Here is a 60948-nt window from a genome sequence, read left to right as displayed (position 1 = left end):
GGGAGTTAAGGGTTATGAGGGAAAGGCAGGTAGGTGGAGATGAGTCCATGTCCAGATCAGCCATGATCTTATTGAATGGCAAAGCAGGATCGACCGGCTGGATGGCCGACTCCTGCTCTTATCTCTTATGTTCATACTAAAGGAATTCACAGTCATGCACACGTCACTACCTATGGAGTATTTTCTATTTTCATTTCAGATCAGAATCAGCTTCAATATCACTGGCATATGTCATGAAATCTGTTGTTTTGCGGCAGCAGCACAATGTATAACGTAGTAATTTTAAAAACATTAAAATAAGAAACATTTTAAAAATAGTGCAAGAGAAACTAATAAAATATTGTGGTAGTGTACATGATGGCATAAAGGAAGAAACTGTTCCTAAAACATTAAGTATGTGTCTTCAGGTCCCTGTATCTCCTCCTTGATGGTAGCAATGACAAGAGGGCAGGTACTGGGTGATGGGGGTCCTTACTGATGGATGCTGCCTCTTTGAGGCATTGCCTTTTTAAGATGTCCTGGATGCCGGGGAGGCTAGTGCTCACGCTGGAGCTGAGTGTTTGCAACTTTCTGCAGGTTTTTTCCAATCCTGTGTAGTTGCTCTTCCACATTACAGTGATGCAACCAGTTAAAATGCTCTGCACAATACATCTGTAGAAATTTGAGACACTAACTCTCCTCAAACTCCTGATGAAATATAGCCACTGTCGTGCCTTCTGCGTAATTGCATCAATATGTTGGGCCCAGGATAGATCTTAAGAGATGTTGATACCCAGGAACTTGAAATTGCTCACCCTTTCCACTACCGATCCCTCAATGAGGGGACTAATGTGTGTTCCCTCAAATTCCCCTTTCTGAAAGCCACAATTAATTCCTTGGTCTTACTGGCATTGAATGAAGGTTGTTGCTATAACACCACCACTCAACCAGCTATTACACTCCTATATGCCTCTGTGTCACCATCTGAAATTCTGCCGACAAGAGTTGTGTTGTTGGTAAATTTATAGATTGTGTTTGATCTGTCCCTAGCCACACCATCATGGGTGTAGAGAGAATACAGCAGTGGGCTGAGCACACATCTTTGGGGTGTGCCAGCGTTGACTGTCAACAAGGAGATGTTATTTCTGATCCGCACTGACTACGGTCTCCTGTTGAGGAAGTCAAGGATCCAGTTGCAGAGTGAGGTACAGAGACCCAGATTTTGGAGCTTGTTGATTAGCATTGAGGATATGATGGTGTTGAATGCTGAGCTGTAACCAACAAACAGCATGCTGATGGAGGTATTCCTTCTGGCCAGGTGATCCAAGGCCAAGTGGAGAACCAGTGAGGTGGCATCTGCTGTGGACCTATTTGGAGATAAGCAAGGACTGTGACCTGCTGGAATTTGCCTAGGTAGGGCTTGACTGTGGTCATGACAACTTCTGAAAGCATTTAATCACAGTAGATGTGAGCCAGCTGGGCAATAGTCATTGAGGCAGCTCACCCTGCTCTTCGGCACTGGTATGACTGTTGCCCTTCTGAAGCAGGTGGAAAACTTTGCCTGCAGCAGTAAAAGATTGAGGATGTCCTTGAACACTTCCGCCAGTTGGTTGGCACAGGTTTTCGAGTACACCATCAGGGCCTGACACCTTGCTAGGTCACCCCCTCGAAAGATGTTCTGTTATCGGCAGAGATCACAGGGTCAACAGATACTGCAGGGATTCAAATGTGTAGTTTTGTTCTCCCTTTCAAAACTCATGTACAGAAGGTATTGAACTCACCTGGGAGTGAAGCATCACAGCCATTCAGTGTGTTAAATTTTGTCTTGCAAGTAGTAATAGCCTGCAAACCCTGCCAGAACTGGCATGCATCCAATTACATTTCTATCTTCAATTGAAATTGCCTTTTCACTCTTAAAATAGCCTTCCGTAGGTTGTACCTGGACTTCTTATATAGTTCTGGATCACTAGTCTTGAATGCCACATAACTAGTCCTCAGCAGACTATCAATCTCATAGTTCATCCACAGCTTTTTGGGCATGTCTGGTATCAAGTCAAGTCACTTTTTATTGTCATTTCGACCATAACTGCTGGTACAGTACACTGTAAAAATGAGACGTTTTTCAGGTGCTACATGCACAATACAAAAACTACACTGAACTGCATAAAACAACATGAAACTACACTAGACTACAGACCTACCCAGGACTGCATAAAGTGCACAAAACAGTGCAGGCATTACAATAAATAATAAACAACACAATATGCACAGTAGAGGGCAGTAGGTTGGTGTCTGCCCAGGCTCTGGGTATTGAGGTGTCTGATGACTTGCGGGAAGAAACTGTTACATAGTCTGGGGTGCCTTTTGCCAGATAGCAGGAGGGAGGAGAGTTTGTATGAGGGGTGCGAGGGGTCCTTCATAATGCTGTTTGCTTTACGGATGCAGCGTGTGGTGTAAATGTCTCTAATGGCGGGAAGAGAGACCCCAATGATCTTCTCAGCTGACCTCACTATCCACTGCAGGGTCTTACGATCCGAGATGGTGCAATTTCCCAACCAGGCAGTGATGCAGCTGCTCAGGATGCTCTCAATACAGCTTCTGTAGAATGTGGTGAGGATGGAGATAGACTTTTCTCAGCCTTCGCAGAAAGTAGAGATGCTGCTGGCTTTCTTTGCTATGGAGCTAGTGTTGATGGACCAGGTGAGATTCTCTGCCCGGTGAACACCAAGAAATCTGGTGCTCTTAATGATCTCTACGGAGGAGTCGTCAATGTTCAGCAGAGAGTGGTCGTTCTGTGTCCTCCTGAAGTCAACAACCATCTCTTTTGTTTTTGTTCACATTCAGAGACAGGTTGTTGGCTCTGCACCAGTCCATTAGCCGCTGCACCTCCTCTCTGTATGCTGACCCATCGTTCTTGCTGATGAGACCCACCACAGTCGTGTCATCGGTGAACTTGATGATGTGGTTCGAGCTGTGCGTTGTAGCACAGTCGTGGGTCAGCAGTGAACAGAGAGGTATGTACTTAAAGGCACACATTCATCCACACAGGTCCTGATAGACTCAGAGACAACTGTGAAGTATTTATTTGAAGGTTTCTGTGAAGTATTTGAAGGTTTCAAAGGTACATTTAATGTCACAGAAGTGTATACAATATGCATCATGAAATGCTTTTTCTTCGCAACCATCCAAGAAAACAGAGGAGTGCCCCAAAGAATGAATGACAGTTAAATGTTAGAACTCATAAGTCCCCCCACAGCTCCCCTCCCTTCCGTACGTAAGCGGCAGCAAACAACAATTCCCCCCTGCCCCACCAGCAAAAAAAAAAGCATCGGCACCCACCACTGAGCACTCAAGCATGAGCAAAGCAACAGCAAAGACACAGACTTGTAGTTACCCCAAAGACTTCGCATTTCACCTGGCATTCGACATCCCATAGGCTCTCTTTCTCTCCCCCCCCCCAATAAGGGAGAAAGAGGTGGCTCCGTTTTCACAGCGAGCAGAGAGACATAACAAACAACTCACTAGTTTACAATGTTAAACATCTGTTACGTTACTTTTTTTTCTAATTCTGTGCCCAAAGATCTGGTCACACAGCCATTGATATTCTGACTCCCCCAATGACACACGGGTCTCCTGCAGAGAAACCGACCTTCGATCCGCCCGTCTCCAGAGCCGAGCCGGGCTCTTTAGGCCAAGTCCTTGGCGCGCCAAACAACGGCCAGTTATGAAACCCTGAGAGCGCGTCCCATTCCTGCAAAGAACCGAAGTCAGCGTGCAACTCCAGTTCAGGGTTTTCAGAACCCCCCTGAAAGGGAAAAATAGAGATATTATAGATGGAAATAGAGCTGGTCCCGAAAATGAAAGCAAAGGAGTCGCCATTTAGTACGATCATCTCTCCGCTCCACCTCCAATTATCCCTGAATAAATCCCTGACTAATGTCCAGTCCACCGACTCAAAGCAGTCCTGTAAGTGCTCCTCCACCTCTCTGGTCATCAGCACTGGTGCTGAGGTCTTTAATTACTGCCTGTACACCATGAGTAGGTGTACGGCCAGGTGATCAGGCTCTCCAGTGTGGTTTGGTATGGCTCGGTAAGCATTCTTGATGGTGGTATAACAATGGTCAGTTGTGTTGGCTTCTCTGGTTCCACAGGTGATGTATTGGTGGTAGTTGTTCTGAGACTTCTTCAAGCTGGCCTGGTTAAAATCCCATTCAAGGATAGGGTGTGTTGATTCATGCCTGCTGATCACGGTGCTCAGCTCCTCCAGTGGTGCCTGACATTGGCCAGAGGTGGAATGTACACCGCTACCATGATTAACAATGGAAAATCCCCTCGGCAGATAAAATAGATGACACTTGACTGCTAGATGTTTCAAGGCAGGTGAGCAGGACTGAGACAGAACTGCCACATCTGTGTACCACAATGAGTTAGCCGTAAACTATACTCCTCAGATGTCCCACCTTTTCAGTGGATCGTGAAGTCCTCGGGCTGCAGTGCTGTGTCTGAAATGGTGTAGGGGTGAGCCATGTTTCTGTGAAGCAAAGATTTCTAGCAGCTGAAGATTTTTGCTTTTAGTAACTATTACCATTGAGATCACAATAAATTTTGTAACCGTGTTTGTTAAAATTATTAAATTGTATTATTACTCTTGAGATTTTGTAATGTCAACACATATTAAGTTACCTACATCTGCAATTATACAACTAATTATTTACAAAGCCAAATGCAATTATAAAGTTAACCAAGAATAAATGCACCTTTTTCTCCATCATATAAACTAAAATCTTCTAGTATCTTTACAGCTGTTGCATTTCTATCGATACCTTGAAAGCTTCATGCATAGAGAAGACATATTACTTCTTACCTCACTTCAACCAGTTCCTTCACCAATGCCACTTAATGACACAGCAACCTGGGTTCCATTCCCGCCACTGCCTGGGAGGAGTTTGGACATTCTCCCCCTGACTGCATGGGTTTCCTCCGGGTGCTCCAGTTTCCTCCCACTTTCCAAAGACATACCAGTTGGTAGGTCATTGTAAACTGCCCCATGTTAAGGCTAGGGTTAAGTCGGGAGTTGTTGGATGGTGCGGCTCAAACGGCTGGAAGGGCCTGTTCCATGCTGTATCTCAATAAATAATAATCACCTGTAAGGATTGTAATCTACATTACAAAAATGAAATTGGGGCAAGTTCGAAACTTATGTTTATATGTCACTAACTTTGAATGTACTGTCCCAAAGATGGGTTAACTATGAACTAAACCTGCACTTCCACACCTTGGCTCCATTTTTGTAATGAATGTTGCAAGCAACCCTTTCTCATTTTCTTTCGTAAATGCTATATGCTAAGATTACCCAGGACAAGTTAACAGTCAGCACTGAATTCCATATCCTACTACATCTTGTTGAAAAAATAATGCTCATCTTCCTCTCCCCCTTTTTGCTTTAGCTATCTCCTGGTTTCTCACCATTTCTAAGAGAAATGGCTCCTTCCCATTTACCCAGGCCCTTCAAAAATGTACATACTTTAATTAAGTACTCCCTCAACACTCCAAAAATCAAGAAAACCACCTTGGCCTCATAGATACAATCTTTTAGCTGTGACATCCTAAATCTATTGCAAAAATCTTAAGGCAATGTCCTGTAGTTCTAGTTTCACCTACCAGTGGGGAAATAACTTTTCTGCCTCAATCTTATCTATCCCTTTCATAATTTTACATATTTTTTTACAAGATCCTCGCTCAGTCTTCAGAATTACAGTGAGTATAGTCCCAGACAATGTAGTCTCTCCTCACAGGTTAACTTTCTCTTCTCCAAAGTTAACGTCATGAACCTCCTCTGCACTGCCTCCAAAGCCAGTATAACTTTCCTCAAGGAAGGAAAGCAGAATTGCATGCAGTACTCCAGGTGCAGTCAACCCTATACAGTTGCAGCATAGCCGCCCCTGCTCTTATTCAATCCTCTAGCAACAAAACCCAATTTTCATTTGCCTTTTTGATAATGTATTGCACCTTTATATATTCTGGCATAACCTCCCTATGCTTATATTTTGTGCCAATGATAATAAAGGGAAACATGCTACAATGTCCCTTTTACCTTAATTGAAATTTAATTAAGCATTAAGCTTTGATAAGATAATTAAGACACATGAAGATGTTAACTGACAGTTTTGGTTCACTGTTTCAAGCACTGGGATGTACTTCATTCCGCATTTAGCTTTGCTTCATACTGAAGAATAGTCACCAAAGAAAAAATATTGTCAAATCTTTGAGCATCTTTTAGCAATAGGATGGTAAAGAGAATATGAAAATATTAACAATCAACTTATGATTGATCATTCCAAGGATTTCCAAATTTACAATTTCTTAATAATAGAACAATTTTGCCTTAACATTTAAAATTTTTATCCAGAGTTAAATCTCAATGCAAATCAGAACAGTCATTGTACAGTATGCCTCAAATTGGTAAGAAACTTGTATTACTTTTAAGACTAAGCTCCTTGTTATAGAAAAAAGACAATGACCTGTAATCTAGCCTCTTAAAGAAATCCAAAAATAATTCTAGTGTTACAAGAAACTAGGTTAAGTAATGAAACATAACATTGGATTCATACTGGAATTTGCCTTACCAAGTAGAGGTAACAAACCAAAAGGTTATTTCACAAAAGACTGATTCATTCTACAATAGCATTGTATCATAATACAACTGGAACAAGTGAATAAAGTAGCAGAACTGTATACGTACTTTACAAAATAAACAAATGTGAATTTGATACCTGCAGTAACACCAATTTCTTAAACCTTTTAGATACAGGAATACTGACAACAATTTGCTCAAATAAAAGGAAAATGAAAAATCAACATAATCCAGATTCAGTACTCAGAAATGATTTTGGTAAGCGTGGAAATGGTTCTCACGTTAAAAGTAATTTACATACAGAAAATGAGAACAAATATAAAATAATTTAGAAATAAACCGATGGCAAGGAGTGACCCAAGGCTTCTGCTGCTCATGGTTTGAACAGTTCTTCACTGGTGTTTTAATCTAAACAGGAAAAGCCATATTACCATATTCTAAGTGTTGCACTGGCATAACAAAACTGAATTGGTTTAACATTATTGAACGCATCTCTCAGCCCATCCAAACTGATGACCTGCAAGCAACCTCAAACTGAAGTCTGTAGATCACTTTGAGCACCTGACAGTCTTAGAATATTTGCTTTACTTTGAAAGTAACTTTGCAAGGTTGGTTATATCCATTCTTTAGGAAGCATCGTAGTCATCGTCATCTTCGTGTTTCCGTTTCAATGGGTTTAACTCAGTGGTGCTACTTGAGTTTGAGACCATGTTCGTTGTGATAAGAATATTTTTTGAGCCAATCAGAGATGGATTTATCAGCACATTTTGGACTGAAGTTGTTGAGATTCCTGTGGCTGCAAGATAAAGTGTACAACATTTAGAGAATCAATCTTCAAAAAAAACCACGAAAAATCACATTTACAAAAAAGCAAAAGTAATTCAAATAAAACAAAAGCATCAATGTAATTATATATTTATTAGTAGATTTAAATTTATTTTTTGACCTAAACAGAAATCTTACTGCAAAAGAACAAGACATCTCCATTTTATTTCTCATATCAGTTGATACAGCTGCCTTGAAAGATATACTTGAGAAAGTACATGCAGATCACATTCATGACATAAATTCTCTGCTGGCCTTATCCAGCGGTCCCCAACCACCGGGCCGCAAAGCATGCGCTACCAGGCCGCGAGGAAGCGATATGATTTGGCGATATGAATCAGCTGCACCTTTCCTCATTCCCTGTCACGGCCACTGTTGAGCCATTACGCATGCGAGGTCATTACCCGCGTGTCATCCATTTCAGCGCGGGAAGGAGATCAACTCCTCGAGCTTGCAAATAACGACAGGCTGGAAAGTATGTTTGACATAACATCTCTGCCGGCATTCTGGATCAAAGTCAAGGCTAAGTATCCTGAGATAGCCACGAAAGCACTAAAAACGTTGCTTCCATTTCCAACGTATCTCTGCAATGAATACAACGAGAACTCAATTGCGGAATAGAGTTGACATAAGGAACCCCGTTCGAGTATCGCTGTCTCCCATCACCCCTCGATAGGACCGTCTTGTTGCAGGAAAACAAGCCCAGGGCTCCCACTGACTCAGTGATATTGGTGTGTTGCAATGATTTGATATGTTCATACGGGGAAAATATGCGCTGCGTGTTTAATATCCAAACGTTACTTAAAATGTTATGATACTATTGACTTATATAACCATATAATAATTACAGCACGGAAACAGGCCATCTCGCCCTTCTAGTCCGTGCCGAACGCTACTCTCACCTAGTCCCACCGACCTGCACTCAGTCCATAACCCTCCATTCCTTTCCTGTCCATATACCTATCCAATTTTTCTTTAAATGATAATACCGAACCTGCTTCTACCACTTCTACTGGAAGTTCGTTCAACACTTACTTCAAGCTCCCCTGTCCTCCCCTGATAATTGACTTATCACTATATTCATGCGAGGAAAATATGCGCTGTGTTTAATATTAAATTCGTTAGATAAACCCTTTCAGAAAGGAAATTGAGTATATTAGCCACTTATCACCGATATTCCGGTCGTGATTAACACCCCCCTCCCCCCGCCCCAGAACAGAATCGCCAAAAACGATTTGTAGAAAAAAATGGTACACGCATGCGCACTGGTGCCCGCGCAAGGCTTCATGGTCATTGTAGTCTTTCTTGGGGTAAACCCAGCGTATTTGACTGCTACTCTTTTCCGCTGGCAACCCTACCACCACCACCAACACCACCAGCACCCCCCCCCCACCCCGGTCAGCCGGTCCGCAAGAATATTGTCAATATGTAACTGGTCCACAGTTTGAAAAAGGTTGGGGACCCCCGGCCTAATCAACTAATAGTCTAAACTGGTTGCTAACAAAGAATAGATAATTGCTCAAAAAAAACTAAATCCAGTTAGACTTGAAGAACAAGATTGCCTATCAACTCCATCCTGACCCTCCTCTGACCTACCTTCACTAGAGATAATCTACAGTAACCAATTACTCTAGCAGAAACCAAAGTAGGCGGGGGAAGACGAAATGGTCACAAGGAGAATGTAGAATCTCTGTATAAGGATCATCTAATGCCGAGATCAAACACAGATCACTGGAGCTATCTGGCAGTAATTTCTGCATCAGGAAAGGCACAGAAAGTCTCCCAGAATTGGAGGAAGAATATGGATCTGGAGTGAACAAGAATTCAAAGATATTAACATGAGTTTTTTTTTGTTGTAAAAATGACCTCAGTAAGTATATTTTAGACAAGGTTGGATACGTTTTTGCATAGTAGGGGAATTAAGGGTTATGGGGAAAAGGCAGGTGGGTGGAGATGAGTCCATGGCCAGATCAGCCATGATCTTATTGAATAGTGGAGCAGGGTCGACGGGCCAGATGGCCGACTCCTGCTCCTATTTCTTATGTTCTTATGATCCAAGCTTTCAAAAGTTTTCAATTGATATCGTGGATGGACTGACTACCGATTTTCAAAATTCCATAGATTCTATAATGGTTCCGATGTATTCAAAAGTAGCAAATGTAACCATACTATTTTTGAAAGAAGAGAGTAAACAAGGAACAAAAGCCTAGTTGCCTGACACGAGTAGGAGTGAAATACAAGTATATAATAGTGATGCATTTATAAAACAATAGGATTAGAAATTCAACATAGATTTATAAAAGGGAAATCCCATTCAACATATTGGTTACAGTTTCTCTAAGGTGGAGTAGATGAATAGGTTCATATGAATGGTTTTGGGGACAGTAACAGGAGTTAGGAGTCAGATTAGGGTTTTGGGAGAGGGATGTGAGTGAATTAAGTCAGGTTGGAATCTAGTCCTCTGTTCCATACTCAAAGACCAGTAATGATGAGGGTCGGTACATCCCTCATCCTCCAGGTTGATGAGTTATCTTTTAGGTAAATTCTCCAAGCTTTCAAGTTTGACCTTCCCCCTGAATACCAGGAAAATAGCCTTATCAACCACATTATCTGCCTATATTTGCAATCTGGATGCCACAACAATTAACTATATTGTTCAAAGCAAACTGAAATGTTAACAGAATATATGTACAATGGAGAAATACAAATTCTTTTAATGATATGGTGGGCAGAAGTAGGAAAATGTCAGTTATGTTTGGACCAGCCTCTAAATAAGGATTGCCTAAAGGTTAACTTGCATCTGAGTCATGATAAGGAAGGGAAATTCAATGTTAGCGTACACTGAGAAAACTCGTATATAAAATCAAGGATGTAACATGGAGCCACTATAAGACATAGGTCAGACCACACGGAGTGTTGTGAACAGTTTTTGGACCACCATCTAAGAAAAGATGTATGGGCATTGGAAAAGGTCCAGAGGAGGTTCACAAGAATGATCCTGAGAATGATAGGGTTAATGTATGAGGAGCGTTTGATGCCTCTGGGCCTATAACTCATTGGAGTTTATTAGAATGGTGGGGGGGAATCTCATTGAAACCTATTGAATACTGAAGGGTCTGGAAGATAACATGGATGTGGAGAGGATATTTCCTATAGTGGAATGAGTTTGGGGCCAAAAGGCACAGCCTCCGAATACAAGGACATCTCTTTAGAAGAGGGATGAGGTGGAATTTCTTTGGCCGTAGGGTGGTGGATCTGTGATATTCGCTATGGAGGACTAAGTCATTGGGTATATTTAAAGTAGATGTTGATAGATTGCTTGATTAGTAAAGACAGAAAGGTTATGGGGAGAAGACAGGAGAATGGGTTTGTGAGAGATAATAAATCAGCTTTGATGGAATGGCACAGCAGACTTGATGGGACAATTCTGCTTAAGACCATAAGACATAGGTGCAGAATTAGGCCATTTGACCCATCTAGTTTGCTCCACCATTCAAACATGGCTGATCTTTTATTCCCCTCCTCAGCCCCACTCCCCAGCCTTCTCCTTGTAACCTTTGATGCCATGTCCAATCAAGAACCTATCAAGCTCTGCCTTAAATACACCCAACTGGGCCTCTGCAGCTGCCTGTGGTAAGAAATTCCACCAATTCCCCATCCTCTGGCTAAAGAAATTTCTCCACATCTCTGTTGTAAAAGGATGCAACTCTATCCTGAGGCTGTACCCTCTTGACATAGACTTCCCCCACCATGGGAAACATCCTTTCCACATCTACCCTGTCTAGGTCATTCAACATTTGAAAGGTTTCAATAAGATTCCCCCTCATCCTTCTAAATTCCAGCGTGTACAGATCCAGAGCCATCAAACAGTCCTCCTATGATAACCCATTCATTCCTGGAATCATCCTTGTGAACCTCCTTTGAACCCTCTCCAATTCCAGCACATCTTTTCTTAGATGCGGAGCCCAAAACTGTTCGTAATACTCATGGTGAGGCCTCACCTATATCTTATAAAGCTTCAGCATCTTGCTCTTGTATTCTAGACCTCTTAAAATGAATGCTAACATTGCATTTACCTTCCTCGCCACTGACTCTACCTGCAAGTTAACCTTAAGGGTGTTCTGCACAAGGACTCCCAAGTCCCTTTGCATATCAGATTTTTGATTTTTTTCCCCGTTTAGAAAATAGTCTGCATATTTATTTCTACTACCAAAGTGCATGACCATGCATTTTCCAATATTGTGTTTCATTTTCCACTTTCTTGCCCATACTCCTAATCTGTTTAAGGCCTTCTGCTCCTATGTCGTATGGTCTAAATACAAGGAAATAATTCTCCTTATTTGAAACATAGAAAATACAATGCTATGCCGAACATGTACTTAATTTGGAAATTACCTAGGGTTACCCATAGGCCTCTATTCTTCTAAGCTCCATGTACCTATCCAGGAGTCTCTTAAAAGACCCTATCATATCCTCCTCCATCACCGTCGTCAGCAGCCCATTCCACATATTCACCACTCTCTGCATAAAAAAACCTACCCCTGACATCTTCTCTGTACCTGCTTCCAAGCAACTTAAAATTGTGCCCTCTCATGTTAGCCATTTCAGACTTGGGGGGAAAAGCCTCTGACTATGCACACGATCAATGCCCCTCATTATCCTACATACCTCTATCAGGTCACCTCTCATCTTATTTGATTATACAATGGGAGACCATTCAGCCCACTGAGTCTAAGCCGGCCACGTAGTTTCCATCTATCCCGCCCCCCCCCCCCCCAATTTATTTGCTTGTAACTTATTCTCTCAGAGGCCCATCAACTCCAACAATTCTCCTCATAGGTGCCAATTAACCTACCACCATGCCTTCAATATACAAGAGGAAACAAGAGCAAATGGAGAAAATTCAAGTAGGCATAGGGAGAATATGCAAACTCCTTGCAGACAGCAATTGAGATCAGTAATAGGTCACTGGTGCTGTGTAATAGCAGCATGAATGTACTAGATTGATCCATTGTATCTAGTGCCACCAAATCGCACCGCCTGTTATGGATTGCCAATTCCATTCTTCTAATTCACAAGATTTCAACTTTACCTGGTTTAACTGTAGCTTGTGAAGAAGGGATCTGTACTGTAAATCTCTGCCCAGCTAATGACGCAGGAGTTCCAACTTTTGCAGTTACTGCCACTGTTTGTGATGAAGGAGTACCTACAAAATCATATTTAATTAATCCCAAATATGTAGTACATTCAACTTCTCTGAAAGCTGTATGAAAACATTCACACCTTATATCAAGCAGTAGTAAAACAAGGCAATTGGACCTGCTGTGTTGTCTAGAAGCTGTTTCGCTACTCATCCGAGAGGCTTCTTCAGTTCTAATCCAAGGTGGGCAGTTTTGCAGTTTATAAACTCTGAGTAGTTTAAAGGTATAGCTATCACATGAGGGTCGTTAGAGAGTCGTACAGGTAATGTGCAGGTCATTAGTCTTTTCGTTGCATGAATACAGATGTGAACTGTCGTGGTGACACCAGGATAGAGGTATTAGGACTGCACTGTAAGTAGCTGATAAGGCAGTGCCGTACCTTTATGACGTTTAACGACCCTCGTGTGATTGCTATACTTTAAACACACACAGAGTTTATAAGCCAGAAAACTACCCACCATGGATTCGAACTGAAAAAGCCTCTCAAGTAGGTGGTGAAACTTCTTTTAGACAACACATCAAGTACAGTTGCCTTGATTTACTACTGCTTGATATACAGTGCCCTAGACATATTCACATCTTATATTCACTGAAACATTCTATTAAGCCAATAATAATATCAAAACGGAATGTAATAATGTAGGTCATATCTGGAATTTTTCTGGGTAGCGGACAACTTCCCCCTACACCGTTCTGACGTAGTTGGAATTCGCATACGAGGCAAGTTACAGCAGTGGTTTGTCATTGCCTTCTGCCGGGTGAGTTTTTTTTTAAAAAGAGATCACCAGCTCTTAACCCCGCACGATGGAAAGCGCGCCAGGGGCAGCCGGCTGGGTTTGAACTTCGGAACCTCCACTCCGCAGTCCAGCGCAGATGCCACTATGCCACCAGCATAGAACCAAAAAAGAAGCCAAAAACTGTTGAAAGGTGAATCTGTGAGACGCCTCTACTTATATTTGAGGTAAACAATTTGTCATCTTGTTTATTTTCCCTCCCATATACAATATGCTGCTGGTTGGTCACTACCTGTTCATCTTACCAAATGAAATACCTAAAAGAGATAAGGCAACATTTAGGTAGTATTTAACACATGTTCCAAATTGCATAATAAATTACTTTCTTTGCTACCAATAATCAAGGATACAGTTGATGCTATGTAGATTAATTCCAGGATTTTGACCCGGTGATAATATGTTTCCAAGCAGTTCAGAGAAACTTCAGCAAGGATAAACAAGGTATCTTAAGGAATGATTGGCCGGCTTGACTTGTATTGGTGAATACCTGTCATTCATGCACATCATGTTAAACTTATTAAAATAAATTCTTTTGGAACACTATAATTATACAATTCTGTACACCTCTACACTTGCAATTTTAAGGGATACTAAGATTAATAACTATAGCTGAGGGCTGAAAGGGTGCACCAGTCTCATGGGAAATTAATGGTTAATTATATAACTCAGAAAATAAAGCAAGTATCTACAATATGGGAACTAATACCTGTACTTTCACATTACCAACACCAGAAGAGTCTTGCACCTAAAATGTTAACTATTTCTCTTTCCACAGAAGTTGTTTGACCTGCTGAATTTTTTTCAGTATTTTATGTTTTATTTCTAATTTCTAGTGTCTGTAGTTTTTTCCCCATTATAAATACTAATATTGTTTAAGAACATGTACTAATCAAGTCATTCAACTCCTAACCAAGTGTAGGATTAGAGTATATAATTGTTATTTTCCTGTAGTTTATTTTTTTTCTAATGCTTGCTTGTATTTTTATATAATCACCTATGTGTAATTTTTCCAGTAATCTTAGTAAAGCTGATTCTGTTTTCTGGAAACTTCTTACTTTTTGCAACAGATGTCACACTTGAACCCTGGCTATTTTATAGGTTAATTGTCAATGGAATGTGCTTTATCTCTACTCTCAGTATGAGATGACCATAATTTCTTTCTTTGTCTCTTTTCTTTGTTCTTGTAACACTTAATTAAAAAGCCATAATCACCGTTTTGCCTCATCCTTGCCTCTGAAGATCTTCCGAATCATTATCACCAAATCCAACACAGGCCATTCAGCCAACTGAGTTCATACCATCCACTGAAAACATTTTTCCCCTCTCACATCCCCATCAATTCCTCCACCCCAATTTCCCTATTCAGAAACACAGGGAGCAATTTGGAGTAGCCATTTAACCAACCAACCAGCATGTATTTGGCACATGGGAGGAAATCAGAATGCCAAAGGGAAATCTGCACGGTAACATGGACTATGTGCTTAATGCAGTATAGTCATACAAAATGTTGGAGGAACTCAGCAGGCCAAGCAGCATCTATAGAAAAAGGTACATTCGATGTTTTGGGCCAAAACCCATTTTTCACACAGCTCTTCAGTCCTGCTGAGTTCCTCCAGCATTTTGAGCGTGCTGCTCGGATTTCCAGCATCTGCAGATTTTCTCATTTGCAACATAGTCATGGACTGTTTATACGCATATATTTTTTTCCTTAAAGTAAGGCCAAATGGATTGCACCATTCAGGAAATAACCAATTTCAAAAACAGATTAATTTGTGTAGAAGGACCGCCAGAATTAGAACTTGACGCTGACAATCCACAATGCTACTGTGGTACGGGGAATTCCATCTGTCTTGTGCTATATTTTAAATATGGCAATGATTCGTATTTAAGTTCAGATAACAGACAGATACATTTAATAATAAATTGCTTATGCTGCAAGAATGCAACTTACCCAGTGTTGGTGTACTGGGTCGACTGGTGACACAAGCTCCAACACTCAATCTAGGTACAGTTATTCTTCCAGCAGATGATGTTACCTTCAATGTTGGGGAATATAAAATCAGTTCAGATATGCAAAGCTATATCAGTATCAACTCCAAGAGGTACCATACCCATTCATACCTTTTTGTGCAATGACTTAAGTTTGTAGTTTGGAGCTGTTAGACAGTATCTGTCTGGAGGTAGCCTAGGCCCAGCATATGGTTTTATCAATGGTAGTGGGTTTTGATTCTTCTGTCGAGCAATCTCTAGCAGAAACTAAAGAGGCAATGAAAATTTAAAATGTTACTTAAATTTTGTTCTACTTATCACAATACACTAAATCCTTTGACTGATCAATACTTACATCTCGAGGAGGAGGGGATGTAAACGAATGGTCCATTCGACACTGAATAGCCAGCCTTACATCATCTGCATCAACACTTGCCTTTTTCGCATGACTAGAATAAATTTTAGCATCTTCCAATATTGTAGTAACATATCCTGAAAGGTACAAAAATATCAAATGACTTCTTCCCATCTTATGTCATAGTCATCTCACTGCCTCTCTCTACAAATTCCTGGGGTGAGGAGATGTAATTAGAGGAGAAGGTGAGAGGGCAGAGGGATTAAAATAAGGGGAGACAGGGGGCTTATGGTTTTAATAAAGATGGTTTGGTAAATTGGTGATTCTTACAAAACCTGGGCGGAACTAAAAATCTTCTAAGACACTTCTGTTTTAACTTAAGATTAAAAGAAAGGTTATAATAAATACAGTTTTAAAGGCTAGATTCCTGCGAAAAGAGCCTCTGCTGTGGAACTAGAAAGCTTACTGTTCCCATATCATTGAAGCATCCTCCAGATGTCTGAATCCTGCAAGCTCTCCAAGTACCATTTAACACCCTGCCACATTCAATTTATTGCGCATGATGTCAAGAGTCCCCCATAATCTCATTGATCCAGTTAGTCCCTCATGTCAAGTGATATTAAGTTACCCGCAACTGTCGCAACCCTATATACCCAATGCAACCTGTTGCCAGGAAGCCTGTTGAAACATTTCAATTCAGTAAGACCTCTAAAAATCCATTCACACTTCTTACACAAGTTTCCCACCCTTGTGCTTCTTCAGATTCTGAGTTATAAGCCTTGCATATTTACTTACGGTAAGTAAATTCCAGCATTTGATTAATAACTCTTGGTTCATATTCAGTGATACCCATATCCTTTAGAATCTGAGCCATAACCTACAGAAAATGTGAAACAGAAATATCAGAGCTTCCCATAGATTATAAAAGTAAACTTTGTATGTAATACTTTTTGGTACCCTAAAGTACACCAAATGGAATTGTTAAAGCCTAAATTATTAATAAGCCCAGTGAACACAACACATTGGATTAATAAAACTAATATCCTCAAAAACAATTCTGCTTGGTTTGCTAGCACAAACACCAAAAAATGGATTTGTTATGCAGAAAAACAGTGCCAACATAAGCAATAAATTCTTTCTGGGTGGTTGATATCAGTGCAGACTCAACGGGCAGCAGGACTCGTTTCCATGCTGAAATTGTTTGATTCCGGATGATCACAGCTCTGGCAACCTGGGCTCAATTCTGGCTCCAACATCTTCTGTGTGGAGTTTGCCTGTTCTCGTCATGACAGCACGAGATTCCTTTGAATATTCTGGTTTCATACACATCCCAAAAAATATGCTGGTTTTAGGTTAAACGACAACCCTAAATTGCCCACAGTGTGTAGGTGAGTAGCTGAATCTTAAGAAAATTTATGAGAATATGGACAGAATTACCGGGAAAACGAGTAGGGAATGAGATTGCTCTGCAAATGAATGTCGTTGGGTAAAGTTCCAGGATTTAGACCCAGCAAGTATGAAGGATTGATGCGAAAGATATAAGTTGAGTAGTCTTCAATGAGGAGAGAAATCTAATACTCCCAAACACCAGGACTTCTTGTCCTTCTTGGTGGTACTGCTATGAGAATAGCACAACTATGTCAGCTGCTTTTGATTAGTTTGGGCAACAACTTTGGCAAGGTCAGTTGGGATGGACTGGACTGGGATTTTATGGTTCCAGAATTCAGTATCCACAGGATTTGTCTGCTTTCTATTGCAATAAAATGGTCATGAAATAGTTATGGTACAACTAAGGCTATAAGACCTAGATGCAGAATTATGCCACTCAGCCCATCCATTCAATCATGGCTGATTTTTTTTCCATCTCAACTTCATTCTCCCGTCTTCTCTCCATAACCTTTGACATCTTTACGAATCAAGAAACTATCTACCTCTCCTTTAAATATGCTCAATGACTTGGCCTCCACATCCGTCTGCAGCAATGAATTCCACCAATACACCACCATCAGGCTAAAGATATTCCCCCTCATCTCTGTTCTAAAGGAATGTGCCTCTATTTTGAGGCTGTGCCCTCTGGTCCTAGACTCTTCCGCTACTGCAGGCATTCTCTCCATGTTCAGTCAATCTACACTTATCCATACTTGGAATGTTTCGGTGTGATTTCCACCTAGCCCCCATCCTTCTAAACTGCAGTGAGTATGGGCCCAGAGCCATCAAACGCTGCTGATATGTTAACCCTTTCATTCCCCGGAATCATTCTCATAAACCTACTCTGGACCCTCTCTAATGCCAGCACATCATTTCTTAGATATGGGGCCCTAAACTGCTCACAACACTCCAAATGCAGTCTGACCAGTGCCTTATAAAGCCTCAGTGTAACATCCTTGCTGTTATATTCTAGTCCTCTCAAAATGAATGCTAACATTGCATTTGCCTTCCTTACCACCGACTCAACCTGCAATTTAACCTATAGGTGCAATTTATCCTGCACTTGGATGCCCAAGCCCCTTAGTGTCTCTGATTTTTGAATTCACTCCTCTTTAGAAAATAGTCTATGCCTTTATTCCCGCCACATAAGTGCATGAACATACTCTTCCCTATAGTGTATTCCATCTACCACCTCTTTGACCATTCTCCGAATCTCTCCCAGTCCAACTGCAGACTCCCTGGTTCCACAACACTACCTGCCCTGCCATCTATCTGAGTGACCTGCTGGACTAGTGCAGAAGGCAGTTAAGAGATCAGTATTTTACCTAGATTGAGGGGGAGGAAGAGGAAGGGAGTGGAGAGGGAAACTGGATTCGTAGAAAATTCCCATATCATTATTTTCCCTAATGTCAAGCCACATCACCTGGGTACACGTCAAGAATCATGAGTCAGAAAATAATTTTATGTATATTGAATATTTACATTAATTTTGCAAAAACAATTTTTATCCCATATATCAGATTTTTGGGTAGTAATTTGTGAATTTTGTTAGGGCAATTTTTCCACAACAACAATGGCCATGATGCACGTGTTGCCTATATTGGCTGGATCAAGTGAGGATCACAGATTTTGTCCCTTTGTATACTGGTGGATTTTCTACAGCAATACAATAGTTTCATGGTCTATTATCAATTAGGACTCTTTGCTTAGCAGAGGAACAGCACCTCACATTCCAGCTGGTTAGTCTATAACACAACAGCATGAGCAAAGAATTATCCAACTTCTGGTAAATATCACTCCCTCTCTTCTTTCCTGATTACCCAAATAATTCTACACTCACCCTAGCCTCCATCATCATCCTGTTTCTTTCCCCTCCTCCATCCATTCCAGCTGCCCTCCTCACCTTCCTCAATTTGACTCCAAGCCCCGCGTTCCTCTAGATTCTAGCATCTTCGGCCCTTTGTCACTTCCACTTATCACCTGCCAGCTTCTGTCACTATTTCAATTCTCTCTTTCTTCATCAACCTATCAACACTCATCACTTGGATCCACCTATAGCTTGGTCCAAACTTTTCCTCACTTTTTGAAAATATTGGTTATCTTCCATCTATCTTTTAGTCCAGGTGCAAGGTCCTGACCCACAATATTGACTGGCCATTTCCCTCTGCAGATGCAACCTAACCCACTGAGTTCCTCCAGCATCATGTTTTTTTTAATGCTTCAAATTCTAGCATCTTCAGTCCCGTGTCTTTAAGGCCAGCAACCTCTTGAAGGTAAACCAATGGACACTAATCCAAGATGTCCAAGACCTGGTTATTTGTTTTTAATTTGATTCATCAACTAATCAATCAAATATGTGGAGGGCTCTCAGAGGTTACAGCAGGACATTTATAGGATGCAAAAATGGGCTGAGAAGTGGCAGATGGAGTTCAACCCAGATAAATGTGAGTTGGTTCATTTTGGGAGGTCAAATATGATGACAGAATATAGTATTAATGGTAAGACTCTTGGCAGTGTGGAGGATCAGACAAACCTTGGGGTCCGTGTCCATAGGGCACTCAAAGCTACTGCGCAAGTTGACTCTGTGGTTAAGAAAGCATACGATGCATTGGCCTTCAATTCTGGGATGGAGTTTAGGCGCCAAGAGGTAATGTTGCAGCTATATAGGACCCTGGTCAGACCCCACTTGGAGTACTCTGCTCATTTCTGGTCGCCTCACTATAGGAAGGATGTGGAAACCATAGGAAGGGTGAAGAGGAGATTTACAAGGATGTTGCCTGGAGTGGGGTATATGCCTTATGAGTATAGGTTGAGTAAACTCAGCCTTTTTTCCTTGGAGCGACAGAGGATGAGAGATGACCTGATAGAGGTGTATAAGATGATGAGAGGCATTGATTGTGTGGCTAGTCAGAGGCTTTTCCCCAGGGCTGAAATGGCTAGCATAAGAGGGCAGATTTTTAAGGTGCTTGGAAGTAGGTACAGAGGAGATATCAGGGGTTAAGTGGACGGCCATTCCTACTGGCGTGACTAGGGCTCATATTAGTTAAAAAGGGATGCAGCATACATTGACTCTACCAGGAAGATGATCCATCCGCCTTAATTTTATCATCAGTCTATTCAAAGTGAAAAGATAAAGTCTAGTTTATTGCACATAAGTACTCTTATACATAGGGCACCTGTTTGCAGCGGTATCACAGGCACGTAGCATCAGATAATGCGACATTCACAAGTATAAATTAAACATAAATTGTCGCTCAAGTCTGCAACTTCGGTGGTCTCAGGCCTCAGGTCAAAGTGCTGCCACGATCTGGCAGTAACCAAGCGACTACCGCACTATCAGAGCGTGTGCACCCGGGCTTGCAACCACAGAACAGGCGCCCGGCCAGGAACAATGCCGCTACTGGAATCCGTGTTTTGCGCGCGTTTTCGACAAGCACCGATCCTCCCCGCTGCCGAGCAAGGAATACACCTCACTGAGCGGCCCACAGCCTGTTCCGAACCGACAACTCGCCGCGGTGGAGGCCTGCGGTGTCGTGACCTCTCCGGAGAATCAAACCCTTACCTGCGCATCCCGCGGAACGCTCTTGGGCGCCGCCATCGTCGTCCGGCAAGCAGCTCACTTCCGCCAGCGCTGCGTGGTGACGTATTCACGTAGCGGTCAAAGGTCGCCGAGGGGCGAGATCAGTACCTCCACCTACCGACTGCCTTGTGCAAAATACGCACCAAATGCTGGAAATTCAAGCAACACACGTCAAAGTTGCTGGTGAACGCAGCAGGCCAGGCAGCATCTCTAGGAAGAGGTGCAGTCGACGTTTCAGGCCGAGACCCTTCGTCAGGACTAACTGAAGGAAGAGTGAGTAAGGGATTCGAAAGTTGGAGGGGGAGGGGGAGATCCAAAATGATAGGAGAGAACAGGAGGGGGAGGGATGGAGCCAAGAGCTGGACAGGTGATAGGCAAAAGGGATACGAGAGGATCATGGGACAGGAGGTCCAGGAAGAAAGACAAGGGGGGGGGACCCAGAGGATGGGCAAGGGGTATAGTGAGAGGGCCAGAGGGAGAAAAAGGAGAGTGAGAGAAAGAATGTGTGTATATAAATAAATAATGGATGGGGTACGGGGGGGGGGGAGGTGGGGCATTAGCGGAAGTTAGAGAAGTCAATGTTCATGCCATCAGGTTGGAGGCTACCCAGACAGAATATAAGGTGTTGTTCCTCCAACCTGAGTGTGGCTTCATCTTTACAGTAGAGGAGGCCATGGATGCCCTTACACTTCCTCTCTTACCACTATTTAGGGCCCCAGACAGTCCTTCCAGGTGAGGCGACACTTCACCTGTGAGTCGACTGGGGTGATATACTGTGTCCAGTGCTCCCGATGTGGCCTTTTATATATTGGCGAGACCCGACGCAGACTGGGAGACCGCTTTGCTGAACACCTACGCTCTGTCCACCAGAGAAAGCAGGATCTCCCAGTGGCCACACATTTTAATTCCACATCCCATTCCCATTCTGACATGTCTATCCACGGCTTCCTCTACTGTAAAGATGAAGCCACACTCAGGTTGGCTCACACTCTTCTTCTCCCTCTGTCCCTCTGACTATACCCCTTGCCCACCCTCTGGGTTCCCCCCCCTCCCCCTTTTCCTTCTCCCTGGGCCTCCTGTCCCATGATCCTCTCATATCCCCTTTGCCAATCACCTGTCCAGCTCTTGGCTCCATCCCTCCCTCTCTTGTCTTCTCCTATCATTTTGGATCTCCCCCTCCCACTTTCAAATCTCTTACTAACTGTTCCTTCAGTTAGTCCTGACGAAAGGTCTCAGCCTGAAACGTCGACTGTACCTCTTCCTAGAGATGCTGCCTGGCCTGCTGCGTTCACCAGCAACTTTGATGTGTGTTGCTTGAATTTCCAGCATCTGCAGAATTCCTCTTGTTTGCACTGGAGGGAATTCAGCAAGCCAGGGGCGTCTATGGAGAAGAATAAACAATCAATGATTCAGGCCGAGGCCCTTCTCCAAGAGGGCAGAAGCCAGAATAAGGAGGAGGAGGGAGGGGAAAGGAGTACAAATCTGCAGATGGTGGGGAGGGGATCAAGTGATCAAGTAAGAAGCTGGGAGGTGAGATGAAGGGCTAAAAAAAAGAAATCTGATCGGAGAGGACAGTGGACCAATGGACAGAGATGAACAGCTGAGGAAAAGAGAGGTAACCAGCGTAGGGAATGGGGAAAAAGTGAGGAGAATGGAGAGGGAAGAAGTTATCAGAAGTTTGAGAAATCACTGTTCATACCAACAGGGAATATGAAGTGTTGCTTCTGTACCCTAGTTTGGCCCCATCTTGACAGTAGCAAGGTCTGTAGGGACTTCCGGTTTAAGATGGCCTACCGAAGACAATAACAGCTTACTTGTGATTCGAAAGCAAAGTAATTTGATTAAAATTATTTTTGAAGTGAATTGTGGTAAACGATCATCACAAACAACAAGGAGATGAGGACAAAGGGAACTCGAGAGATGTGCCCTGCAGCTGAGCTGCAAAATCAAGGCACTTGCAATTGGAGCCATGCTGGTTGGAGGGGAGAAGACAGGACGGGGGAGTTCCAATGCCCATCTAACTTACCTGGGTGCAAAGGTAGATCGCTGTAAGCACTGAGCCGATTTGGTGAGGTCGGGAACAGCTTCTCTGGCAGTGAGATCTAGGCCTGGGACAATTTGCCACAGCGGGGCCTGGTTCCTAGTGCAAGATTCTGACTATTTAGCAGCCAACCCAGATTATATAGAGGCTCCTCTCTCCGCATTGCTAAGGCTGTGAGACTGCCCCTAGCTGCTGTACTTCATGTCTGCGAACTATGCGGAGATTTGTCCCGCTAATATGATGAACTGAATACTGAGACTTTGGGCCGGGGGGGTTTAGATCTGAGGACTCAATATGGTTCGGAATGCTGTTGTTGTTGCTTACTTCTATTGTTTGCTGTACCTCTGCGCTATACAGTAGCTTCAATATCAATGTGATCCTTGAGTTTGATAGTTTTTAGCAAGAGTTGAAATATCTGGTTCATGTTGTGACAGCAAAAGCCTTAAATCCCCACATTTAACAATGTCCAAGCGGATTCTGTTTTTTGTGAGATTGTGGTTCATTGCACTGAAGCCTGTTTCAAGATAGGAGGATGGAATACAATGAAGAAACAGTTTGGCTCTTCTCCAAAGACCAGGAAACTTCATATGACAGCATAGCCATGTACTACAAAAGTCAACATTTTTGAAAAACTTTTTGTTTCTTCATCATTCTGAGTTTCAATAATTTCTTCTTGCAAGCTCTCTTCTTGTTCTTCCACCTTGCAAAGAAATGGATTAATTATCCACTTCAGAATTTCCAGATCATTCAAATCCTTGAATCGATTCTGAAAATCCTTCTTTAGTGACTGCAGGTGTAAGCGGTACTCTTGCAAATCACCATCTGTGAAAGAGAGTGCTGTACTTTCCATGCAGGAAAACTGTGAGAATATTCTTCTCCCAAACATTCTTCTGCTTATATATTTCCATTTTTCCAATAAAAGTGGACACTGCACTTTTTGCCTGGATTAAATTGAAATTCTCACCCTACAGTTTCATATTTAGAATGTTTATTTTGTCATACAGATCAGCTAGGTATGCCTCGTCTCCACGTAGAGGTTCAATCTTGTTTCCCAAGTTATTATCGATTTTGAGCAAAAATTCAACCACAGTGTCAAAAAGATCAAATAAACGTTTTAAGCAACAGCCTTTCAATAGCCAATGCACTTAAGTGTGAATAAGCAAGCATTCAAACTCTTCATCATTATCTTGACATAACTGGCAAAATATTCTGCTATTTAAGGGATGAGCTTTAATTTTATAGATAGCGGATGTTACAAGAGTCATGCTTGAAAAATGGCACTGGCTGAGGTTTTTGGCTGTGAGATGTTGATGATGAATTACACAATGGATTGCAAACAGAGTTGGAACCTCTTTTTTTCATAAATACCACCAAACCAACGTGACGACCTGTCATATATGGTGCGCCATCTGTTGCACAAGAAATCACGTTCCTAATTGGAATACTCTTACCCTCAATATACATTTTGAACTCATCATAGATTAATTCTCTGTTGATATTTGTTTTTAACTTTTTCCAAAAGAGAATCTCTTCATAAACTTTTCCATTTTTGATAAACCGTGCATATGCCATTAGCAATGCCTCGTTGTCTCGCACAGTTGACTCATCCAGTTCTATCCTAAATTCTGTTTTTTGTAGCTCTGCATAGTTGGTACTCAATGTCTTCACTCATTTCTTCAATACAATGAGCTACAGTTTTTACTGGGAGGAATTAATTTTAAAATACTGGTTCATCCAGAGGCGTGTTGACACACTCATGGATATGTCCTGACACCAGGGCAATGGTAGAGTAATCCTCCAAATCTTGGTGGGCTGATTTAAGGCGATCGACTAAAATACATTCTGGTTTACCTCTTATCTACAAACGTATGATAAGAGTCGTATCTCCCCTTTCCAAAGCACCGAACGGGCCATCATAAGGGGGCGTAAGGGGATGTTGGTGTGCATCATGGCGGACGAAAACAAACGGGCAGAATGTAGGTCAATAGAAATCCAAGAGTGCATTATGCATGATGGGAGGTAGGATAGCTGAAAAGGAATTGAATTTACTGAGTATGTTGGAATGCTGTTGGGAGGCCGACCAGGTGGTCGTGGCATCAGGAATATAATCACCTGGCACTCGTAAGGCTGTCTGTATTCCAACTCAACCACAAACGACTGCAGGTCCTCTTTTGGAACTGTTCTGAGCCCCAGCAGGGCCCATGGGAAATGATCATGCCAACACTCATCGGTCAGGGAAGCCCTGAGAGCAGCCTTTAAGGTGAAAACGCTTGTAAAAAAGCCATTGGACTGCGGGTGATACGCCATGGTTCTAGGCCATTGCAGCCCAGAGGTCTGATATGAATTGGGGACAATGGTCAGTGGAAATATAAGATCGGGTGCCAAACTGAGAACCCAGGTGCTGGTGAACACCCGAGCCACATCTGCAACTGCCATGGATGCTGGGGTGGAGGGGGAGGTGACCTCTGGGAAATGCGTGAAATTGTGTGAGGGAGGAAGAGGACCAACAAGTCCACATTGACATGAGCAACCTGTCAGGGACCTCGGAAGGATCCATTGGCGCTCCACACAGGCTGTGCTCCAATCATGCCTGTCCCTTCTATGGCCAAGCCACACAAACCTTAGTGCAATCAGTTCCTGTGAGTCCTTCCAGCCTGGATGCGTGAGGCCGTGTGTGGAGTCAGCTCCAGTTTGCAGGCACCATTGGGTAAGTGCAACCAGTTGAGACGTCACACGGGAGAGAAACCCCAGCTTCCCCAAACCTAATGTCAGCCAATCACAGGCCCGTGCCTGCTGTTTGGTAATCCTGGACCTCTGGGTTGGCTGCCATGCTGGCATAGTCAACCCTTATGTGTATGGACTCAATGGCAGGTCATGAGAGCCAATCAGCCAGGACATTATTTTTCCCCTTGATATGTTGTATATCAGTTATGAACGCAGATATGTCAGCCAGGTGGTGTTGCTGCCGTGCAGACCAAGTGTCAGATATTTTTAGCCATGGCATGCACGAGGGGTTTGTGGTCAACAAATGGTGACCCTCTAAAAGAGAGCAAAATTGGTGGACAACCAGATAGAGACTGAGAAGTTCATAGTCAAATATGCTGTACTTCCTTTCGGGGGGACAGAGCTGCCGGCTGAAGAAGGCGAGTGGCTGCCACATGCCTCCAACCAGCTGTTTGTGCACAGCACCCACAGCATAGTGTGAGGCATCAGTAGTAATGGCTATAGGTGCACTGGGGAGTGGGTGAACCACTAGGGTCATGTTGGAAAGAGCTCGTTTTGTTAAAATCATTAAATGCCCTGGTCATGTCTGCTGACTGGTCAGGCACTTGATGGGGCTATTGCCTTTTGCCTTTAAGCGCACTATACAGGGGCAACATCAGGTCAGCAGCTTGTGAAATGAAGCAGTGATAGAGATTAACCATTCCTAAAAACTCCTGTGGTTCCTTAGTGGTGCAGGGTGGTGGGACATTGATAATGGCAGCTACATCTGATGGAGATGGGTTAAGTATCAGATTTGCATGTATTGGCAACAAGTACGTCAGCCAGGTAAACAAAAAGAAAATCTAAATCTTTTGATACAGAGTCCATCAGGCTTTGGAAAGTCTGTGCTGCATTTTTCAGCCCAAACAGCATACGCAGAAACTCAAAGAGGCCAAATGGGGTTATCACAGCCATTTCGGAAATGTCCTCTGAGCACACAGTCACCCAATGGTTGTCCCTAACTAATTTAACTTTGGAAAAAAAATTAATTTCCTGGCTAAATCTGTGAAAAATTCTTGGATGTGTGGGACCGGGTAATGATCGAGGTTGCTGACCTCGTTACAGTTTTTGTAATCGCCACATGGATGGCAACCACCATCGGACTTAGGGCGAAACCCAGGGGCTATTGAGTCAGCATACAATGCCAGCTTTTTCCATGTTGGCAAACTCAGCCTTCCAGGTTGCCGGCTTTTCTGAGTTCAGTCTATGCATGTGGGCAAGGACTAGAGGGCTAGTTGTGGAAATGTGGTGCTCGAGCCCATGTTTTCTGACTGTAGTGGAGAATGTGGGCTTGGTGAGGTTTAGGAATTCCCGCAGCAGTCGGGTAAACTGGTGCATGTGCTTGACAGAGTTGTTGTGGGGAACTTACTGGGGGAACAGGGTAAAGACCCAAAGTCCTTGACATCCACAAGCCGACAGTTCTTGGGCACACAGGAAATCTGCACTGAGCAGAGGTATAGCATCACGGTCACTAATGTAGGTTTTCACAAGTTAAATGACATGAGGTTTTTATGTTTAATAAAAACCATAACACACCAAAACCTGAACACAAAGCACGCTGAAAGTCCTTTACGTAATTACGTCATCACATAAGACCAGCCTGTTAAGGTGAAACCCCAACTCAATGTCAGTAGTTGTGAATTATGTATTCACAAAGGACCCAAGTCCCTTCACACCTCAGTTTTTTGTATTTTCTTTTCATTTAGAAAATAGTCAACCCTTTCAGTTCTTTTACCAATGTGCATGATCATACACTTCCCAACTCTGTATTCCATCTGCCATTTCTTTGCCCATTCTCCTAATTTGTCTAAGTCCTTCTGTAGCCTCTCTACTTTCTCAAAACTACCTGTCCCTCCACCTATCTTCATATCATCTGTAAACTTTGCAACGTCATCCCAATCATTGCCACATAACATAAAAATAAACGGTCGCAACACAGACCCCTGTGGGATACCACTAGTCACTGGCAGCCAGTCAGAAAAGGCTCCCTTTACTCCCACTCTTCAACTCCTGCCAATCAGCATTTACTGTATACATCCCTCTAATCTTTCTTGTAATACCACGGGCTCATAGCTTGTTAGCAGCCTCATGTGTGGCACCTTGTCAAAGGTGTTCTGAAAATTCAAGTACACAACATCAACCAATTCCCCGTTGTCTATCCTGCTTGTAACTTCTTCAAAGAATTCCAACAGATTTGTCAGGCAAAGTATTCCCTTGAGGAAACCATGCTAACTACGGCCTATTTTATCATGTGCCTCGAAATATCCTGAGACCTCATCCTTAATAATTGACTCCGACAATATGGTCCTGGTAACTTACCTACCTTTAGTTTCCCAAGAACCTTCTCTCTAGTTGTGGCATCTTCACACACTTCATCACCCCTGACACCTGGAACTTCCACAATATTCAGTTTGTTCGCTATTTCATTGTCCCCCCATCACTACCTCTCCAGCATTGTTTTTCAGGGGACTGATATCCACTCTCGCCTTTCTGTTACACTTTATGTATCTTTTGGTATCCTCTTTAATATTATTGGCTAGCTTGTCTATCCCAGCATGTGAAGACAGACTCTGGCGGATTGAGCGGACGAGACCAATGTAAGGTCCAACGGTCAAGGCGGTCTCTGCAAGCGTCGTGGAACGTGTAGAGCACGACAAGACACAGAAGTCATCCTGGTCATCCACTGCGCCTAGTCCTATCTCCAGCCGTCTTGACTCTGTCTTGAGACTGGATCCAGATGGGAATTGGGAAGAGAGAGTGAGGCTGACGCTGCGCAACTGTCCCTCACTTAAATCCAAATCACGCACTAGTCTCGACACCATCAATGGTGTTGAGGTCTTCATCAACGACGACGATGGACGAACATGGAATGGCTAGCTTTCTTTCCTCCTCCTTTCTGCAACTTAAAACGTGCTTCAATTGTACTCTCACTTTTCCAGTTCTTTGACCAGATTTATTGATCTCTTTTTCTCTTCACATTAATTTTAAATTCATCTGTTGTCTTGTTGCAGGTTGATACAGATGTACAGCACATAGCTAGCATTATTGGTCCTACCTCGAATGAAGAGAAAAACACAGGAGTAGACCACCCAGCTGTGTAGATTGTGCTGATTTTCTTCCTCAGCAGCACTTTCCCATACTATCTCCACCTACTTTCTTTTCCTTGATATCCAGAAGTTTATTAATCTCCGAAGGAATACAATGACTGAGCCTCTACAACTCTCAGCAGTAGAGAATTCCCCAGATTCACCACCCGCTGACTGGTGGATTAAACAGCCCAACCTTTTTGCTGGGACAGTGACTCCTGTTTATATCCGTCAGCATGGGAAAATCCTTACTGCCTCACCGCTCCAGCATCCCAGCTCCAATCCTGAACTGCAGCTGTTGTCTAGGTGGAGTTTGTACATGTTCTCTGACTTCAGAGATTTCCTTCTGGAGTTCTGATTTCTCACCCATTTCTCTAAGACTCGCAGGCTGTAGGTTAATTGGCTGCTGTAAGTTGCCTCTAGTGCAGGCATGAAATCTCAACATTTACACAAATTCCTCTCTCTGGTAAGCAGGCTGTCCTGGATTATGATCTTCTCTTGACAAGCCAGGTTGTTCCTCTTGATTACATTCATGAAAACCTGACTTGAATTGCTGCTGCCAAAGCTCATCCCAGTGCAAGACTGAAGTCCCATTAATTGTTAGCACTGTTTCTTCTACCACCATGGTCTCCTTTCATGTGGTCCATTAACAGTTCAACCCAGCATTGTTCTAATTGCATAAGGTTCATCATTAACACCGTGAGCCACTTGCAATGGCTCCAATCCCTTAGGCACATTCCCCCTTATCAGCCGCTCAATTTCTGAAATAATTTCCAGCAAATTAATATGCTTCAGGTGAGTCCATTGCTGAAGATCTCTCTGATGAGGAATGTTCCCCATGTGAACAGGCATACATTTGTGCATATAGATGTAAGGCAGCTCACAATAGTTTTCACTATCTAACGCAGCCACTTCCAATCCTGAAGTGACGTAGCTACTCACAATCTTCTCTTAACCTATGGTGTGTAAGAGAATGCATGTTCTTTTCCTGTCAGGTTGAGCTTGTTCATGAGGCCCACGGTGCAGAACACTGCTGTACTTCCTTGATCTCAGAAAGCATAAGTAACCGCTGTCTTGTTACTCTTCTTAGACTTCACCTCAACTGGAATTACAGAAAGTTTACAGTCATGGTCACCAGCCCTTGTAAAGTCATTAGATCCCAGGGCGTTACTCGCTGCTGTGTTTGATTCATTCATGGCTTGTTTCGAATCTGTACCCTTTTTATCAGAGTGAATATGCATGAGAGGCACTTATTGCAGTCCTTGCAGGAGAGTCCCATACACAGACAACCAAATTAGACACCATTTTCACTTAGGATGACAATCTTCTTGTTATGAACCTTTTTTACTAACTTAGAGCCAAGACTCCACAGTATGTTTCCCATTGCAGAAAAGGCAAACCTTTTCATTAGCTCCAGGTTGAGTTTTAGATTCACCTTTCTCCATAGCCAAAGCAGTGGCAAAGCTTCTTCCTTTACACTTCAAATGAATTTGTGATCCAGTTTTGTTCATTCCTTTACTTGGTATAGCATTGTATACATTTCCAAACACTGGGTGTATAGCAATCTTTACTTGCCTTTCAATAAAATCAACAATGCCTGTGAAAGTAACCTTACAGTTGTGCCTTTCTTGAAGCTTATAGACCACTGATCTCCATTTTTCCTAAAGTTTGTTGGGCAAGTTACTTATGACACTCCTCATATTAGCAGGCAAGTCCATCTCACGCATATCTTGCATGTCTTTAATATTGCAACAATCTCTAACAAAAAGTCTTTGAAGAGCTTTCACGTTTTCTGATTTGTTATGTGGCCAAGAAAGAGCCTTTTCCACGTAGGCCGCAGCTATTTTTTGCTCATCACCAAAATGTTCATGCAGTAAAGCTTGGGTCTTTAGAGATCCTTGCTTCAGGATGACGCTGACAAGTTTTGATAAGCTCTCTAGGGTAACCTCCAGCGAACTGTTCAAGAAAATAAAGACAGTCACCTTAATAACCAGTCTTGCCTTCAATGCTGTTCCTGAAAGTTCTCTTAAATGAATGAGTCTGCAGTGGATCGCCATCGAAGATTTGAATCTCTCTTTTAGGCAGAGATGCACTGCTTTGCTGTTGCATCACTAAACTTGTTATTTATTTTTGCATCCTTATAGCCTCCAGTGCAGTACTTAGACCTTTACTATCTGAAACACAAGTGTCACTATACCGTAAATCAATGTCCTGAGAAGCACTTTGTGCTATTGCATATGCCAGAGGTTCAGATTGCCTCCCCGGTTTAGGCTGAGAGTGAACATCCTGAACTATCCTTGGGGTTCAATCTCCTTGCTCATAGACATTTGAAGAACAAATATGTCCATATTGACATCAAGTATGTTGGACTTTCTCTGTGCCACATTAGCATTGGAACTCTCACCATAGAACTATCCTGTTGAATCACATTTGGCACCTACAGCACTTAGCACTTTAACTCTGCCATATTGGCTGCAATTTCTTCTTGCAAATTAAGCTGCTCCATCTTGAGGAGCAGTGCATGTTTATCCCTAAATATTTGTTTTCTTGTGCATAGCTCAGTTAAATCAGCCTGTGCTTTAATGCATGCCAAGGAGGTATCGGACGCATGGGATGATCTGCTTGCAATAGAAGCTACTGCACACACATTTCAGGGTGTACATCATCTTGAAAGTCATCAGTTTTATATGTAGTCACAGCGTGTTCTGTGGTTTTATAAATATTTTAATTTTCTCCAGCATCCTGACTTTCAACCACACATTTGTTTCAACCATTTTTCAGCCTTTGCTGTGACTGTATTAATAAATGTATCATTGTTCACAATGTTTTTGGGCTGTTTATCTTGCTGAGAGATAGACATTAAAGACAATAACAAGCTATGTTGCTTAGCAACATTTTCACGAAGAATTATTAAAACATCCAAATGAGATTGCTCTTGTCAAATACTTTGTTGCTTGTAAAAAAAAAGCTAAATTAATGATACTAAATCTTTATTCCTTTTAAAATTTTATTATAGTCCTTTTGAAAGTTGTTGATTCTAGCCACCAAAGATTTCCCAGTAAGTTTAATTTTTCTCTTGGTTTTGACTTCAAGATCACTGCTTCCAGATGACTCAAGTTGTTTTCTGTTTGCAAAGCAGACAGAACAACCACAATTCATTTTAGCAGTTAACAGTCGAAGTAGTTAACATTTCAACAGAACCAAGCACAATTATACAGCTTACAGTCCCCAATTGGGCAGGTAGTGCTGATCATTCAAAATTATGTTTCAATCCCAAACACAGCATGAATTAACCAAAGGTCATCACTTGCCACAAGCTGATCCACACTACAGTGTTTCTAATTTCATGGATCCATCCAAATGCTGATGTTTATTTTGTATAACTGTGAAAAACTTTTGCTGACAGAATGTAGTGGCTAATTCTAACCAAAACAATTGCCACTGCTGGCGACCACACCATTTGCCCTCATGGCATGACGTGCTCTCAGCTCCAATAATGATTGTTCAAATGTCAAAGATATACAATCCTTTTTTAGCAATTAGCAACATAGAATCTCAAAGTGATGAAACTAAGCGAAATTGAACATAATTGGGCAGTCAGCAAAAAAATACGATGTCTGTCAGTCCCCAGCCCTAAACTGCCACGGGAAAAGCATAAATACGTGACTTATTCCCTACACTTTTACCACGCTCCCCAGTATTGTGAATAGTTACCACAATAAATGCGCCACACAGAATACAATGCAGATAGAGAACAGATGTGTTGCTCCTACAAAACCCATAATATAAATTATGTATGATTATGAAAGAAACCAATTATATTGAAATACAATTATCGAAATATAAAGAAGCAAAAGTGATTCTTTATTAACACATTAAATAACAAGACTATGCATTTAAAATATAAGCAAGTTAAAATCATATATTATTTTTTAAAGACATCAGTGTGAAGACTGTTGTTCCTTAGCTTGAATAAGCACATTACACTGTGGAATGGTCTTTGACAAAGCAACACACATATCATGTTGGACATCCAATTGATTTCGATTTGTAATTTTAATGGTTACAAGTGTTGAAAATCCTGATTTGCAGAGATATGTTGTTGTTCTGTCAGAGGTACTGAGTAAATGATCCAGCTCGGTCTCCTCCAGAAGTCCCCAGCATCCCAGATGTCAGTATGCTGCCAATCCGATCCACTCCACATGATATCAAGAAATGACTGAAAGCACTGGATACAGCAAAGGTTATGGGCCCAGACAAAATCCTAGAAATAATTCTGAAGACTTGTGCTCAAGAACTTGCTGTGCCACTAGCCAAGCTGTTCCAGTACAGCTGCAACACTGGCATCTACCCAACAATGTGCAAAATCAGCTAAGTGATGGAAGGGGTCATTAACAGTGCTATCATGCAGCACCTACTCGGCAATAACCTGCTTATGGATGCCCAGTTTGGGTTCCTTCAAGGCCACACAGCGCTTGACCTCATCACTCCTTGGTCCAAACATGGACCAAAGAGCTAAATACCAGAGGTGATGTAAGAGTGATAGCCCTCGACATCAAGGCAGCATTTGAATGAGTATGGCATCAAGGTGCCCTAGTTATAGTGGAGTCAATAGGAATTGGGTGGAAAACTTCCTGCTGGGTGGTATCATACCTGACACAAAATAAGATGGTTGGTGGTTGGAGGTCAATCATCTCATCCTCATGACATCACCGCAGGAGTTCCTCAGGGAAGTGTCCTCGGACCAACCATCTTCAGCTGCTTCATCAATGACTTTTCTTCCGTCATAAGGTCAGAAGTGGGGATGTTCATAGATGACTGCACAAGTTTCTGCACCATTCGTGACTCCTCAGATAGTGAAGCAGATCATACCCAAATGCAGCAGGACCTGGAGAATATCCAGGTTTGGTCTGACAAGTGGCAAGTAACATTCAAGCAACGCAAGTCCCAGGCAATGACCATGAGAGAGGAGAGAGTGACCATGAGAGAGAGAGTGTGTGTGAGAGAGAGAGCCCATGAGAGAGTGAGAGAGAGAGAGACCATGAGACAGAGAGAGAGAGTGACCATGAGAGAGAAAGAGAGAGTGACCATGAGAGTGAGTGAGAGAGAGAGAGAGCGCATGAGAGAGTGAGACAGAGAGAGAGAGAGTGACAGAGTTACCATGAGAGAGAGAGAAAGAGAGAGTGACCATGAGAGTGAGAGTGTGTGAGAGAGAGAGAGAGTGACCATGATAGAGTGAGAGAGAGTGACCATAAGAGAGAGAGAGAGCCCATGAGAGAGAGCGAGAGAGACCATGAGAGAGAGAGTGACAATGAGAGAGAGAGTGACCATGAGAGAAAGAGAGAGAGAGTGACCATGAGAGAGAGAAAGAGAGTGACCATAAGAGAGAGTGACCATGAGAGAGAGAGAGAGTGACCGTGAGAGAGAGAGAGAGGGAGTGACCATGAGAGGGAGAGAGAGAGAGTGACCATGGGAGAGAGAGGGAGTGACCATGAGAGGGAGGGAGAGAGAGAGTGACCATGGGAGAGAGAGAGAGTGACCATGAGAAGGAGAGAGAGTGAGAGAGAGAGAGAGAGTGACCATGAGAGGGAGAGAGAGAGAGTGACCATGGGAGAGAGAGAGAGAGTAAACATGAGAGGAAGAGAGAGAGAGTGACCATGAGAGGGAGAGAGAGAGGGAGTGACCATGAGAGGGAGAGAGAGAGAGTGACCATGGGAGAGAGAGAGAGTGACCATGAGAAGGAGAGAGAGTGAGAGAGAGAGAGAGAGTGACCATGAGAGGGAGAGAGAGAGAGTGACCATGGGAGAGAGAGAGAGAGTAAACATGAGAGGAAGAGAGAGAGAGTGACCATGAGAGGGAGAGAGAGAGTGACCATGAGAGAGAGAGAAAGTGACCATGAGAGAGAGAGTGACCATGAGAGTGTGTGAGAGATGTGACCCATGAGAGCGAGAGAGTGACCATGAGAGAGAGAGAGTGAGACAGTGAGAGTGTGTGACCATGAGAGAGAGAGAGAGTGACCATGAGAGAGAGAAAGTGACCATGAGAGAGAGAGAGACCATGAGAGAGAGAGAGAGTGACCATGAGAGGGAGAGAGAGAGAGTGACCATGAGAGAGACAGAGAGAGTGACCATGAGACAGCGAGAGAGAGAGAGTGACCATGAGAGAGAGAGAGAGAGAGAGAGAGTGACTATGAGAGAGAGGGAGAGTGAGAGAGATGTGACTATGAGAGAGAGAGAATGACCATGAGTGAGAGAGAGTGACCATAAGAGAGAGAGAAAGAGTGACCATGAGAGAGTGAGTGTGTGAGAGAGAGAGTGACCCTGAGAGAGAGAGTGACCATGAGAGAGAAAGAGAGAATGACCATGAGAGACAGAGAGAGTGACCATGAGAGAGACAGAGTGAGAGAGAAAGAGAGGGAGAAAGAGAATGAAAGAGAGAGTGAGAGACAGAGAGAGTGACCATGAGATAGAGAGAGAGAGTGACCATGAGAGCGAGAGTGTGAGAGAGAGAGAGTGACCATGAGAGAGTGAGAGAGAGAGACCATGAGAGAGAGAGAAAGAGAGAGTGACCATGAGAGTGTGAGAGAGAGAGAGAGTGACCGAGAGAGAGTGAGTGACCATAAGAGAGAGAGAGCCCATGAGAGAGTGAGAGAGAGAGAGACCATGAGAGAGTGACAATGAGAGAGAGAGTGACCATGAGAGAAAGAGAGAGAGAGTGACATGAGAGAGAGAGAGAGAGAAAGAGAGAGTGACCATGAGAGAGAGAGAGAGTGGCCATGAGAGAGAGAGACAGACCATAAGAGAGAGAGAGTGACCATGAGAGACAGAGAGTGAGAGAGTGACCATGAGAGAGAGAGAGAGTCACCATGGGAGAGAGAGAGAGAGAGTGACCATGAGAGGGATAGAGAGAGTGACCATGGGAGAGAGTGAGAGAGAGAGAGAGAGAGAGAGAGAGAGTGACCATGAGAGGGAGAGAGAGAGTGACCATGGGAGAGAGAGAGAGTGTCCATGAGAGAGAGAGTAAACATGAGAGGGAGAGAGAGAGAGAGAGAGAGTGACCATGAGAGGGAGAGGGAGAGAGAGAGAGAAAGTGACCATGAGAGAGAGTGTGTGAGAGATGTGACCCATGAGAGCGAGAGAGTGACCATGAGAGAGAGTGACTATGAGAGAAAGAGAGAGAGACAGTGAGAGAGTGTGACCATGAGAGAGAAACCATGAGAGTGAGAGAGAGAGTGACCATGAGACAGAGAGAGAGAGAGTGACCATGAGAGGGAGAGAGAGAGAGTGACCATGAGAGAGACAGAGAGAGTGACCATGAGACAGCGAGAGAGAGGGAGAGTGACCATGAGAGTGAGAGAGATGTGACCATGAGAGAGAGAGTGACCATGAGAGAGAGAGAGAGAGTGACCATGAGAGAGAGAGAGTGACCGTGAGAAAGAGAGAGAGAAAGAGTGACCATGAGAGAGAGAGTGTGAGAGAGAGTGACCATGAGAGAGAGAGAGAGAATGACCATGAGAGAGAGAGAGAGAGTGACCATGAGAGAGACAGAGTGAGAGAGAAAGAGAGGGAGAAAGAGAATGAGAAAGAGAGAGAGTGACCATGAGAGAGAGAGAGAGTGACCATGAGAGAGAGAGAGAGACTGACCATGAGAGAGAGAGAAAGAGAGTGACCATGAGAGAGAGAGAGAGTGACATGAGAGAGACAGAGTGATCATGAGAGCGAGAGAGAGAGTGACCATGAGAGAGAGAGAGAGTGACCATAAGAGAAAGAGAGAGAGTGACCATCAGAGAGACAGAGTGTGAGAGAGAGAGAGCGAGAAAGAGAGTGAGAGAGAGAGAGAGGGACCATGATGGATAGAGACAGTGACCATGAGAGAGAGAGAGAGTGACCATGAGAGAGAGTGAGATAGCGGGAGAGAGTGACCATGAGAGGGAGAGAGAGAGAGAGAGTGATCATGAGAGAGAGTGAGAGTGACCATGAGAGAGAGAGAGACAGGGAGAGAGAGAGTGACCATGAAAGAGAGAGTGACAGTGACAGAGACAGAGAGAGAGAGTGTGAGAGAGGGTGACCATGAGAGAGACTAACCATGAGATAGAGACAGAGAGTGACCATGAGAAAGAGAGAGAGAGTGACCATGAGAGAGAGAGAGAGGAAGTGACATTGAGAGTGAGAGTGACCATGAGAGAGAGAGAGAGTGACCTTGAGAGAGAGAGAGAGTGACCATGCGGGAGAGAGTGACCAAGAGAGAGAGAGAGAGAAAATGAGAGTGAGAGAGAGTGACCATGAGGGAGAGAGAGAGTAACCATGAGAGAGAGACAGAGAGAGAGTGACCATTCGAGAGAGAGAGAGAGACTGACCATGATAGGGAGAGAGTGTGAGAGAGAGACAAAGAGAGTGAGAGCGAGAGAGAGAGAGAGGCTGACCATGAGAGAGAGTGAGAGAGAGACAGAGAGTGACCATGAGAGAGAGAGAGAGAGTGACCATGAGAGGGAGAGAGAGAGAGAGACCATGAGAGAGAGAGAGAGTGTGACCATAAGAGCGATAGAGAGTGACCATCAGAGAGACAGAGAGAGAGAGAGAGATGGAGAAAGAGAGTGAGAGAGAGAGTGACCATGAGAGAGAGAGAGAGTGACCTTGAGAGAGAGAGAGTGAGAGAGAGATGTGACCATGAGAGAGAGAGAGTGACCATGAGAGAGAGAGAGTGATCATGAGAGAGAGAAAGAGAGTGACCATGAGGAGAGAGAGAGAGTGACCATGAAAGAGAGAGAGAGAAAGTGACCATGAGAGATAGAGAGTGACCATGAGAGAAAGAGTGACCATGAGAGAGAGAGAGAGTGAGAGTGAGAGAGAGTGACCATGAGGGAGAGAGACAGAATGACCATGAGAGAGAGAATGACGATGAGAGAGAGAGAGAGAAAGTGACCATAAGAGCGAGAGAGAGTAACCATGAGAGAGAGAGAGAGAGAGAGAGTGACCTTGAGAGGGGGAGAGAGAAAGAGAGAGAGTGACCATGAGAGAGATAGAGTGAGATAGATAGAGATTGAGAGAAAAGAGTGACCATGAGATAGAGAGAAAGAGTGAAACAGAGAGAGAGAGACCATGAGGGAGAGAGAGAGTGACCATGAGAGAGAGAGAGAGTGAGACAGAGAGAGCGTGACCATGAGAGAGAGAGTGACCATAAGAGAGAGAGAGAGAGTGACCATGAGAGAGAGAGAGGGTGACCATGAGAGAGAGAGTAACCATGAGATAGAGAGAGAGAGTGACCATGAGAGAGAGAGAGTGACCATGAGAAAGAGAGAGAGAGAGAAAGTGACCATGAGTGAGAGAGTGACCATGAGAGAGAGAGAGAGAGTGACCATGAGAGGGAGCGAGAGAGAGTGACCATGAGAGGGAGCGAGAGAGAGAGTGACCATGAGAGAGAGAGACAGACCATGAGAGAGAAAGAGAGAGAGAGTGACCATGAGAGAGAGAGTGACCATGAGAAAGAGAGAGAGAGAGAAAGTGACCATGAGAGAGAGAGAAAGAGAGAGTGACCATGAGAGGGAGCGAGAGAGAGAGAGTGACCATGAGAGGGAGCGAGAGAGAGTGACCATGAGAGAGGGAGTGACAATGAGAGAGAGAGAGAGAGAGTGACCATGAGAGAGAGAGTGAGAGTGTGAGAGAGAGAGAGAGTGACCATGAGAGAGAGAGAGAGTGAGAGAGAGAGAGACCATGAGAGAGAAAGAGTGAGCATGAGAGAAAGAGAGAGTGACCATGGGAGAGAGAGTGACCATGAGAGAGAGTGAGAGAGACAGAGAGCGAGAGAGTGACCATGAGAGAGAGAGAATCACCATGGGAGAGAGAGAGAGTGACCATGAGGAGAGAGAGTGAGAGAGAGAGAGAGAGAGTGACCATGAGAGGGAGAGAGAGAGTGTCCATGAGAGAGAGAGTGACCATGAGAGAGAGAGAGTAAACATGAGAGAGAGAGAGAGAGAGAAAGTGACCATGACAGAGAGAGAGAGTGACCATGAGAGAGAGATGTTACCATGACAGAGAGAGTGACTATGAGAGAAAGAGAGAGAGACAGTGAGAGAGTGTGACCATGAGAGAGAGAGACAGTAACCATGAGAGAGAGAGAGAGAGAGACCATGAGAGAGAGAGAGAGAGTGAGCATGAGAGGGACAGAGAGAGAGAGTGACCATGAGAGAGACAGAGAGAGTGACCATGAGAGGGAGAGAGAGAGAGAAAGACCATGAGAGAGAGAGTGACCATGAGAGGGAGAGAGAGAGAGTGACCATGAGATAGAGAGAGAGAGTGACCATGAGAGAGAGAGAGAGGCCATGAGAGAGAGAGAGAGAGAGTGAACATGAGAGGGAGAGAGAGAGAGTGACCATGAGATAGAGAGAGAGTAACCATGAGAGAGAGAGAGAGAGAGTGAAACAGAGAGAGAGTGAGACAGAGAGAGAGACCATGAGGGAGAGAGAGAGTGACCATGAGAGGGAGTGAGAGAGAGAGAGAGTGACCATGAGAGGGAGAGAGTGAGAGAGAGAGAGAGACATTGACCATGAGAGAGAGATAGCAAGAGAGAGAGTGACCATGAGAGGGAGAGATAGAGAGAGACTGACCATGAGAGGGAGAGAGAGTGTGAGAGAGTGAGAGAGAGAGGCTGACCATGAGAGAGAGCGAGAGAGTGAGAGAGAGACAGAGTGACCATGAGAGAGAGAGAGTGAGAGTGACCATGAAAGAGAGAGAGTAACCATTAGAGAGGGAGAGAGTGAGAGAGAGAGGGACTGAGAGAGTGACCATCAGAGAGAGTGAGAGAGAGTAACCATGAGAGAGAGAGAGAGTGTGACCATGAGAGAGAGAGTGAGAGAGAGAGAGCGACCATGAGAGAGAGAGTGACCATGAGAGAGAGAGAGTGTGACCATGAGAGAGTGAGAGAGAGAGAGTGACCATGAGAGAGAGAGAGAGTGACTATGAGATAGAGAGAGAGAGTGACCATGAGAGAGTGAATGACCATGAGCGAGAGAGTGAGAGAGAGAGAGTGACTATGAGAGAGAGAGAGAGAGCGACAATAAGAGCCATAGAGAGAGGCCATGAGAGAGAGAGAGTGACCATGAGAGAGTGAATGACCATGAGCGAGAGAGTGAGAGAGAGAGAGAGCGACCATGAGAGAGAGAGAGAGAGTGACCATGAGAGAAAGAGAGAGTGACCATAAGAGTGATAGAGAGTGACCATCAGAGAGAGAGACAGACTGAGAGAAAGAGACAGGGAGAAAGAGAGTGAGAGAGAGAGAGAGAGTGAGAGAGGAGAGAGGCTGACCATGAGAGAGAGCGAGAGAGTGAGAGAGAGACAGAGAGTGACCATGAGAGAGAGAGAGAGTGACCATGAGAGGGACAGAGAGTGAGAGTGACCATGAGAGAGAGAGAGAGAGAGAGAGTGAGAGTGAGAGAGATTGAGAGAGAGCGAGAGTGAGAGAGAGAGTGACCATGAGAGTGAGAAAGAGTGAGAGAGAGAGAGACTGAGAGAGAGAGTGACCATGAGAGAGAGAGAGTGACCATGAGAGTGAGAGAGAGTGACCATGAGAGAGAGAGAGTGAGAGTGAGAGTGACCATGAGGGTGAGAGTGACCATGAGAGAGAGAGAGAGAAAGTGAGAGTGAGAGAGAGTGAGAAAGTGAGAGAGAGATAGAGTGACCATGAGAGGGAGAGAGAGTGTGTGAGAGAGAGAGACAGAGTGAGAGCGAGAGAGAGAGTGAGAGAGAGAGACTGACCATTAGAGAGAGAGAGAGAGTGAGAGAGAGACAGAGAGTGACTATGAGAGAGAGAGAGAGAGAGTGACCATGACAGAGAGAATGACCATGAGAGAGAGAGAGTGAGAGAGAGTGACCATGAGGGAGAGAGTGACCATGAGAGAGAGAGAGAAAATGAGAATGAGAGAGAATGACCATGAGAGACAGAGAGAAAGTGAGAGTGAGAGAGAGTGACCATGAGGGAGAGAGAGAGTAACCATGAGAGAGAGATAGAGAGAGAGAGACCATTAGAGAGAGAGAGAGAGGGTGACCATGAGAGGGAGAGAGAGTGTGAGAGAGAGTGAAAGCGAGAGAGAGAGTGAGAGAGAGAGACTGACCATGAGAGAGAGAGAGAGAGTGAGAGTGAGAGAGAGACAGAGAGTGACCATGAGAGGGAGAGAGAGAGAGAGAGAAAGTGACCATGAGAGAGAGAGTGATCATGAAAGAGAGTGAGAGTGACCATGAGAGAGAGAGAGAGAGTGACCATGAGAGAGAGAGAAAGTGAGAGTGAGAGAGAGTGACCATGAGAGACAGAGAGAAAGTGAGAGAGAGAGCGAGAGTGACCGTGAGAGGGAGAGAGAGTGTGTGAGAGAGAGACTAACCATGAGAGAGAGAGAGAGTGAGAGAGAGACAGAGAGTGACCATGAGAGAGAGTGAGAGAGAGTGACCATGAGAGGGAGAAAGAGAGAGAGAGAGAGTGATCATGAGAAAGAGAGAGAGAGAGAGAGAAAGTGACCAGGAGAGAGAGAGAGAGAGAGAGAGTGAGAGTGAGAGAGAGAGAGAGAGAGTGAGAGAGAGAGAGAGTGACCATGAGAGAGGGAGAGAGTGAGAGAGGGTGACCATGAGAGAGAGAGAGAGAGTGACCATGAGAGAGAGAGAGAGAGTGCGAGAGAGACTGTGATCATGAGAGAGTGAGAGAGAGAGAGTGACCATGGGAGAGAGAGAGAGAGAGTGACCATAAGAGGGAGAGAGAGAGTGACCATGAGAAAGAGAGAGAGAGTGACCATGAGAGAGAGAGTGAGAGTGAGAGAGAGTGACCATGAGAGAGAGAGAGAGAGAGAGAGAGAAAGTGAGAGTGTGAGAGAGTGACCATGAGGGAGATAGAGAGTGACCATGCGAGGGAGAGAGAGTGTGAGAGAGAGTGAAAGCGAGAGAAAGAGTGAGAGAGACTGACCATGAGAGAGTGAGAGCGAGAGAGTGAGACAGAGAGAGACTGACCATGTGAGAGAGAGAGAGAGAGAGACCGAGAGTGACCATGAGGAGAGTGAGAGAGAGTGACCATGAGAGTGATCATGAAAGAGAGAGAGTGAGAGTGACCATGAGAGAGAGAGTGAGAGAGAGAGAGTGACCACGAGAGAGAGAGAGAGTGACCATGAGGGAGAGAGTGACCATGAGAGAGAGAAAGTGAAAGTGAGAGAGAGTGACCATGAGAGAGAGAGAGAGTGACCATGAGAGGCAGAGAAAGTGAGAGAGAGAGAGAGTGACCATGAGAGAGAGAGAGAGTGACCATGAGAGAGAGAGAGTGAGAGTGACCATGAGAGAGAGAGAGTAACCATTAGAGAGGGAGAGAGTGAGAGAGAGAGGGACTGAGAGAGTGACCATCAGAGAGAGAGAGTGAAAGAGAGTAACCATGAGAGAGAGAGAGTAACCATTAGAGAGAGAGCGAGAGATAGACAGAGTGTGACCATGAGAGAGAGAGAGTGACGATGAGAGAGAGTGTGACCATGAGAGAGAGAGTGAGAGAGAGAGTGACCATGAGAGAGAGAGAGTGTGAGAGAGAGTGTGACCATGAGAGAGTGAGAGAGAGAGAGTGACCGTGAGAGCCAGAGAGAGAGAGGCCATGAGAGAGAGAGTGACCATGAGAGAGTGAATGACCATGAGCGAGAGAGTGAGAGAGAGAGAGTGACCATGAGAGAGAGAGAGAGAGCGACCATAAGAGCCATAGAGAGTGACCATGAGAGTGAGAGAGTGAGAGAGAGAGAGTGACCATGTGAGAAAGAGAGAGTGACCATAAGAGCGATAGAGAGTGACCATCAGAGAGAGAGACAGACTGAGAGAGAGAGAGAGGGAGAAAGAGAGTGAGAGAGAGAGAGTGAGAGAGGAGAGAGGCTGACCATGAGAGAGAGCGAGAGAGTGAGAGAGAGACAGAGAGTGACCATGAGAGAGAGAGAGAGTGACCATGAGAGGGAGAGAGAGTGAGAGTGACCATGAGAGAGAGAATGAGAGAGAGAGAGTGAGAGTGAGAGAGAGCGAGAGTGAGAGAGAGAGTGACCATGAGAGAGAGAGTGAGAGAGAAAGAGACTGAGAGAGAGAATGACCATGAGAGAGAGAGTGAGAGTAACCATGAAAGAGACAGAGAGTGTGAGAGTGAGAGAGAGACAGAGAGTGACCATGAGAGAGAGAGAGAGAGAGAGAGAGAGTGAAAATGAGAGGGAGAGAGAGAGAGAGATTGACCATGAGAGAGAGAGAGAGAGCGACCATAAGAGCCATAGAGAGTGACCATGAGAGTGAGAGAGTGAGAGAGAGAGAGTGACCATGTGAGAAAGAGAGAGTGACCATAAGAGCGATAGAGAGTGACCATCAGAGAGAGAGACAGACTGAGAGAGAGAGAGAGGGAGAAAGAGAGTGAGAGAGAGAGAGTGAGAGAGGAGAGAGGCTGACCATGAGAGAGAGCGAGAGAGTGAGAGAGAGACAGAGAGTGACCATGAGAGAGAGAGAGAGTGACCATGAGAGGGAGAGAGAGTGAGAGTGACCATGAGAGAGATAATGAGAGAGAGAGAGTGAGAGTGAGAGAGAGCGAGAGTGAGAGAGAGAGTGACCATGAGAGAGAGAGTGAGAGAGAAAGAGACTGAGAGAGAGAGTGAGAGTAACCATGAAAGAGAGAGAGAGTGTGAGAGTGAGAGAGAGACAGAGAGTGACCATGAGAGAGAGAGAGAGAGAGAGTGAAAATGAGAGAGAGAGAGACAGAGAGTGAGAGAGAGTGAGAGAGAGAGTGACCATGAGAGTGAGAAAGAGTGAGAGACAGAGAGACTGAGAGAGAGAGTGACCATGAGAGAGAGAGAGAGTGACCATGAGAGTGAGAGAGAGTGACCATGCGAGGGAGAGAGAGTGTGAGAGCGAGTGAAAGCGAGAGAGAGTGAGAGAGAGAGACTGACCATGAGAGAGTGAGAGCGAGAGAGAGAGTGAGACAGAGAGAGACTGACCATGAGGGAGAGAGAGAGAGACCGAGAGTGACCATGAGAAGGAGAGAGAGAGAGAGTGACCATGAGAGTGATCATGAAAGAGAGAGAGTGAGAGTGACCATGAGAGAGAGAGTGAGAGAGAGAGAGAGTGACCATGAGAGAGAGAGAGAGTGACCATGAGGGAGAGAGTGAAAATGAGAGAGAGAGAAAGTGAAAGTGAGAGAGAGTGACCATGAGAGAGAGAGAGAGTGACCATGAGAGACAGAGAAAGTGAGAGAGAGAGAGAGTGACCATGAGAGGGAGAGAGAGTGTGTGAGACAGAGAGACAGAGTGAGAGCGAGAGAGTGAGAGAGAGAGACTGACCATGAGAGAGAGAGAGAGAGAGTGAGAGAGAGACAGAGAGTGACCATGAGAGAGAGAGAGAGTGACCATGAGAGTGAGAGAGAGTGACCATGCGAGGGAGAGAGAGTGTGAGAGCGAGTGAAAGCGAGAGAAAGAGTGAGAGAGAGAGACTGACCATGAGAGAGTGAGAGCGAGAGAGAGAGTGAGACAGAGAGAGACTGACCATGAGAGAGAGAGAGAGAGACCGAGAGTGACCATGAGAAGGAGAGAGAGAGAGAGTGACCATGAGAGTGATCATGAAAGAGAGAGAGTGAGAGTGACCATGAGAGAGAGAGTGAGAGAGAGAGAGAGTGACCATGAGAGAGAGAGAGAGTGACCATGAGGGAGAGAGTGACCATGAGAGAGAGAAAGTGAAAGTGAGAGAGAGTGACCATGAGAGAGAGAGAGAGTGACCATGAGAGACAGAGAAAGTGAGAGAGAGAGAGAGTGACCATGAGAGGGAGAGAGAGTGAGAGAGAGAGAGAGCGAGAGTGAGAGAGAGAGTGACCATGAGAGTGAGAAAGAGTGAGAGAGAGAGAGACTGAGAGAGAGAGTGACCATGAGAGAGAGAGAGTGACCATGAGAGTGAGAGAGAGTTACCATGAGAGAGAGAGAGTGAGAGTGAGAGAGAGTGACCATGAGGGTGAGAGTGACCATGAGAGAGAGAGAGAGAAAGTGAGAGTGAGAGAGAGTGAGAAAGTGATAGAGAGATAGAGTGACCATGAGAGGGAGAGAGAGTGTGTGAGACAGAGAGACAGAGTGAGAGCGAGAGAGTGAGAGAGAGAGACTGACCATGAGAGAGAGAGAGAGAGAGTGAGAGAGAGACAGAGAGTGACTATGAGAGAGAGAGAGAGAGAGTGACCATGACAGAGAGAATGACCATGAGAGAGAGAGTGAGAGAGAGTGACCATGAGGGAGAGAGTGACCATGAGAGAGAGAGAGAAAATGAGAATGAGAGAGAATGACCATGAGAGACAGAAAGTGAGAGTGAGAGAGAGTGACCATGAGGGAGAGAGAGTAACCATGAGAGAGAGATAGAGAGAGAGAGAGACCATTAGAGAGAGAGAGAGAGGGTGACCATGAGAGGGAGAGAGAGTGTGAGAGAGAGTGAAAGCGAGAGAGAGAGTGAGAGAGAGACTGACCATGAGAGAGAGAGAGAGTGAGAGCGAGAGAAAGAGTGAGAGAGAGACTGATCATGAGAGAGAGAGAGAGAGTGAGAGTGAGAGAGAGACAGAGAGTGACCATGAGAGGGAGAGAGAGAGAGAGAGAGAGAAAGTGACCATGAGAGAGAGAGTGATCATGAAAGAGAGTGAGAGTGACCATGAGAGAGAGAGAGAGAGTGACCATGAGAGAGAGAGAGAAAGTGAGAGTGAGAGAGAGTGACCATGAGAGACAGAGAGAAAGTGAGAGAGAGCGAGAGTGACCGTGAGAGGGAGAGAGAGTGTGTGAGAGAGAGACTAACCATGAGAGAGAGAGAGAGAGAGAGAGTGAGAGAGAGACAGAGAGTGACCATGAGAGAGAGTGAGAGAGAGTGACCATGAGAGGGAGAAAGAGAGAGAGAGAGAGTGATCATGAGAAAGAGAGAGAGAGAGAGAAAGTGACCAGGAGAGAGAGAGAGAGAGAGTGAGAGTGAGAGAGAGAGAGAGAGAGAGTGAGAGAGAGAGAGAGTGACCATGAGAGAGGGAGAGAGTGAGAGAGGGTGACCATGAGAGAGAGAGAGAGAGTGACCATGAGAGAGAGAGAGAGTGCGAGAGAGAGTGTGACCATGAGAGAGTGAGAGAGAGAGAGTGACCATGGGAGAGAGAGAGAGAGAGTGACCATAAGAGGGAGAGAGAGAGTGACCATGAGAAAGAGAGAGAGAGTGACCATGAGAGGGAGAGAGAGAAAGTGACCATGAGAGAGAGAGAGTGACCATGAGAGAGAGAGTGAGAGTGAGAGAGAGTGACCATGAGAGAGAGAGAGAGAGAAAGTGAGAGTGTGAGAGAGTGACCATGAGGGAGATAGAGAGTGACCATGCGAGGGAGAGAGAGTGTGAGAGAGAGTGAAAGCGAGAGAAAGAGTGAGAGAGAGAGACTGACCATGAGAGAGTGAGAGCGAGAGAGTGAGACAGAGAGAGACTGACCATAAGAGAGAGAGAGAGAGACCGAGAGTGACCATGAGGAGAGTGAGAGAGAGTGACCATGAGAGTGATCATGAAAGAGAGAGAGTGAGAGTGACCATGAGAGAGAGAGTGAGAGAGAGAGAGTGACCATGAGAGAGAGAGAGAGTGACCATGAGGGAGAGAGTGACCATGAGAGAGAGAGAAAGTGAAAGTGAGAGAGAGTGACCATGAGAGAGAGAGAGAGTGACCATGAGAGACAGAGAAAGTGAGAGAGAGAGAGAGTGACCATGAGAGAGAGAGAGAGTGACCATGAGAGAGAGAGAGAGTGAGAGTGACCATGAGAGAGAGAGAGTAACCATTAGAGAGGGAGAGAGTGAGAGAGAGAGGGACTGAGAGAGTGACCATCAGAGAGATAGAGTGAGAGAGAGTAACCATGAGAGAGAGAGAGTAACCATTAGAGAGAGAGCGAGAGATAGACAGAGTGTGACCATGAGAGAGAGAGAGTGACGATGAGAGAGAGTGTGACCATGAGAGAGAGAGTGAGAGAGAGAGTGACCATGAGAGAGAGAGAGAGAGAGAGAGTGACCATGAGAGAGAGAGAGAGTGACCATGAGAGGGAGAGAGAGTGAGAGTGACCATGAGAGAGAATGAGAGAGAGAGAGTGAGAGTGAGAGAGAACGAGTGAGAGAGAGAGTGACCATGAGAGAGAGAGAGTGAGAGAGAAAGAGACTGAGAGAGAGAATGACCATGAGAGAGAGAGTGAGAGTAACCATGAAAGAGAGAGAGAGTGTGAGAGTGAGAGAGAGACAGAGAGGGACCATGAGAGAGAGAGAGAGAGAGAGAGAGTGAAAATGAGAGGGAGAGAGAGAGAGAGAGAGTGACCATGAGAGTGAGAGAGAGTGAGAGAGAGAGTGACCATGAGAGTGAGAAAGAGTGAGAGAGAGAGAGACTGAGAGAGAGAGTGACCATGAGAGAGAGAGAGAGTGACCATGAGAGTGAGAGAGAGTGACCATGCGAGGGAGAGAGAGTGTGAGAGAGAGTGAAAGCGAGAGAAAGAGTGAGAGAGAGAGACTGACCATGAGAGAGTGAGAGCGAGAGAGAGAGTGAGACAGAGAGAGACTGACCATGAGAGAGAGAGAGAGAGAGACCGAGAGTGACCATGAGAAGGAGAGAGAGAGAGAGTGACCATGAGAGTGATCATGAAAGAGAGAGAGTGAGAGTGACCATGAGAGAGAGAGTGAGAGAGGGAGAGAGTGACCATGAGAGAGAGAGAGAGTGACCATGAGGGAGAGAGTGACCATGAGAGAGAGAGAAAGTGAAAGTGAGAGAGAGTGACCATGAGAGAGAGAGAGAGTGACCATGAGAGACAGAGAAAGTGAGAGAGAGAGAGAGTGACCATGAGAGAGAGAGAGAGTGAGAGTGACCATGAGAGAGAGAGAGTAACCATTAGAGAGGGAGAGAGTGAGAGAGAGGGACTGAGAGAGTGACCATCAGAGAGAGAGAGTGAGAGAGAGTAACCATTAGAGAGAGAGCGAGAGATAGACAGAGTGTGACCATGAGAGAGAGAGAGTGACGATGAGAGAGAGTGTGACCATGAGAGAGAGAGTGAGAGAGAGAGAGTGACCATGAGAGAGAGAGAGTGTGAGAGAGAGTGTGACCATGAGAGAGTGAGAGAGAGAGAGTGACCATGAGAGAGAGAGAGAGTGACCATGAGATAGAGAGAGAGAGTGACCGTGAGAGCCAGAGAGAGAGAGAGCCCATGAGAGAGAGAGTGACCATGAGAGAGTGAATGACCATGAGCGAGTGAGTCAGAGAGAGAGAGTGACCATGAGAGAGAGAAAGAGAGCGACCATAAGAGCCATAGAGAGTGACCATGAGAGTGAGAGAGTGAGAGAGAGAGAGTGACCATGTGAGAAAGAGAGAGTGACCATAAGAGCGATAGAGAGTGACCATCAGAGAGAGAGACAGACTGAGAGAGAGAGAGAGAGGGAGAAAGAGAGTGAGAGAGAGAGAGTGAGAGAGGAGAGAGGCTGACCATGAGAGAGAGCGAGAGAGTGAGAGAGAGACAGAGAGTGACCATGAGAGAGAGAGAGAGTGACCATGAGAGGGAGAGAGAGTGAGAGTGACCATGAGAGAGAGAATGAGAGAGAGAGAGTGAGAGTGAGAGAGAGCGAGAGTGAGAGAGAGAGTGACCATGAGAGAGAGAGTGAGAGAGAAAGAGACTGAGAGAGAGAATGACCATGAGAGAGAGAGTGAGAGTAACCATGAAAGAGAGAGAGAGTGTGAGAGTGAGAGAGAGACAGAGAGTGACCATGAGAGAGAGAGAGAGAGAGAGTGATCATGAAAGAGAGTGAGAGTGACCATGAGAGAGAGAGAGAGTGACCATGAGAGAGAGAGAGAAAGTGAGAGTGAGAGAGAGTGACCATGAGAGACAGAGAGAAAGTGAGAGAGAGCGAGAGTGACCGTGAGAGGGAGAGAGAGTGTGTGAGAGAGAGACTAACCATGAGAGAGAGAGAGAGAGAGAGAGTGAGAGAGAGACAGAGAGTGACCATGAGAGAGAGTGAGAGAGAGTGACCATGAGAGGGAGAAAGAGAGAGAGAGAGAGTGATCATGAGAAAGAGAGAGAGAGAGAGAAAGTGACCAGGAGAGAGAGAGAGAGTGAGTGAGAGTGAGAGAGAGAGAGAGAGAGTGAGAGAGAGAGAGAGAGTGACCATGAGAGAGGGAGAGAGTGAGAGAGGGTGACCATGAGAGAGAGAGAGAGAGTGACCATGAGAGAGAGAGAGAGTGCGAGAGAGAGTGTGACCATGAGAGAGTGAGAGAGAGAGAGTGACCATGGGAGAGAGAGAGAGAGAGTGACCATAAGAGGGAGAGAGAGAGTGACCATGAGAAAGAGAGAGAGAGTGACCATGAGAGGGAGAGAGAGAAAGTGACCATGAGAGAGAGAGAGTGACCATGAGAGAGAGAGTGAGAGTGAGAGAGAGTGACCATGAGAGAGAGAGAGAGAGAGAGAGAGAGAGAGAAAGTGAGAGTGTGAGAGAGTGACCATGAGGGAGATAGAGAGTGACCATGCGAGGGAGAGAGAGTGTGAGAGAGAGTGAAAGCGAGAGAAAGAGTGAGAGAGAGAGAGACTGACCATGAGAGAGTGAGAGCGAGAGAGTGAGACAGAGAGAGACTGACCATGAGAGAGAGAGAGAGAGACCGAGAGTGACCATGAGGAGAGTGAGAGAGAGTGACCATGAGAGTGATCATGAAAGAGAGAGAGTGAGAGTGACCATGAGAGAGAGAGTGAGAGAGAGAGAGTGACCATGAGAGAGAGAGAGAGTGACCATGAGGGAGAGAGTGACCATGAGAGAGAGAGAAAGTGAAAGTGAGAGAGAGAGTGACCATGAGAGAGAGAGAGAGTGACCATGAGAGACAGAGAAAGTGAGAGAGAGAGAGAGTGACCATGAGAGAGAGAGAGAGTGACCATGAGAGAGAGAGAGAGTGAGAGTGACCATGAGAGAGAGAGAGTAACCATTAGAGAGGGAGAGAGTGAGAGAGAGAGGGACTGAGAGAGTGACCATCAGAGAGATAGAGTGAGAGAGAGTAACCATGAGAGAGAGAGAGTAACCATTAGAGAGAGAGCGAGAGATAGACAGAGTGTGACCATGAGAGAGAGAGAGTGACGATGAGAGAGAGAGAGAGAGAGAGAGAGTGACCATGAGAGAGAGAGAGAGAGTGACTGTGAGAGCCAGAGAGAGAGAGAGGCCATGAGAGAGAGAGTGACCATGAGAGAGTGAATGACCATGAGCGAGAGAGTGAGAGAGAGAGAGTGACCATGAGAGAGAGAGAGAGAGCGACCATAAGAGCCATAGAGAGTGACCATGAGAGTGAGAGAGTGAGAGAGAGAGAGTGACCATGTGAGAAAGAGAGAGTGACCATAAGAGCGATAGAGAGTGACCATCAGAGAGAGAGACAGACTGAGAGAGAGAGAGAGGGAGAAAGAGAGTGAGAGAGAGAGAGTGAGAGAGGAGAGAGGCTGACGATGAGAGAGAGCGAGAGAGTGAGAGAGAGACAGAGAGTGACCATGAGAGAGAGAGAGAGTGACCATGAGAGGGAGAGAGAGTGAGAGTGACCATGAGAGAGAATGAGAGAGAGAGAGTGAGAGTGAGAGAGAACGAGTGAGAGAGAGAGTGACCATGAGAGAGAGAGTGAGAGAGAAAGAGACTGAGAGAGAGAATGACCATGAGAGAGAGAGTGAGAGTAACCATGAAAGAGAGAGAGAGTGTGAGAGTGAGAGAGAGACAGAGAGGGACCATGAGAGAGAGAGAGAGAGAGAGTGAAAATGAGAGGGAGTGAGAGAGAGAGAGAGTGACCATGAGAGTGAGAGAGAGAGTGACCATGAGAGTGAGAAAGAGTGAGAGAGAGAGAGACTGAGAGAGAGAGTGACCATGAGAGAGAGAGAGAGTGACCATGAGTGTGAGAGAGAGTGACCATGCGAGGGAGAGAGAGTGTGAGAGAGAGTGAAAGCGAGAGAAAGAGTGAGAGAGAGAGACTGACCATGAGAGAGTGAGAGCGAGAGAGAGAGTGAGTCAGAGAGAGACTGACCATGAGAGAGAGAGAGAGAGAGACCGAGAGTGACCATGAGAAGGAGAGAGAGAGAGAGTGACCATGAGAGTGATCATGAAAGAGAGAGAGTGAGAGTGACCATGAGAGAGAGAGTGAGAGAGAGAGAGAGTGACCATGAGAGAGAGAGAGAGTGACCATGAGGGAGAGAGTGACCATGAGAGAGAGAGAAAGTGAAAGTGAGAGAGAGTGACCATGAGAGAGAGAGAGAGTGACCATGAGAGACAGAGAAAGTGAGAGAGAGAGAGAGTGACCATGAGAGAGAGAGAGAGTGAGAGTGACCATGAGAGAGAGAGAGTAACCATTAGAGAGGGAGAGAGTGAGAGAGAGAGGGACTGAGAGAGTGACCATCAGAGAGAGAGAGTGAGAGAGAGTAACCATTAGAGAGAGAGCGAGAGATAGACAGAGTGTGACCATGAGAGAGAGAGAGTGACGATGAGAGAGAGTGTGACCATGAGAGAGAGAGTGAGAGAGAGAGAGTGACCATGAGAGAGAGAGAGTGTGAGAGAGAGTGTGACCATGAGAGAGTGAGAGAGAGAGAGTGACCATGAGAGAGAGAGAGAGTGACCATGAGATAGAGAGAGAGAGTGACCGTGAGAGCCAGAGAGAGAGAGAGCCCATGAGAGAGAGAGTGACCATGAGAGAGTGAATGACCATGAGCAAGTGAGTGAGAGAGAGAGAGTGACCATGAGAGAGAGAAAGAGAGCGACCATAAGAGCCATAGAGAGTGACCATGAGAGTGAGAGAGTGAGAGAGAGAGAGTGACCATGTGAGAAAGAGAGAGTGACCATAAGAGCGATAGAGAGTGACCATCAGAGAGAGAGACAGACTGAGAGAGAGAGAGAGAGGGAGAAAGAGAGTGAGAGAGAGAGAGTGAGAGGGGAGAGAGGCTGACCATGAGAGAGAGCGAGAGAGTGAGAGAGAGACAGAGAGTGACCATGAGAGTGAGAGAGAGTGACCATGAGAGGGAGAGAGAGTGAGAGTGACCATGAGAGAGAGAATGAGAGAGAGAGTGAGAGAGATTGAGAGAGAGCGAGTGAGAGAGAGTGACCATGAGAGAGAGAGTGAGAGAGAAAGAGACTGAGAGAGAGAATGACCATGAGAGAGAGAGTGAGAGTAACCATGAAAGAGAGAGTGTGAGAGTGAGAGAGAGACAGAGAGTGACCATGAGAGAGAGAGAGAGAGAGTGAAAATGAGAGGGAGAGAGAGAGAGAGTGACCATGAGAGTGAGAGAGAGTGAGAGAGAGAGTGACCATGAGAGTGAGAAAGAGTGAGAGAGAGACTGAGAGAGAGAGTGACCATGAGAGAGAGAGAGAGTGACCATGAGAGTGAGAGAGAGTGACCATGAGAGAGAGAGAGAAAGTGAGAGAGAGATAGAGTGACCATGAGAGGGAGAGAGAGTGTGTGAGAGAGAGAGACAGAGTGAGAGCGAGAGAGAGAGTGAGAGAGAGAGACTGACCATGAGAGAGAGAGAAAGAGTGAGAGACAGAGAGTGACTATGAGAGAGAGAGAGAGAGAGAGAGAGAGTGACCATGAGGGAGAGAGTGACCATGAGAGAGAGAGAGAAAATGAGAATGAGAGAGAATGACCATGAGAGACAGAGAGAAAGTGAGAGTGAGAGAGAGTGACCATGAGGGAGAGAGAGAGTAACCATGAGAGAGAGATAGAGAGAGAGAGGGACCATTAGAGAGAGAGAGAGAGACCATTAGAGAGAGAGTGTGAGAGAGATTGAGAGCGAGAGAAAGAGTGAGAGAGAGACTGACCATGAGAGAGAGAGTGAGAGTGAGAGAGAGACAGAGAGTGACCATGAGAGGGAGAGAGAGAGAGAGAGAGAGAAAGTGACCATGAGAGAGAGAGTGATCATGAAAGAGAGTGAGAGTGACCATGAGAGAGAGAGAGAGAGTGACCATGAGAGAGAGAGAGAAAGTGAGAGTGAGAGAGAGTGACCATGAGAGACAGAGAGAAAGTGAGAGAGAGCGAGAGTGACCGTGAGAGGGAGAGAGAGTGTGTGAGAGAGAGACTAACCATGAGAGAGAGAGAGAGAGAGAGAGTGAGAGAGAGACAGAGAGTGACCATGAGAGAGAGTGAGAGAGAGTGACCATGAGAGGGAGAAAGAGAGAGAGAGAGAGTGATCACGAGAAAGAGAGAGAGAGAGAGAAAGTGACCAGGAGAGAGAGAGAGAGAGAGTGAGAGTGAGAGAGAGAGAGAGAGAGAGTGAGAGAGAGAGAGAGTGACCATGAGAGAGGGAGAGAGTGAGAGAGGGTGACCATGAGAGAGAGAGAGAGAGTGACCATGAGAGAGAGAGAGAGTGCGAGAGAGAGTGTGACCATGAGAGAGTGAGAGAGAGAGAGTGACCATGGGAGAGAGAGAGAGAGAGTGACCATAAGAGGGAGAGAGAGAGTGACCATGAGAAAGAGAGAGAGAGTGACCATGAGAGGGAGAGAGAGAAAGTGACCATGAGAGAGAGAGAGTGACCATGAGAGAGAGAGTGAGTGAGAGAGAGTGACCATGAGAGAGAGAGAGAGAGAAAGTGAGAGTGTGAGAGAGTGACCATGAGGGAGATAGAGAGTGACCATGCGAGGGAGAGAGAGTGTGAGAGAGAGTGAAAGCGAGAGAAAGAGTGAGAGAGAGAGACTGACCATGAGAGAGTGAGAGCGAGAGAGTGAGACAGAGAGAGACTGACCATGAGAGAGAGAGAGAGAGACCGAGAGTGACCATGAGGAGAGTGAGAGAGAGTGACCATGAGAGTGATCATGAAAGAGAGAGAGTGAGAGTGACCATGAGAGAGAGAGTGAGAGAGAGAGAGTGACCATGAGAGAGAGAGAGAGTGACCATGAGGGAGAGAGTGACCATGAGAGAGAGAGAAAGTGAAAGTGAGAGAGAGTGACCATGAGAGAGAGAGAGAGTGACCATGAGAGACAGAGAAAGTGAGAGAGAGAGAGAGTGACCATGAGAGAGAGAGAGAGTGACCATGAGAGAGAGAGAGAGTGAGAGTGACCATGAGAGAGAGAGAGTAACCATTAGAGAGGGAGAGAGTGAGAGAGAGAGGGACTGAGAGAGTGACCATCAGAGAGATAGAGTGAGAGAGAGTAACCATGAGAGAGAGAGAGTAACCATTAGAGAGAGAGCGAGAGATAGACAGAGTGTGACCATGAGAGAGAGAGAGTGACGATGAGAGAGAGTGTGACCATGAGAGAGAGAGTGAGAGAGAGAGTGACCATGAGAGAGAGAGAGAGAGAGAGTGACCATGAGAGAGAGAGAGAGAGTGACCGTGAGAGCCAGAGAGAGGGAGAGGCCATGAGAGAGAGAGTGACCATGAGAGAGTGAATGACCATGAGCGAGAGAGTGAGAGAGAGAGAGTGACCATGAGAGAGAGAGAGAGAGCGACCATAAGAGCCATAGAGAGTGACCATGAGAGTGAGAGAGTGAGAGAGAGAGAGTGACCATGTGAGAAAGAGAGAGTGACCATAAGAGCGATAGAGAGTGACCATCAGAGAGAGAGACAGACTGAGAGAGAGAGAGAGGGAGAAAGAGAGTGTGAGAGAGAGAGAGTGAGAGAGGAGAGAGGCTGACCATGAGAGAGAGCGAGAGAGTGAGAGAGAGACAGAGAGTGACCATGAGAGAGAGAGAGAGTGACCATGAGAGGGAGAGAGAGTGAGAGTGACCATGAGAGAGAATGAGAGAGAGAGAGTGAGAGTGAGAGAGAACGAGTGAGAGAGAGAGTGACCATGAGAGAGAGAGAGTGAGAGAGAAAGAGACTGAGAGAGAGAATGACCATGAGAGAGAGAGTGAGAGTAACCATGAAAGAGAGAGAGAGTGTGAGAGTGAGAGAGAGACAGAGAGGGACCATGAGAGAGAGAGAGAGAGAGAGAGTGAAAATGAGAGGGAGAGAGAGAGAGAGAGAGTGACCATGAGAGTGAGAGAGAGTGAGAGAGAGAGTGACCATGAGAGTGAGAAAGAGTGAGAGAGAGAGAGACTGAGAGAGAGAGTGACCATGAGAGAGAGAGAGAGTGACCATGAGAGTGAGAGAGAGTGACCATGCGAGGGAGAGAGAGTGTGAGAGAGAGTGAAAGCGAGAGAAAGAGTGAGAGAGAGAGACTGACCATGAGAGAGTGAGAGCGAGAGAGAGAGTGAGACAGAGAGAGACTGACCATGAGAGAGAGAGAGAGAGAGACCGAGAGTGACCATGAGAAGGAGAGAGAGAGAGAGTGACCATGAGAGTGATCATGAAAGAGAGAGAGTGAGAGTGACCATGAGAGAGAGAGTGAGAGAGGGAGAGAGTGACCATGAGAGAGAGAGAGAGTGACCATGAGGGAGAGAGTGACCATGAGAGAGAGAGAAAGTGAAAGTGAGAGAGAGTGACCATGAGAGAGAGAGAGAGTGACCATGAGAGACAGAGAAAGTGAGAGAGAGAGAGAGTGACCATGAGAGAGAGAGAGAGTGAGAGTGACCATGAGAGAGAGAGAGTAACCATTAGAGAGGGAGAGAGTGAGAGAGAGGGACTGAGAGAGTGACCATCAGAGAGAGAGAGTGAGAGAGAGTAACCATTAGAGAGAGAGCGAGAGATAGACAGAGTGTGACCATGAGAGAGAGAGAGTGACGATGAGAGAGAGTGTGACCATGAGAGAGAGAGTGAGAGAGAGAGAGTGACCATGAGAGAGAGAGAGTGTGAGAGAGAGTGTGACCATGAGAGAGTGAGAGAGAGAGAGTGACCATGAGAGAGAGAGAGAGTGACCATGAGATAGAGAGAGAGAGTGACCGTGAGAGCCAGAGAGAGAGAGAGCCCATGAGAGAGAGAGTGACCATGAGAGAGTGAATGACCATGAGCGAGTGAGTCAGAGAGAGAGAGTGACCATGAGAGAGAGAAAGAGAGCGACCATAAGAGCCATAGAGAGTGACCATGAGAGTGAGAGAGTGAGAGAGAGAGAGTGACCATGTGAGAAAGAGAGAGTGACCATAAGAGCGATAGAGAGTGACCATCAGAGAGAGAGACAGACTGAGAGAGAGAGAGAGAGGGAGAAAGAGAGTGAGAGAGAGAGAGTGAGAGAGGAGAGAGGCTGACCATGAGAGAGAGCGAGAGAGTGAGAGAGAGACAGAGAGTGACCATGAGAGAGAGAGAGAGTGACCATGAGAGGGAGAGAGAGTGAGAGTGACCATGAGAGAGAGAATGAGAGAGAGAGAGTGAGAGTGAGAGAGAGCGAGAGTGAGAGAGAGAGTGACCATGAGAGAGAGAGTGAGAGAGAAAGAGACTGAGAGAGAGAATGACCATGAGAGAGAGAGTGAGAGTAACCATGAAAGAGACAGAGAGTGTGAGAGTGAGAGAGAGACAGAGAGTGACCATGAGAGAGAGAGAGAGAGAGAGTGATCATGAAAGAGAGTGAGAGTGACCATGAGAGAGAGAGAGAGTGACCATGAGAGAGAGAGAGAAAGTGAGAGTGAGAGAGAGTGACCATGAGAGACAGAGAGAAAGTGAGAGAGAGCGAGAGTGACCGTGAGAGGGAGAGAGAGTGTGTGAGAGAGAGACTAACCATGAGAGAGAGAGAGAGAGAGAGAGTGAGAGAGAGACAGAGAGTGACCATGAGAGAGAGTGAGAGAGAGTGACCATGAGAGGGAGAAAGAGAGAGAGAGAGAGTGATCATGAGAAAGAGAGAGAGAGAGAGAAAGTGACCAGGAGAGAGAGAGAGAGAGAGTGAGAGTGAGAGAGAGAGAGAGAGAGTGAGAGAGAGAGAGAGAGAGAGAGTGACCATGAGAGAGGGAGAGAGTGACAGAGGGTGACCATGAGAGAGAGAGAGAGAGTGACCATGAGAGAGAGAGAGAGTGCGAGAGAGAGTGTGACCATGAGAGAGTGAGAGAGAGAGAGTGACCATGGGAGAGAGAGAGAGAGAGTGACCATAAGAGGGAGAGAGAGAGTGACCATGAGAAAGAGAGAGAGAGTGACCATGAGAGGGAGAGAGAGAAAGTGACCATGAGAGAGAGAGAGTGACCATGAGAGAGAGAGTGAGAGTGAGAGAGAGTGACCATGAGAGAGAGAGAGAGAGAGAGAGAGAGAGAGAAAGTGAGAGTGTGAGAGAGTGACCATGAGGGAGATAGAGAGTGACCATGCGAGGGAGAGAGAGTGTGAGAGAGAGTGAAAGCGAGAGAAAGAGTGAGAGAGAGAGAGACTGACCATGAGAGAGTGAGAGCGAGAGAGTGAGACAGAGAGAGACTGACCATGAGAGAGAGAGAGAGAGACCGAGAGTGACCATGAGGAGAGTGAGAGAGAGTGACCATGAGAGTGATCATGAAAGAGAGAGAGTGAGAGTGACCATGAGAGAGAGAGTGAGAGAGAGAGAGTGACCATGAGAGAGAGAGAGAGTGACCATGAGGGAGAGAGTGACCATGAGAGAGAGAGAAAGTGAAAGTGAGAGAGAGAGTGACCATGAGAGAGAGAGAGAGTGACCATGAGAGACAGAGAAAGTGAGAGAGAGAGAGAGTGACCATGAGAGAGAGAGAGAGTGACCATGAGAGAGAGAGAGAGTGAGAGTGACCATGAGAGAGAGAGAGTAACCATTAGAGAGGGAGAGAGTGAGAGAGAGAGGGACTGAGAGAGTGACCATCAGAGAGATAGAGTGAGAGAGAGTAACCATGAGAGAGAGAGAGTAACCATTAGAGAGAGAGCGAGAGATAGACAGAGTGTGACCATGAGAGAGAGAGAGTGACGATGAGAGAGAGAGAGAGAGAGAGAGTGACCATGAGAGAGAGAGAGAGAGTGACTGTGAGAGCCAGAGAGAGAGAGAGGCCATGAGAGAGAGAGTGACCATGAGAGAGTGAATGACCATGAGCGAGAGAGTGAGAGAGAGAGAGTGACCATGAGAGAGAGAGAGAGAGCGACCATAAGAGCCATAGAGAGTGACCATGAGAGTGAGAGAGTGAGAGAGAGAGAGTGACCATGTGAGAAAGAGAGAGTGACCATAAGAGCGATAGAGAGTGACCATCAGAGAGAGAGACAGACTGAGAGAGAGAGAGAGGGAGAAAGAGAGTGAGAGAGAGAGAGTGAGAGAGGAGAGAGGCTGACGATGAGAGAGAGCGAGAGAGTGAGAGAGAGACAGAGAGTGACCATGAGAGAGAGAGAGAGTGACCATGAGAGGGAGAGAGAGTGAGAGTGACCATGAGAGAGAATGAGAGAGAGAGAGTGAGAGTGAGAGAGAACGAGTGAGAGAGAGAGTGACCATGAGAGAGAGAGTGAGAGAGAAAGAGACTGAGAGAGAGAATGACCATGAGAGAGAGAGTGAGAGTAACCATGAAAGAGAGAGAGAGTGTGAGAGTGAGAGAGAGACAGAGAGGGACCATGAGAGAGAGAGAGAGAGAGAGTGAAAATGAGAGGGAGTGAGAGAGAGAGAGAGTGACCATGAGAGTGAGAGAGAGAGTGACCATGAGAGTGAGAAAGAGTGAGAGAGAGAGAGACTGAGAGAGAGAGTGACCATGAGAGAGAGAGAGAGTGACCATGAGTGTGAGAGAGAGTGACCATGCGAGGGAGAGAGAGTGTGAGAGAGAGTGAAAGCGAGAGAAAGAGTGAGAGAGAGAGACTGACCATGAGAGAGTGAGAGCGAGAGAGAGAGTGAGTCAGAGAGAGACTGACCATGAGAGAGAGAGAGAGAGAGACCGAGAGTGACCATGAGAAGGAGAGAGAGAGAGAGTGACCATGAGAGTGATCATGAAAGAGAGAGAGTGAGAGTGACCATGAGAGAGAGAGTGAGAGAGAGAGAGAGTGACCATGAGAGAGAGAGAGAGTGACCATGAGGGAGAGAGTGACCATGAGAGAGAGAGAAAGTGAAAGTGAGAGAGAGTGACCATGAGAGAGAGAGAGAGTGACCATGAGAGACAGAGAAAGTGAGAGAGAGAGAGAGAGTGACCATGAGAGAGAGAGAGAGTGAGAGTGACCATGAGAGAGAGAGAGTAACCATTAGAGAGGGAGAGAGTGAGAGAGAGAGGGACTGAGAGAGTGACCATCAGAGAGAGAGAGTGAGAGAGAGTAACCATTAGAGAGAGAGCGAGAGATAGACAGAGTGTGACCATGAGAGAGAGAGAGTGACGATGAGAGAGAGTGTGACCATGAGAGAGAGAGTGAGAGAGAGAGAGTGACCATGAGAGAGAGAGAGTGTGAGAGAGAGTGTGACCATGAGAGAGTGAGAGAGAGAGAGTGACCATGAGAGAGAGAGAGAGTGACCATGAGATAGAGAGAGAGAGTGACCGTGAGAGCCAGAGAGAGAGAGAGCCCATGAGAGAGAGAGTGACCATGAGAGAGTGAATGACCATGAGCAAGTGAGTGAGAGAGAGAGAGTGACCATGAGAGAGAGAAAGAGAGCGACCATAAGAGCCATAGAGAGTGACCATGAGAGTGAGAGAGTGAGAGAGAGAGAGTGACCATGTGAGAAAGAGAGAGTGACCATAAGAGCGATAGAGAGTGACCATCAGAGAGAGAGACAGACTGAGAGAGAGAGAGAGAGGGAGAAAGAGAGTGAGAGAGAGAGAGTGAGAGGGGAGAGAGGCTGACCATGAGAGAGAGCGAGAGAGTGAGAGAGAGACAGAGAGTGACCATGAGAGTGAGAGAGAGTGACCATGAGAGGGAGAGAGAGTGAGAGTGACCATGAGAGAGAGAATGAGAGAGAGAGTGAGAGAGATTGAGAGAGAGCGAGTGAGAGAGAGTGACCATGAGAGAGAGAGTGAGAGAGAAAGAGACTGAGAGAGAGAATGACCATGAGAGAGAGAGTGAGAGTAACCATGAAAGAGAGAGTGTGAGAGTGAGAGAGAGACAGAGAGTGACCATGAGAGAGAGAGAGAGAGAGTGAAAATGAGAGGGAGAGAGAGAGAGAGTGACCATGAGAGTGAGAGAGAGTGAGAGAGAGAGTGACCATGAGAGTGAGAAAGAGTGAGAGAGAGACTGAGAGAGAGAGTGACCATGAGAGAGAGAGAGAGTGACCATGAGAGTGAGAGAGAGTGACCATGAGAGAGAGAGAGAAAGTGAGAGAGAGATAGAGTGACCATGAGAGGGAGAGAGAGTGTGTGAGAGAGAGAGACAGAGTGAGAGCGAGAGAGAGAGTGAGAGAGAGAGACTGACCATGAGAGAGAGAGAAAGAGTGAGAGACAGAGAGTGACTATGAGAGAGAGAGAGAGAGAGAGAGAGAGTGACCATGAGGGAGAGAGTGACCATGAGAGAGAGAGAGAAAATGAGAATGAGAGAGAATGACCATGAGAGACAGAGAGAAAGTGAGAGTGAGAGAGAGTGACCATGAGGGAGAGAGAGAGTAACCATGAGAGAGAGATAGAGAGAGAGAGGGACCATTAGAGAGAGAGAGAGAGACCATTAGAGAGAGAGAGAGAGGGTGACCATGAGAGGGAGAGAGAGTGTGAGAGAGATTGAGAGCGAGAGAAAGAGTGAGAGAGAGACTGACCATGAGAGAGAGAGTGAGAGTGAGAGAGAGACAGAGAGTGACCATGAGAGGGAGAGAGAGAGAGAGAGAGAGAAAGTGACCATGAGAGAGAGAGTGATCATGAAAGAGAGTGAGAGTGACCATGAGAGAGAGAGAGAGAGTGACCATGAGAGAGAGAGAGAAAGTGAGAGTGAGAGAGAGTGACCATGAGAGACAGAGAGAAAGTGAGAGAGAGCGAGAGTGACCGTGAGAGGGAGAGAGAGTGTGTGAGAGAGAGACTAACCATGAGAGAGAGAGAGAGAGAGAGAGTGAGAGAGAGACAGAGAGTGACCATGAGAGAGAGTGAGAGAGAGTGACCATGAGAGGGAGAAAGAGAGAGAGAGAGAGTGATCATGAGAAAGAGAGAGAGAGAGAGAAAGTGACCAGGAGAGAGAGAGAGAGAGTGAGAGTGAGAGAGAGAGAGAGAGAGAGTGAGAGAGAGAGAGAGAGTGAGAGAGGGTGACCATGAGAGAGAGAGAGAGAGTGACCATGAGAGAGAGAGAGAGTGCGAGAGAGAGTGTGACCATGAGAGAGTGAGAGAGAGAGAGTGACCATGGGAGAGAGAGAGAGAGAGTGACCATAAGAGGGAGAGAGAGAGTGACCATGAGAAAGAGAGAGAGAGTGACCATGAGAGGGAGAGAGAGAAAGTGACCATGAGAGAGAGAGAGTGACCATGAGAGAGAGAGTGAGAGTGAGAGAGAGTGACCATGAGAGAGAGAGAGAGAGAAAGTGAGAGTGTGAGAGAGTGACCATGAGGGAGATAGAGAGTGACCATGCGAGGGAGAGA

General features: G+C 45.6%; 1 protein-coding gene across 2 annotated transcripts; it reads right to left on the bottom strand.

The window, feature by feature from the left end:
- Nucleotides 1-4682: 4682 nt before the first annotated feature.
- On the bottom strand, nucleotides 4683-20884 carry taf9 (TAF9 RNA polymerase II, TATA box binding protein (TBP)-associated factor). Of its 2 annotated transcripts, none has more exons than XM_072270485.1 (7): nucleotides 20768-20812; nucleotides 16573-16654; nucleotides 15778-15914; nucleotides 15555-15689; nucleotides 15385-15469; nucleotides 12531-12644; nucleotides 4683-7409 (listed from the first exon to the last, which is right to left on the bottom strand). In XM_072270485.1, the coding sequence occupies exons 1-7, from the start codon at nucleotides 20801-20803 to the stop codon at nucleotides 7240-7242; spliced, it is 759 nt and encodes a 252-aa protein (XP_072126586.1). In that variant the 5' UTR covers nucleotides 20804-20812; the 3' UTR covers nucleotides 4683-7239. The 2 variants fall into 2 exon arrangements, with proteins under 2 accessions (XP_072126586.1, XP_072126585.1); XM_072270484.1 differs by lacking the exon at nucleotides 4683-7409 and adding an exon at nucleotides 7560-8022 and having other exon boundaries at nucleotides 20768-20884.
- Between the last annotated feature and the right edge of the window lie 40064 nt (nucleotides 20885-60948).

Source organism: Mobula birostris, chromosome 10 (assembly GCF_030028105.1).
Source record: "Mobula birostris isolate sMobBir1 chromosome 10, sMobBir1.hap1, whole genome shotgun sequence".
NCBI classification, from domain to species: domain Eukaryota; kingdom Metazoa; phylum Chordata; class Chondrichthyes; order Myliobatiformes; family Myliobatidae; genus Mobula; species Mobula birostris.
Note: the sequence above shows the minus strand (reverse complement) of the source record. Positions and strands in the feature narration are given on the sequence as shown.

Bases quoted from the DNA above. Each gene is read 5' to 3' on its own strand.
- taf9 (XM_072270485.1), bottom strand. From the start codon at position 20,803: ATGGCGGCGCCCAAGAGCGTTCCGCGGGATGCGCAG. The intron at 16,655-20,767 runs GTAAGGGTTTGA...CATTTTCTGTAG, and splicing joins GCGTTCCGCGGGATGCGCAG to GTTATGGCTCAGATTCTAAA. The intron at 7,410-12,530 runs GTAAAGTTGAAA...TTTATCTTGCAG, and splicing joins ACAAGCTACAGTTAAACCAG to CCACAGGAATCTCAACAACT.